At 36.0% G+C, this 72,089-nt stretch overlaps 2 protein-coding genes, 1 long non-coding RNA gene and 1 pseudogene across 9 annotated transcripts in view; 2 read left to right on the forward strand and 2 right to left on the reverse strand.

Annotated features, from left to right (window-relative positions):
* Positions 1 to 828: 828 nt before the first annotated feature.
* Positions 829 to 2,864, reverse strand: LOC146909226 (chalcone synthase). Its single transcript, XM_085724929.1, has 2 exons — positions 2,547 to 2,864; positions 829 to 1,985 (listed from the first exon to the last, which is right to left on the reverse strand). Exons 1-2 carry the CDS (start codon positions 2,722 to 2,724, stop codon positions 988 to 990), a joined length of 1,176 nt encoding a protein of 391 aa, XP_085581055.1. The 5' UTR covers positions 2,725 to 2,864; the 3' UTR covers positions 829 to 987.
* A 1,747-nt stretch (positions 2,865 to 4,611) lies between these two features.
* Positions 4,612 to 7,946, reverse strand: LOC146909227 (uncharacterized). Of its 3 annotated transcripts, none has more exons than XR_015018259.1 (5): positions 7,650 to 7,946; positions 7,184 to 7,214; positions 6,941 to 7,072; positions 6,745 to 6,812; positions 4,612 to 5,017 (listed from the first exon to the last, which is right to left on the reverse strand). It is a non-coding gene; the product is annotated as an uncharacterized LOC146909227 (long non-coding RNA). The 3 variants fall into 3 exon arrangements; XR_015018258.1 differs by having other exon boundaries at positions 7,184 to 7,239; XR_015018257.1 differs by lacking the exon at positions 7,184 to 7,214 and having other exon boundaries at positions 4,685 to 5,017.
* A 19,440-nt stretch (positions 7,947 to 27,386) lies between these two features.
* Positions 27,387 to 54,610, forward strand: LOC146909228 (uncharacterized; annotated as a pseudogene).
* A 9,392-nt stretch (positions 54,611 to 64,002) lies between these two features.
* LOC146909229 (putative caffeine synthase MTL2) overlaps positions 64,003 to 72,089 on the forward strand; it is a 14,999-nt gene continuing 6,912 nt past the window's right edge. For 3 of the 5 annotated variants that reach the window (XR_015018014.1, XR_015018015.1, XM_085724281.1), the window contains exons 1-2: positions 64,003 to 64,164; positions 65,031 to 65,435. Coding sequence is in view for 2 of the 5 variants with exons in the window: in XM_085724281.1 (XP_085580407.1) it covers positions 64,096 to 64,164; positions 65,031 to 65,435 (474 nt within the window). In the remaining 3 variants the exon portion in view is untranslated. Of the gene's footprint in view, positions 64,165 to 65,013; positions 65,436 to 72,089 lie in introns of all 5 variants that reach the window. The other 2 variants (XR_015018016.1, XM_085724282.1) reach the window with 1 other exon arrangement.

The following is a 72,089-nucleotide window of genomic DNA, read 5'->3' on the forward strand; positions in this document are numbered from 1 at the left end:
TTGAATTGTGGCAAATAGTGCATTGTGATTGGTTGCTCTTTATTCTTGAAGAATTCTTGATGTTATTTTTCTAGAGATATAACATTGCTCGTGTAATTTGGACCAACTGAAAACCGATCCAAATTAAACTGCATTAAATTGAATTCATTTTATTTTTTATTTTTTAGAGACATCAAAACCAAATCGAACGACAAGTATTTTAATATTTGAATCAGATGATTTTTTGTCTCATAATCGAATCATACGTAAACAACCCTAACCGGAAGTTCCCTAAAAAAAAAAAAAAACCCTAACCGGAAGTGTAAGTGTCTACAAAATATTTTTCAATAATGTTATATATGTGCAACACATCAAATTATTATTTTGCATTTTTTATAACGAAAATACATCGATAGTTTTTTTTTTTTTAAGAAAAAATACATCGATAGTTAAAACGGTTAATTGAATATATCATCATTCTTTTGCCTATATTTACCATATTGTTTTGATAAAATGGTCAAGTACTATAAATAATATTATAGAACAGATAAAATAAAGCGGATGTATTCTTTTTTTTCCTTCAAAAAAAATAAAATAAAAAGTAGTGAGAAAATGTGAGGAGTGTCAACACCAAACTTTCTAACCCACGTCTTGCAGCACATTCTTTTTAATTAATCAAATACTGCAAGTTGAAAAATGTCTGTTAAAAATTGTATTGTTTAGCATTATTTGAAAAATTATATATGCATTAAGTGAAATAATTTCATTGCAAAAACATTAATTATTTTACATTACATTACATGAATTTCAAAAAAAAGAAAAAGAAAAAACATTACATTATACGACTAGTTAAAATCATAGTAACAACCTCTCAAAAATAAATAAATCATCATAGTAATCAAAACACAATATTATCTCAAACTTTTATTTGAGCAATGCCTTTAGAGTTCGTTCTCGGTTCTTAATTGCAACATGCAAATTTTATTTCCCCATATCTATCAATCAAATTCAACCCTGAACCGGAACACTATGAAGCACAACTGTCTCAACGGTTAAACCCGGTCCAAACCCAAACAAAACACCCCATTCCAACCCTTCACCGGTTGTAATCTTTCCTTCCTCCTTAGACCTCCTCCTCATTTCATCCAAAATAAACAAAACACAAGCACTCGACATATTTCCATATTCACTAAGCACGTGCCGAGTGGACCGGAGTTTCTCCTCCTTAAGACGGAGTTTTTCTTCAACCTGATCTAAAATAGCCGGTCCACCTGGATGTGCAACCCAAAAGATCGAATTCCAATCACTTATTCCAATTGGTGCAAAAGCTTCAACCAAACTCTTCTCAATATTCTTTGAGATAATCCCAGGAACATCTTTCAAAAGATGAAAAGTGAGCCCCACTTCACGGAGATGTCCGTCAATCGCGCCATCAGAATCAGGAAGAATAGTCTGAGCAGCCGAGACAATCTCAAAAATCGGACGCTCAACAGTTAAATCTGGATCCGCACCAATAATCATTGCTGCGGCTCCATCACCGAAGAGCGCCTGTCCAACGAGTGAATCTAAATGAGTATCTGACGGACCACGGAAAGTAACTGCGGTGATTTCAGAACAAACAACAAGAACTCTTGCATTTTTGTTATTCTCAGCAAGATCTTTCGCTAAGCGGAGAACTGTGCCGCCTGCGAAACAACCTTGTTGATACATCATGAGACGTTTGACAGATGGTTTTAGGCCTAAGAGTTTGGTGAGTTGATAATCGGCACCAGGCATGTCTACACCAGAAGTGGTGCAGAAAACGACGTGGGTGATTTTGGATTTTGGTTGACCCCATTCAGCTATGGCTTTTTTTGCAGCATCTTTACCTAGTTTTGGTACTTCAACTACCACTAAGTCTTGTCTTGCGTCTAGTGATGGTGCCATGTATGCACACATGTTTGGATTCTCTTTCAGAAATTCTTCTGTTATGTGCATGTAACGTTTCTTTATCATCGATTTCTCACCTGAAAAAAGCAAAAAGTTCAGAAAAGTCCAAAAAGAAAAATACAAGAGATTTTATAATGTAACCATTACATCAAGGTTTTTGATGTTTTTACAGCAATCAGATTAGTTACATTCAAATGTACTCATTTTATGCAATATCAAAAATTGTGACATGAAAAGGACAATGATGAGTATGACTAAAAACTGGAGTGTAACATGATTATGATCATTATACTAATGATTACGGATTTTTTTAAAATGTTATTGGAATCTAATTTGTGACACAAACTTTTCTAATGTTTTTGAGTCTATGATGAAATTGCAATCACACAAAAAGTTAACTACAAATTATCTACAATATCAACGACTGCGACACAACGTGTCTAATATCAAAGATTGCGACACAACATGTAACATGAAATTTTGGCTATGATAATTTTAGATAATTCACAACAAAAAGTGTCGGTTTCTCATAGGTAAAATTCCTCAAAAACAGCTATAATCTATGAAAAATGTAACATTAAAATCATAAGAAAAGTTTATATGAAATAATACATGCAAGTTAAGATTTAGAGACATACACATGCGCTTGAATTTTTCCTTAAGATCAGTCATGTGCTCACTGTTGGTGATACGAAAGTAGTAATCAGGATATTCAGCTTGAGTTACACAGTGAGAAGGAGTGGCAGTGCCAAAAGCCAAGATAGTGGCAGGGCCATTGGAACGTTGAGCCTTACGAATCTCCTCCACAGTCACCATTGTTGTGGAGAATAACTAGCTAGAAGGGAACAAAAGAATGTAAGGGTGCAAAGATTATAATAAAAAAATGAGATTTGGTGAGTTAAGAGTAGTAGGAGAATTTGGAAGGGGAATCAGGTTTTTAGTATTGTTGATTTGGTGGATTCAATGGGGAAACATAGCTCCTATAAATATATTTTTGATATGGGAAGAATTGAGGTGGACAATACATGCAAAAACCAGGGAGTGAGTAGGTTTGAGGGACGGATAGATTAGAAGACACGTGTCCTTGGGTATTCTGATTAAGATGTGGTAGATATGGAGCCACATACTAAAATTAAATCAACAAATGATGGTAATTATTATCCTTTAGCTGTATAAAAGTATTTTTCTCTTTTTTTTCAAATAATCTGACGACTATGAATTCATCCGACTATGAATTCATCTTTTTAAAAGAAACAAATGGAGTATTCGGAGGTGAGATTTAGCCTGGGAAAGGCTAGTTGCTTCCCATCATGGGAAAGTTGCTTTTTAACCATCAGATCATATGATGTGCATAGTTTTATGGTAGACAGTCAATACTAGATTTTTTCTGTAGGTTCATCATATTGATCCTGTTCACATACCCAGAAAGAAAAAACCATTTCACTGTCTTCTCCAACCCAAAATTCATAGAGCATACAATGTTGGCTATTGTCCAAAAATCAAACTAGATTCAACCCATTTTCCTAAATCTAATAAGCTTCAAACAATTTTCCTAAATCTAATAAACTTCAAATTATTTTCCTAAATCTAATTCCCAAATCACAGACAAAAGCTACGGTTATTTATTCTCCACAAATCAATGGAGATAAAAATGAAATTACAGTTTTTGAATACTAATCAAATATTGCAGTACATGTTCAATGGCGTTCTTTATGGTTAAATTTTGAACATTTATGATTTTGTCCATTTTCCAGATTGTAGGGTATTGGATTGGGAACATATAGAAACCATATGAGTTTGGGATAGAAGTGGTTCTGCAAATGAACGCATAATTTGTTTTGTGTTTGAGAATTGAAAAATTGGGAAAAGAGAAGAATGGATTTTGAAGTTGAACGGTGGAGAAGAATGAATCAATATGAATGGGTTAAAACAAAAATTTGGATGAACTAGAAAATTTGGGTTTTTATTTCAGATGCGTGCAAGAGAAAGTGAATAGTGGTAGAGAATGATGTAAAAAAAATATTGTGTTGAGGGTCTATGATTAAACTATATTCTTCGCTTGATCTAACCGTTAAAAACAACTTTCCCATGGTGGGAAACAACTAACCTTTCCCATGCTAAATCTCACCAGTATTCGGAGGTTAAACCCAATCCTTAGATATATTATGTAACTAGACTTTTCACCCGTGCTGCCGCACGGGTCATTTTGACTATAATATATGCTTTTCAGTATTTGTCAAAAAAAGAAGAGGTTAAACATTTTACATGCTTTTCTAGTGCTTTCTATGAAGCACAAATACTTCTCATATTTGGCGTGTCCCAATGTCAGATATGTATCATGTCCGATATCAACACGACATCGACACATAAGATTATAATGAATTATACCATTTTCTTAAATTATTATCGGTATCGACGTGTCTGAACTTTACAGTGTTTTTGATAATATATAGGCCTTATTTACCGGCATGTGTAGGCCTTATTTTTCTTTATATCATAATTAGCTTCAAATGTCAATTACTTTAATTTACAATTTCAATGCTTCTTTATTTCACTATGTCGCACGTGGACTTCAAATCGAAGAAGAAATAAATCAAAAGTAACTAAAAGATCCCCTGCATATCCAAAAATCAATATACATTCCTCAACATACTTATAACAGTGATTGCACTTTTCAAGTTCAAATAATAAAGATGTAGAAGATGGCATGAAATCATTTAGTTGATACAAATGAAAGTTAATACAAAAATATTTAGACAGTGAAAGGGATCTAAAATTCACTTTCCAATCCTTCACATATTAAAATTACTACCAATGGTTCCAAATTACAATTGGTTCTCTTCATTGCAATCATCTAAACTTAATCAAAATTTTGCAAGTGCAAATAGAATCAACATTATATAATTGGTGACTAATTGATTCCATTAACAACAATACACCCCCAATGGCAGCAGGCTGCACAAAACTAAAGAACCCAACCATGAACATCACCTACTCCCCCAACAGCAGCAGGTTGCGCTAACACAGACCTGGGTTGTCCACAACAGACCTTTGCAGGAACAAACAGAAGTTGTTAACAGCACCCTCCAGGCTACATTGCACACCAAGACTATATAAAAAGAAATTGGAACTGTGAACAAAACTACGTAACAACACCCCCAAAATCTTACTGTAACTACACATACCATGCTAGTTCATATTCATACCCTTTACTGTAACTACACTAAATATATTATGCAGTCACATTTCCATCAATTGATAAGAAATTGCAAGTACATATTAAGATAAAGAAAGCATCAAAATTGTAACATCTAAGAGATAACAGAATAAGGGGAGAAAACATCGTTAACTAACTAAAAGACAGACACAAAACACTTGCCATTAAGTCTATATGATTTCTCTAAAATATAACATGATCTCTTTTGCCATCTGCTAGAAGTTTTCAGAGTGAAAATCAAATTAATGTATATTTTCAGAATTAGAATAATAAATATTGCAAGATAGCCACAGGCCCAGACCACACATAGCAGCAAAACTGGTACAGAATGACACAATAACAGAAATGCAGGCAGTGAACTGCATAATAACATGAACTCCCAAACAGCCGAGACAAACCCCACAAAAGACCACATAACCTACCCTATTTGAATACAAACTTTGGGATCCCAACACCTTATATCAATTATCAATATATGCCCTATGTGACGGTTATATTTGTGTGATAAAAACACTTAATGTGAAATCTTACTTCAACATCAACAAATCCAAGATGTAATTATGCCATTTTATTCCTACATCTGCAATTTTTAAAAAGTAACATTCCACACTAACTCCAAGATGTATGTTATGTGGGTTGCAATAAGATTTGCATATGCTACCAAAGTCAATTCATGAAAAAAAAAATTGCTATCATATAATTTGATGAGGTAAAACTTTCAGAAAGTATGAAATCAATAACATGTAGAAATGATAGATCATACAATGCTAGTTAGCTTATTGCACCACAAAGCAAATATTGAAAATCAACAGAAGCAAACAATACATGGTTCTTTAATTTTCAATGCAAATCAAGATGGCTTGATTTGAGAAGAATGCTTGCAAGAACAAAATGGACAGATGCATAACTAATCAAAGTTTGATCGGTTGCAATGAATTTATAACCACTTTGAGCAGGATTCAATTTTTTAGTAATTCATACTTTTCAATTTTAATCATTTCAAAAGCATCATATTCTTCACTCTCTCCATAGGCTGTAGATTAACCCAACAACCAAAACTGAAGGAAGTAAATTAGGCTCATATCATGAAAAGATCATAGTGAAAAAAAGAACACTTTACATGCTAAAAATATTATAAAGAACATCAGCCAAATCCTATTAAATTGAAGGAAATACATAGAAAATAATGCAGAAGTCTATATTTTAAGAAATAAAAAAAGCAAAAATATTAAACAATTCTGAAATGGCTTTCAAGACAACATAAAATTTTTGCTTATGATCACACAAATGCGGTCCAATATTAACTTAGTGCATTTAAAAGAACATATAGCTTTCAAATACTAACCAAATATTTTAACTCAAATGACAAAAAAGAGAATCACAGATTCATTATACAAAAATGTTAAATAGTCCTTGAAGCTATTCAACCTCTACAATAAGAGATTGATAGTTTTTAGAAAATGACTTACGGTCATCACTTACCCATAGCTATTTGACATTGTAGCCTTCAAATTTGATAATTTCACAATGTCAAAATCAAAGAAAAATATCCTATTTAGTTGCTCTCAAAATCACAGAGAATGATATGATACCATACGATAAGCACATCTAAGACTTACCTCAATGGTGGAAACCGAATCGTCAGAAAAGTAAGAAGGCTTCACAATTAGGTTTTCCAATGCACTCTCTGAAGGAAATAGTTATTGTCAGAAACTATTAAAATCAAATAACCATCTATTTAAAAGCTTTAAGCCAGGAGTCTAATTTATCTATCCAAACTAACAAAACTTTTTCTGGAGAGAATAGTAAATTCACCTGGCTCTCATATTGCTGTCAGGACAGTAAATTCTCTCTGTGAATATACTGCTGAACACCGTCCAACATCAAAAGCATCCCTCTGCACTCAATCCAAACTACAATACTTTCTGATTGCATCAGATTCAACCCCTAAAACTCAAAGATCACAGCTGTCAGGACCACAAAACAAAAGCTTGAAGCTAGGTAGAGTGAATTAAAAAGGGAAAAGGTATATAACTGAATCAAAGATCAGATTCATACCTTTTTTATCATCTTGTTTGAGCAATTCCTACTATTCGAAAAACTTAAATGAAGTTCTAAATAATTTCAAAAAAAATGGCACGTCAAGAAGAATTGACAGAAAGCAATGAAAAAAAGAACAAAAACAACAATAATTTTATATATGATTCCTGTGTTAAATTGCAACTGCTGCTATTGTTTTTGCACGGTTAGTTTTAGTGAAAAAAGGGCACTAAAATTTAAATGAAAATTGCACAGGGCTCTTGCACACGGTATTGAATTGAGACTGAAACACAGAGAAAGAAACGAAAATACAACAACTAACAATGAAAAAAAGAACAAAAACTATTCTAACAATGAAGAAAAAGCTGTAATTCACACAATCACATATCAAAATCAACGATTTTCAAACCCTAATGTCAAATTTGAAATTAGCAAAATTCACACAATCGATATGAACATGAATCGGTGGGAGAAAGTGAGTTACCGGTGACAGTTACGAAGGTCATTTGTAGTTGTGGCGGCAGTTGCGGAGTCGGCGAGATGTGCGTGGATCGGTGAGAGAAATAGATTTTCCAGCGGGATGTGCGAAGAATAACCCTATGTGTTGTGTTAGGTCCTCGTTACAAACGTCGAGACTCAGAGCCATGGACCTGCCGCCGAGTTCACCGCCGGTGAAGGGAGGGGATGAGGAAGGAAGAAGAGAGAGGAAGAAAATTCAGAGAAAGACAGATGGAAGGGTAAATAAAAGATGGACTTGAAGAGAGATAAGTTCTGCTTTGTTGGAAAATTAAGAAAAAGTAACGTGGGAGACAAAATGCTAGATGAGAGTAAATGCATGTTATTTACGATGCAAACAATAAGTTGAAGGGAATTTGAAATTCAAATTTGGAAGAGGAGGGCACCAGATTAACCAAGTAGGCCCGCATTAAGTGTGGTTAGGTGGGGCAAAATGTGTTTAGCGCCAAATAAGCTAGTTTTAGGGTTTTGTTAGTATTGTTTGCAAATGTACCTTTGGATTAGATATAAAGATGTTTCAACTAACCGAGTTAAATTTATGGGACTTATTGTTACTATAAAAGTAAATAAGTTAGGAAATTAATAAAATTTTTATAAGAAAAACTAATACTTTAAATTATTTTTTATGAGGGAATACTTAAAATTCTTTTGAAATTCCTATAAGAAAAGAGCAACGATATTTATACAATCATTTTATAATCATTTGTTAGGCAACTCTTTTATATTTCTATCGTGTTTTTACTCTCTCTTTCACTTTCTCTCTATTGTTTTTCTTCCAACAAAAAAAAACGTAGAAATGATTGTCTTAAAATTGTCACTAAAATAGTTGTACAAATATTATTCTTCCCAAAAAGTTTCTTTTGAAATTCGAATCATTATGATTACATCCATCTCTAAATATAAAATCTTTTTAAGTTTTTTCTTGGTCTCTTTTTATAAATTTCTTTTAAATTTTTAATTGTATTAATTGTTTTTTATCAACATACTCATATATGTGTGTGTGTTTTTTTTTTCTTCAGTGGCTATATATATATTTGTCTTATCTTGTTTAAATCAGTTTGACATTGACTAAATCTTCATGAAAAGTTCACATTTCTTAGGAGGCTCAATTTTATGTTGTGAATCTTTATCGATGGATGACTTAGAGAAATACAATAAAAGATTTTGGTAGAACCATGACCTTGAAGTTGCAAACACGATATGGGAAGGTGCAAACAAAAAACGGGTATGGAAGGACTGCAGTCAACATTTCAAGAAGGCAAAGCATAGGGATCAAGATGGAAAAAAAAAAAACATAGCAGAATAATACTGTACATGTGAACAATGAAGATCATCATGTCATTAAAAAAGAGAGGATGGGGCAATCACTCCAAGAGAAAGAAACTCTCCAAACTTATTGTAACAAATACGTTTGAGGCAAGTACAAGAAACGAAGAGAGAGAGAGAGAGATGATTGAAGATTGTGAGATTGTGAATTTATGGGGGAATAAAAATCCCAATTGGTATGTCAAGCCTTCTCAAGGCATGTCAGGTGGCATGACTATTGTTTGGGGTTGATGAACTTGTTAAAGTTAAATATAAGGAGTAGATGGAGATAAATTTAAGGTGGATATGAGCTCTATTTTCTTATTGACTTAAGTTTTTTAGACTTGTTTTGGTGTCTTCTACGACAGACCGAAGGTTGATTGATGGTAGAGTTTGAATGAGTGGTGGAACAACTTATTTTTGGGTGTTTAATTGGGCTCAGTTGTGGTGATGAGAAGATGAGGTGATGTTCTTAGGGGTTTTGTCAGGTTTGATGATTTTTGGAGGGGTTTGCTGTGAGTAGTAGGCAATAGGTGTTTGAATTTTATTTATGTGGTCATTCGCAATGGAGTTTGAGAGTTTGACTCAAGTTTTGGTTTCTACTAGTTTGTGGGGGTTTAGCTAGGTTTTGGTGTTGGCTTTGAGTTTTGAGGTTTGTTTTTTATTGGTGTTGGTGGTAGGCTTCAGTGAAGTCGTATCTTTATTGGTATTTAATGTACGTTGTATGAATTTTCTTTTGGGTGATCCGCTTATATATGACGTCCTTTGCTATGTAGTTTAAGATTGTCTGTCTGTTCATCTTGTACAAAGATTTGATTATTAATAAATTTTGTCGTTAAAAGAAAGAAGGTGGATGGAGATAGTTTTCAAAGTCTTTGTGTGGAAAACCCATTTGGATTGCTCTGATGGTGTTGATTTATGTTCTTGGAGTGTGTTCTTCCTCAATGTTCCAAGTTTGATTCTCTCATGTGTCAATTTGAGTAGGCTAGTTTACCTTCTTAAAAAAAAAGGTCTTCGTGTGAAAAAGGATATGGTGGAGTATTTTTACCTCGTCAATGTGTATTTCCCTTGTTCAATTGCGGGAAAGAGGAAACTACGGAATGATCTAATGGGGCACAAGAATGGAAATGAAAAATGAGAGTGATGTCGTTTTTGGAGAAGTCTTTTGAAAGAAACCATTTCTTGTGATTTTAATCAAGAGAGGATTATGAATGCTTTATCCAAAAGTTAATATTTAGTCGTTGGGATGAAAAAATACAACAATGTTGAAAATTGGGGTGTTACAAACTTACAAATCATAAGAGGAGTTCCATGATTTTTTATTTTTTTTTAAAGAAGAGGAGTTCCATGATTATCAGGTTGGAAATTAAAACAACCACATAAGTGAACTGTACATTACATCTTACTTTTTTTTTTTGAATTATACATTACATCTTACTAATACATCAGGTTTATGAATACTCTCATTTATAGTTGCTCAACATCCACTTTTTCATATCTAATGGGAAACCGTTCTAACCAACCCGTCACTAACATTTATTAAATGTTGAACGGGACCTTAAAACTCTATGAGCCTACAACATTAGCTCATCCCGTAGTTAAGCTAACTCTTTGACCATTTTCTTTTCACCAAACTCTTTGATAATTATTTAACCCAAATTGTGTGTGCATGTATATAATCGACTTCTGAAGATTTATTGCTTAGATTTGAAGATTAATTGCTTAAATATGAGGTAATCTTTATGTTGATTCCGATTACTTGTTTAAACAAACGCATACTAGACTAAAAAATTCAGAAGAATTTCCCAGATAGAATTAAATGCCACCTTCCCATCTGGATAATCTTTTCCTAATTTATATCATATGCTTATTCAAAGGGGATATTTTTTTTTTTTGGTAGTGATTCAAAGGGGATTTATGTGTCTTACAAGCAATATAAAGAGATAATTTTTCAAAGCTGTTTTAAAAATTAGGTTCGATTCAGACATGAGAAAGATGTGATAGTCGAAAAATTTGCATAGAAAGTAAAGCAACATTCATGCATCATCTATGTAGGACTGCCCAAATCCTAATATTTTTTATTGATAGTTGTTTATGAATATTTTTGTGATACTGTTCCTAAAGAAGTAAAAAAAAAAAAATAGTATTAAAACATTCAAGATGGATTGCTTAAAGAATAATTTTTTTTTTGATGAATGTTTACGAAGATTTGTGATGTAGTTCAAAAACTAACAATTTAATATCCGCGATGTAATGTTTAGGACGTTAATTCATAATGTTCCATGTTGAAATATTCTATTTTCATGTGTAAAATCATATTTTAATGTCCTAAACATGTCTGTAAAAAAATCATGAAAACCTCTAGATCTCTTTTCTAAACTTAGGTCTACACAAAAAAATAGGAGGTAAATAATAGGAAGACAATGTTATTTTTCAAATTTCACGTATATTACAAGGTCAATTTGGATAATTAATCATTTAACATTCAAGCATCCTTGTATAATCACAGTAACATTCTTGAACATTGTTTAAGTGGTGTTAGTTTAGTGGTCAGAGTTTAACTTTAAAATCGTAAAGGACACAATTTGAATCCTACTCGGGACAATTGTAATTTGGCCATTAGTGCCACTATTATTAATAAAATTTCTCCTTTCCCCAAATTATTCTTTTTTTTAAAAATAATCTTGAATGTCATTTACACTTCAAGACAATGATTGAAATCTATAATATTTATTTGATCATAATAGTATAATTCATAAGCATGCTTACCTTTCGGGATCTGTTTCTCATTTTAGGTTAAATCTGTTAGTCTTTCTGACTGGTTTTACCCAAGGTTGTTTACCTTTCACTTATTTGGAATTCCTTTGTTAAAGGGGAAGCCAAAAGCTCAATATCTCAGACCCATTATTGATAGAATTAAGCTCAACATCTCAGACCCTTTATTGATGCAATTGAGAAGGCAAAGGAGCTGGGTTGGAGAAGTTTATGGATTGAATGTGAATCTCAGGTGTAACAGCCCGATTTTTCGTTAGATTTATTTTATTATTTATTTATGTGTGTTATATGTGCTCTTATGTGATTATTTACCTCTGTGTGTATTTTTGGTCGAGAATTGTAGAATTCGGTGTTAGAAGGGTATTTTAGTCATTTTGGACTTAGGGGTATTTTGGTCATTTTGAGAGTAGGGATAATTTAGTAATTTTGATGAGGATTATTTTAGTGCTTAGTGAGAGTTGTTATTTTACTAAGTGCTAGGGAGTTGTAGTAATTTATTTTATTACCGGTAAGTGACCGTTATTATTACATTTTACCGTTAAGTGAGTAGTAACATTTTAGGTTAGAATAGAAATGGGTTAGGCCCATTAGAAATTTGTGAGTTGAGCCTAATTAGGTGAAACCTATATAAACTTTAGTTTGTAGAGAAAATAGGATTTTACCAACATTTTCACAATTGAGAAGAGATAGAGATAGAGAGAAGATAAGGGTTGAAGAGGAAGATCTAGAGAGGGCTAAAGGAGGCTAGAGATTCAAGCTTTGGGAGCTAAAGTGAAGCCTTAGTGTTGATTGTGAAGAATTAAGGTAAGGGGGTTAGACTTTAATCATAATCTAGTAGTTTAATTTCTACCCTAATTCTTTGCATAATTGTGGTTAAGTGGTTAATTTGATTTTAGATGTAGAAATTCGTGCTTAATTTTAATGACATGATTATGTACATGAATTGGGTAATAATTGTGTTGTTGTTGTTGAATTTGTATGTCAAAATGGGCTTATATGCATATGACATGTTCTTGAGTGATATTGATGATGAATGATGTGGTAGTTGTTAAATTGTGGATAAATTCATGATCATATGTTGTTGTTGTTGTTAGATGTGTTGTTGTTGAATTGATGCATTGGGTATCATGATTTGGTGAATTATGAGGTGATTTGTTGTTGTTGTTGTTGAAAGTTGTGAGAGTTTTGGTGAATTGGTGAATTTTGATGAATTGATGTTGTGATTGTAAGTTGTATACATGTTTAAGTGTTTTGAAGTATATATGACCTATAAACACCTTTGGGATTAAGTTTTGGGGTTTGGAATGATCAAAATTGGGATTTTGGGGTGAAAAAGGGTGGAACCCGTAACAATTTTGCTGCAGAACTATGATAGTTCGCTTAAGCGAACGCCAAGCGAACACGTAAGCGAACCAACATGTAGGTTCTGACTTCAGTTCGCTCAAGCGAACCAGCCCTTCGCTTAAACGAACCTGCATAGGTTCAGCCACTTTTGAGTTTTCGTTTCGTGCACTTGTGGACCAATCCGAACTTCCTAAAATGTTTCTTTTGACTTGTTTAACCACTGTTTGTACACTTGATCCTACTGTAACTTCATTTGAATCAAATTGGACTTGGATTTGTGAAAATCACTTAACTTTTGAAAAATGGTCCAAAACGTCGATTTTTTCCGAAAACTCGTTTTCTTCGGAAATTGAAGTAGGATTAAGGTTGTATAATGTTTATGTGATTTGTAAAAATGGTTGTGATTGGTTTCATCAAGTCTTAGCATGTTTTGCTTTGAAAATGGGATTCTTTTGCAAAAATGACAAAGAGAGACGAACTTTGGGAATTTCATGCATTCGTCGTGTTTAGCCGGTGAAACGCAATTGTATGCTCTACTGCACTTATATGTGGTCTAGAGATATACTTAGTTGAGGCATTGAATCTTGTTTACTTGGTTTTGATTCAAAAGCTTCAATTATTTTAAAATGGTGAAGTTAGAGACGAACTTTGATGAAAATGGTTTTACGAGCCGAATGCTTTATGAATCCTCTAAGGATAGTTTGGTATGATTGTAAGAAGATGTTTGAATGATTGTTAAGTGAAGAATATGATGTTTGTTATCATGTGTTGTATTGAATGGAGTTGTTGAACTTTATGATAAAGTTGAATGTTGATGATAGCCGTTGAATATAGCCGATGAATTGTTGTGAACATATGCATAGTGGAGTGAGTCATATGTTCATGCATCATATGTCGTGTCGGATGTATATCCATATTGTCGTTGACTATAGCTTGATAATGATGTTTTTGTTGCATTATGGGTGACGACCTTGAGGAGATTTGGTACCACATGCATATATGTGTCGAGTTAGGCGCATACCATTATAGCATGAGTCTTGAATGTTGCATTTAATGATGAATGTAATGAAGGTGTGGTTGATGTATGTGTGATGAACGCATATACTTGTGTTATTCGGAAATGTTATGTGAATGAATATGTGGAGGTTAATTACTCATGTTATTAAGTGAAGAATTGAAATGATATACATATATGCCTAGTTGTTTGTATTGATTATGATTAATGTAATGCTAACCTCCAGTGATTTTGACCGCCTACCTGTCTGTATGGATGGGTAGACGCTGTGCAGGAGTAGTCACTTTCGGTGAGTGCTTGGATAGCGGGAGCTATCTCCGCTGTCGGTCGGAGTCGTAGGTTTAGGCTCTGATTAGGATCGTCGTGTCTTGTGTTTATTGTCGGATTTGTCTTATTTTGCTGAGATTTGTCCACTTGTTGGGACTTGGAGAATTTTTATATGATGATGTATTTTTGACCATGACATGTATAAGTTGGAGATATATGAATTGTATCCGCTGTGATTGTTGAGATGTTTTATATATGTATGATGAATTTTGGTTTTTCTTGAGACGTAGCGTCTATTTCTTGAATATTTGTTATATTCGCGTGTTTTATCGCTTTAATAGAAATAGGGCGTTACATCAGGCAGTTGAGCTTGGTCTCCCAAATTTTTGTACTCTTTTTTCTTATCAATATGTTTTTGACCTTTTATCAAAAAATAAATAGTATAATTCAAAATAAAGAAAAATAAGAGATTATATGTATATTTCTAATCCACTCTAGTATATTTTTGAAGCACCGAAATTGAGAGTATACTTTCATTCTTTCAAGAATGTTTTAGATTAGTTACAATTGTGAATGAACAAAAAGCTTCGTTAAAATTTAAGGTTAAATATGTTTTTGATCTTTATAAATATGTAAACTTTTCGTTTTAGTTCTTTTAAAACTTTTCTTCGACTTTGAGTCCTCCAAAAGTTTTTCATCTTCACTTTTGGTCTCTCCTTTTAAGTAAACTCATATGTATAATTCATTTTTTTAGGTTTAATTGATCATTTGGTCATCTAACTTATTTCTTGTTTTCAATTTGGTCCCATAACTCTAATTTTTTTTTTCCGGTCCCTCAAATATACCTCCATTAGTCAATTTGGCCCGCTTCTGTTTACTTTAACATGGACCAACGTTATAAGTGGTTCCTTCTGTTAACTTTAACATGGACCAACATTATAAGTGGTTTCATCGTAGACCTTGATTTTTATAACTTTAATTGTTTGATCTTTTGTTTTAAAAGAGAGCCGTTGGATAACACATGTTTATTATATCATAATGTGTATCACCAACAAATAATACTTTCTTACATTTCTTCATTTTCTTCACCTTCGTCATAATCATCATACACATTCATCCATCTTCATCTTTAAACCCAGAAAATCAAATATCAAACACTCAAATTCATCTCAAAAATCCAGAAAGCAAAACACTCGAGCGCTAAATCAACTAGAAAAATAAACATAAACAAACCAACCCAATTCAACTCTAGCGCTAATAATCAACTCGGCAACCCAGATACAACTTTTGAAGAAATGTAAAACCTAAACAACACTAAATCAAATTTTGATCAAATATGCCTTTTTTTTAACAAGAAATAAGTTTCGGGACTAAATGATCAATTAAGCCTTTTTTTAATAAAATTTTATATAAAAATTTATAATATTATAAAAATTTCTAAAAAAAAAACTAGATTTTTTTTAACAAAACATGAATTTTTATATTCTTGGCGGTTAAAAATTCATATTTAATTTATGTTTTGTTAAAAAATTCTACTTTTTTTTAGCGAGATTTTTACAATATTCTACATATTTTTGCACAATTTCATAAAAAATTACAAAAGTAAACTTAAAAGTAGTGACTGGAAATTTTATAGGGACTAAAAGTTGAAGAAATTTTTTAGAGTGACTAAAACAAAAAATTGATATATTTATAGGGACCAAAAACATATTTAACCCTAAATTTTATTCATAGAACTGAATGATTCATACCATTTCTTTTTTGTTAAATATGTTTTTGGTCCCTATAAAATTATGACATTTTAAATTTAGGGAAATGCTAACAATGGCACTTGTTTAGAAGTCAAAAGAATTTTTTTTTTTTTTTTTTTTTTTTAAGATTTGTGTATTCAACACATTGAAACTTAAAAAAAGAACTTTTTCTACATAAAATTTATAAATCAATTCCTTTTTTTAATCTTACCCGTAAATTTATTGTTTTAATTTATTTTTAATAGTTATTTTAGTCCTATGTGTTTCATCCATTTGCAATATTAGTCCTCAACGTTAAAAATCTATGAATTCTGCTCTTTACCCAAATGGATTTGCTCATTCCCAAAGTAAATGACCAAAATGCCCCTGCGTGAGTTAACTCACGCTAGTGTTATATTTGCGTGAGTTAACTCACGCTACGTGAGTTAAGTCACGCAGAGATTTACACAGGATTTACACTAGCGTGAGTTCGTGAGTTAACTCACGCTGAGATTTGCACTAGCGTGAGTTAACTCATGCTGAGAGTGAATGAGATTTGCCATAGCGTGAGTTAACTCATGCTGCGGGAGTTAACTCACTCAAGGACATTTTGATCATTTACTTTAGGAATGAGCAAATCTATTTGGGTAAAGAGCAGAATTCAAAATCTATTAACATAAGTGCAAACAAAATGGTGATTGGGCCTACGTCATGTGGACATTTTATTTGACATGGCATCCACTTTGTAAGTAAGTTATGTTATACCCTAATTTTGGACCTAAAAATACTAGCTCAACTCTTCTTTTCTTATATTTCAAGTCATTTGATATGTCTCTGATCAATTGCATCTTTCTCCGCCTCTTATTTCAATGTTATTTGCAAAATTCATGAAACAGGGTATTTTGGTCATTTCCTGCATTCAAACTCATTTCAGTCTTTGAAAATTGTTTGAGTCCTTTCAAATTGGTTTGTATAAGTACTTGCTTCAATTCCATGTTAAAATCCATTTCAAAAATCACATGTGAAGTCTTTGAGTCAGTTTAGCCCCTAGGGGCATTTCAGTCATTTCCTGTGTTAAAACCCTGTTTAATCCCTAGAAATTGTCTCTGAGTCTTTTAATTTGCTTGTATAAACTCTTGCTTTATTTCCCTGTTAAAACCACTTTAAAATTGCATCTGAGTCGTTTTGAGTCGTTTTAGTCCCTAGGGGCATTTTGGTCTTTTCACACGAAACTCTGGCAGAGAGAGGTTACTTTAAAGTACCTCGTTTAAGTAATTGGTTCATTTTAGTCCGTTTTGTTGTTTTTAATCGTTTCACTTTACGTTATTTTCAAATTACATTTTTTTACCAATTTTATTTTAATTACATTTTAATCCTTTTTGTCATTTTGCATTTTAGTCCTTTTAATTCAGTTTTTTTGCAGATTTGTCCAAAAGTTAGTTACAGGTCCAGGGACACTTGGCATTTTCTCATTGGTCCAGTCATCATACACATCACCTATAAAAGCCCAGTCACAGGCCAAGTCATCAGATTCACTATTCATTCTGTTACACATCATCACAAACACTTTCATTTTTTCTCTCTCCATCAAAACAGATCAAAACCACAAAAATCTCATGAATATTCAAGAACTTTCTTGAACATTCATCACTAAACCACCACTCTAACCTCCACAACAAATTTTTCCAGCCACCCTAACTAACTACAACAACCACAAATCATCATAATCCATCACTGTTCGTCGCCGTTCAACACCAATAGTGCCAAACCGAACCGGAACAGCCACGGAAACAAGGGAACCACACTGGATTTGGAGCAGATCGGACCAAAAAACGGAGGAAGTATACCGGAACCGCGTGAGGGAAGGGCGCTACAGCTGGAAACGCGACGGTAAGGAGGAAATCGGACCGGAATCACAAGGTAACCGTCTTTTCTTTTCCTCTCTTCATATATTGTGTTCAAATTGTTTCTCAAACTTCAAAGTTAGATCTACTCCGATCGGTACCTTATTTCGAAAAACTAAGCTCGGATCCGTAATAAGCATGAAAATGGATGTTTAAAACTATAAAAAAATTTGAATCCGAGCGAAAAAAAATTCCGACGCGGTGGTGCCACCACCTCACGGTGGTCGGCCACCGCGCCGGAGAAGAGGAACTCATCGGAGAAGAAAGAGTGGAGAAGAGAGCTTCTCACTCTAGAAAACCTTAGAGAGAGAAGGATTGGGAGAAAATGAGTTAAAACCGGTTCAGACCTATATATATGGCCATGAACCGGGTTGACCCGTCCCAGGACCGGCCCGCTCTCTCCCTAAGCCCTTTCTGCCATGCCTGTGTACGTTTTGCTTTGCACACCCCCCCCCCCCCTCTAGTGTGTTTGTGCTATTTCTTGCTAATTACACCCCTATCTGTCTAAAATTTTTCATAAAAAATCCCTAAAAATTTTCTATATGTTCTTGATCATTTTCTTAACATTTTGTGATGTTGTTATGTGTTAAGTCTTGGTTAAAAATATGTGTGGTATTTTCTTATTGATTGTTTACTATTTTGTTAAAATTTGTGAAGTTTTATATGTTCTTAAGCTCAAAAATCCCTTAAAAATTCTATAAAGATTTGTGTATGTTTCTTGTCAATTTTGTGATGTTTTTATGCAATTTGTTTACTGAAAATCTTAATAAAAAAATATTAGTACATTTTCTTGCTTTATTTCTTGATTTTATGTGAAAAATTTTACAAAAATTGTCTAATTCCTTTTCAAATCCTTGATAATTGTTTGAGGTACATGTTATGTGATTCTTGGAATTTTTAGCTACTATTTGTATATAATTTTGTTGCATGAGTGTGAATCTTGATTAGTTACTTGCTTTGCAAGTTATGTCTATAAATAAATAATGCAAATGTGTCTAAGTTCACTTGAAAATGTAGGGTTCATCATGTGGCTTTAATTCTCATTTTTAAAAACTGAGTATGTACCTTTGAAAAATGCATTGAACTATGAGAGTTATAAGCTATGTGTTTCTTGCATTCCATGGGTGAATTTTTAGTCATATTTTGCACTTGTTTTGGTTTTATTTTGTGTTAGTTTCCATGCTTTTGCTATAGTATTTTTCTTGCCTTATTTCTCTTTATATTATCATGTGCTACTAACCATTTTCTTGTGTTTCATGTCTCATACATTCCATAAGCATATTCCGTCATTCAATCTTGGCTCCATTTCTTGCACTTTAATTCTCATGCTAAAACTTAGAGATTTTGTAATTTCCTTTATGTTTTAAATTCTCGCAAGACCATAGCATGTATCTAGGCCAATGATGTAAATGGACAATGGACTCTAATGATGTACACCGACACAAGCACCGACACATGCACACACATCACATGGATATCTTTAGATATATGCTTAGGTTATGCATGTTTAGATGTATGTTTAGGATTGAATGTTTAGATGAATGCCTAGGATTTACACTTAGAAAAAATCATTTTCAAAAAAAATATGAACAATATCACTCAAATCATTTTCTAAATAAACTTTGGGATCAAAATCCCATTGATTTTCCTTTTATTTTCTTAATCAAATTTCAATGAAAATTAATCATACTTGACTTTTTCTAAAAATAACTAATCAAACCCCACTTTTTTTTCTTAAATCTCATGCCTTTAAGGCCTCTCAATCTCCATTCTTCAAAATTCCAATTTTCAAACTTAAAATCAACCAACAAAAACAAAAACATTTTTTGGAAGAGAACTACGGTGGATTTGATCCCTTAAAAGGGTACGTAGGCAAGGAATCAAAATTCCTTCAATTCAAATAAAATAAAAATTCAAACACTTTCTTCTCCCTCCAATTCTTCACTTAGCAAACTTTAGGTGTAAATATCATTTTTCAAATAGCATTTAAAAATAAAGCGCGCGCGTAGAAAATAAAGACGGTTCCTATAGGATACTATAGTCGTTATGGGTGCCTAACACCTTCCCGTAGCGAAAACAACTGACCTCGATTCTCAAGGGTTTTGCTTATTTTTTCCCTTCCCAAGAAAAAATAAGATATCAAAGGTTAAAAAGGTTCAAACGTAATCAATGTTTGACACCCGAAAACCAAGATAAAACAGCCGGCGACTTCACTGGGGAGATTCGAGAGTTACGCCTAGTCTTTATTTCCACGCTTGCGCTTTGTTTTTACTTGTTTCTTTTACTTGCTTTCCTATGTGAATAAATGTTTAAATTCTTGCAAACGTGTGGGGTGAGAATATCAAAAGTCCTACACCCGGGCTGAGTGAACTTAGGATTTAGGAGGGATATAATCGACAATTCATTCCGAGGGTTGCCTCGTGTATTGGATTATGCGATCAATCCCACATAGCTGAGGCATTTTGGGGGTGATGTTGTCGGCGCGTGTTGTCGCGTTTAGGCACTTTACTTCTAATTGTTCTATGACGCTATGAACCGTAGATAACCGAACCCATCCATGACCATTTTCTAGGATGTAGTGCGGAGGCTAAACCGAGTGTTGTCTCGAGTTTTAGTCGTCACGCGATACTACACTCAAGTTAGACCTTCTTACGGATAATCATGGAGCGAGTGTTTGTCTCGTGACACCATGATATACGTCGGAGAGGTTGCAACTTGGGAACCTTTTTAGAACCCGGTTACTATTATCCAAAGCCCTAGTTTCACCGGACACCGTGTCCACCCTTGACTCCTTGACTTTGAAACTCAACCCTCCATGTTTTCTCCGTACTTGAACATAATCATGCATACATGCATACATGCATAAACTTTTTCCATGCATTTATCGAAGGGCTTAGACAAATTGAATTTGTAAACATTGTAGGAATGGGGAAGACTAAGTCCTACAAGTTCAAGGAAGTGGATTTGGCTAGTTTGAGAGATTTGGCACTCAAGATCGAGGATCCGACTGGTTTCCGACATCGTTACGGGGCTTTACTTACTATTCTCCAGACTAATGTGGATGAGAAGCTTGTGCACACTCTAGTACAATTCTATGATCGGGACTATCGGTGATTCACTTTTCCTGACTTTCAGTTAGTGCCCACACTCGAGGCTTATTCTTGCTTGATGGATTTATCTATTGCTAAGGGGGTACCCTTCGCGGGACTTGAGAATCCTCCTACTCCATTGGTCATTGCTAAAGATCTCTATCTCAAGACTTCCGATGTTTCCAAGAATCTTGTCACTAAGGCTCACATCCGAGGGTTCACTTTGGAGTATCTACTTGAGAAAGCCAACCTCAAAACCACTTGTCAAGACACTCTTGAAGCTATTCTTGCACTCCTCATCTATGGGCTTATTCTCTTTCCGAATCTTGATGGCTTCGTGGACATGAATGCTATTATGATCTTCCACTCCAAGAATCCGGTTCCTACTTTGCTAGCTGACACATACCATGCTATTCACGATCGATCCGGCAAGGGCCGTTGATACATTCTTTGTTGTGTATCTCTCCTCCATAGGTGGTTTATTTCGCACATTCCGAAGTCTTTCCATGATAATCCAGAAAATTGGACTATTTCACAAAGGATCATGGCTCTCACCCCTAATGAAGTGGTTTGGCTCACTCCCGCTGCTAGAGTCAAAGAAATTATCTTCGGTGGTGGGAAGTTTCTTAATGTACCTCTTCTTGGTACCCGGGGTGGAATCAACTATAACCCGGAGCTCACCTTGCGACAATTTGGTTTCCCGATGAAAGAAAAGCCCATCAATCTTGCTACATCTCCTTACTTCTTTCACTACTCCAATGCACCCACAGGAATAAGAGAAGATTTCATGGAAGCTTGGTCTAAGCTTCGAAAGAAAGAGGTGAAGCATATGGGTGTGAGATCCGGTGTTGCTCATGAGGCCTATACACAGTGGGTGATAAATCAAGCTGAGAAGATTGGTATGCCTTACCCCGCCATGAGACATGTGTCTGCATCTATTCCAACCATGCCTTTGCCTCTACTCCCACCTACTCAGGAGATGTATCAGGAGCACCTAGCTATGGAGAGCCAAGAGAAGCATCAGTGGAGGACTAGATACTATGAGGCTGAGAACTTGATCATGACTTTGGATGGAAAAGACGAACAAAAGACTCATGAGGTGTTGACACTGAAGAAAGAGTTGGCTAAAGCTAGGAAGGAAATTGAAGAAAAATATAGGTTGCTTATGAGGGACTCCAAGAGGGCTAGGGGGGCCCGTAACTTCTATGCCCGATACTGCAGCTATGAGTCCGAATCTGAGGATGATGCTTCCACTTCCTATGCTTGAGGATTTCTTTTTCCTATTGTTATTTCCAGTTGTTTATGTTGTTTTACAGTTCAAAGTCTATCCCTTGGCTTAGTATTTCAAAGGGAATTACCTTGTAAGACTCTGTAATGCTTGTTTGTCTTGTCTGGTTTTGGTGTTTCAGTTGTTTAGTAATGCTTACAAGTTTCTAATTTGTCTAAAACCCTTCGATAACACACAAAAGAGTCTTTTTGCGCATTAACACATCTCATGCATCATATGCATTCATTGGTCACAAAAGACTTCTCTCGTGCCCATTGCCTCCTGGTTTTTTCCGCCGCAGTCTGAAAAGTGGCTCGTGCTCGCAAGGTTTACCAACTAGATAGAGTTCATCAAACAAGATTGTACAAGAGAAGAAACATGACTAACTTTGAAGAAGAGAATGCTCAGCTCCGTGCCGAATTGGCTGCTATGAAAGAAGACTTGGCTAAGGCTCATGACGCTATGTCTACCATGATGGCTGCACAAGAACAACCAGCCACATCTGTCCCGGCTTCCACTGAAGTGATTCCATCTATTCCACTGTCTACTGTGATGTCTGATGCTCGGTTTGTTATGCCCAATGGACGCCCTTATGGACTCTCAGCTTTCTATGCTCCTAATACTGCGGCTGGTATTTCTGGTATTGGCAATCAAGGACAGATTCATGTGACAACTTTTACTTCTACACCTACTTCTATGCCTCAAGTGACTACTATTGTTACCGATCCTATTGTACACACTGTGCAACAGGTAATTGATGTTGACACTCCGCGTGGACAAGACCCTATAATGGAGACTATGAGACAACAGTTGAGAGAGCTAGCTGGAGAACTCCGAGAGGTTAAGGCTAGCCGTGGGAACGGTGTTTCTGCTAAGGCTCGTGATCTATGCCTAGTATCCCGATTTGAGATTCCTAAGAAATTCAAAGTGCCAGATTTTGACAAATACAATGAAACTTCTTGTCCACATAGCCATGTCATTCGGTACGTCCGAAAGATGGCCAACTACGTAGATAATGATGCGCTGATGATCCACTGCTTCCAGGATAGCTTGATGGAAGATGCGGCAGACTGGTACACTGGTTTGAGCAAAGACAATATCCATACTTTTGAGGAGCTTGCTGCTGCTTTTGAAAATCATTATGAGTTTAACACCCGCTTGAAGCCAAATAGGGACTCTCTTAAGTCTTTGTCTCAGAAGTCAGATGAAACCTTCTGTGAATATGCTCAGAGATGGAGAGGGGCAGCTGCCCGTGTTTCTCCTCGGCTTGATGAGGAAGAGCTAACACAGACATTCCTGAAAACTTTGAAGAAAGAATATGTTGAAAGAATGATAGTCTCTGCTCCGAATAATTTCTCCAATATGGTTACTATGGGAACTCGTCTAGAGGAGGCTGTCAGAGAGGGTATCATTGTTCTTGAAAGGGGGGATCTTCAGCTAGTGCACCTAAGAAGTATGGTAATGGCCACCATAAGAAGAAAGAATCCGAAGTAGGGATGGTGTCTGGTAACCAGTCTACAGCTACTGCTCAGTTACCCCTGCCCAACCAATATATGCAGTACTCTCAACATCCTTTCTTCCCACCATTCTACCAGCAATATCCTCTGCGACAGGGTCAACCGCCAGTGCCCGTTAACGCCATTGCCCAGCAGGTACAACAGCAGCCTCCTGCTCAACAGCAACAGCAGCAACAACAGGGTCCTCGGCCCAAGACTTATTTCCCACCAATACCAATGCGGTATGCTGATCTGCTCCCAACTCTACTCGCTAAAGGCCACTGCGTCACCAGACCAGGCAAGCTTCCGCCTGCACCATTGCCTCCCAAGTTCCGACAGGATCTCACATGCGAATTCCATTAAGGCGCTCAGGGCCACGACGTGGAAGGTTGCTATGCTCTGAAATATGTTGTAAAAGATATGATAGACAGAGGACGGTTGACTTTTGAAAATAGTGTTCCTCATGTTCTTGACAACCCACTTCCAAATCATGGTGCTGTTAACATGATCGAGGCTTTCGAAAGAGTTCCTGTTCCTAGAGAGGCCCCCCATGCTGGATGTCCGTAATGTTGCTACTCCCTTGGTACTGCTACATGTCAAACTTTGTCAGGCTTCTTTGTTCAAACGCGATCATGCTTCTTGTTCAGAATGTCTTCAAAATCCTATGGGTTGTTGTGTGGTGCAAGATGATATACAGAGCCTAAGGGATGATAAACACTTGATTGCCAGTGATGTTTGTGTGATTGTGCCAGTGTTCCATGACTCTCCGGTTGAAAGTGCATCTCGGACAAGGAATGTTGAACCCTTAGTGATCAGGTTGCCTGGTCCGGTATCTTATGCCTCTACAAAGGCAATCCCTTACAAGTATGATGCAACTATGATTGAGAATGGGGTGGAAGTACCTCTGGTATCCCCAGCTACGGTTGATAACGTCGCCGGTGTAACGCCCCATTTTTATTCTAATATTTTAGTAGATGTGTGAATATTTTATATATGACTTTAATTGCTATATAAATGATTTTATGTGAAATATATGTTTTATATGATTTTTATATGAAATATGTTATGATGCAATTTTATTATATGAATATTGGGGTTGTGTATTATTTAAATGAATGTTGTTATTATTTGATAGAAATAATATGAGAAATAGAAATATTATAGAAATAGTATTTATTTTTGGTTAATGGGAATTAAGTGGAAATTAATAGAAATTAAGGGAGTTGGGTGAGAAAAGAAAAGAGAGATATTTTTGAAGTAAAAAGAAAGAAAAAGGGAGAGAAACATTTTCACGTGAAAACATTAGAAGAAAACCTGCTTTTGGAGAGAAAACCTAGAAGAGGCAAAGAGAGAGCTAGGAAGGAATCGATTGCGGTAGCTTGTCGTTTGGTGTTGCTGAATTAAGGTAAGGGTGGGATTCCTTTCAATAATCTTGATATATAATTTGAAAATTGATGAAATTGTTGTTCTTGAGTTTAGGGTTTGAGAGGTTATGTTAGATGATAATTTATGATAAAACATGTTGTTTAATTGTATGAATATAGGTTGTTTTACCCCTATGATGTATACTAAACCTGTAAACATTGTTCTAATTCATTTTGGGTGATTGAGGGATCAAAAATTGGGTTTTTGGAGTGAAAACTGGTCTTTCCCGTAAGCTGTGAATGTCCAAAATCGGGCCCCGAACTGCCAAAATCGGGCCCCGAATTCTGAGCTGATTTTTCAGCTTTGGTTCGACAAAAATCGGGCCCCGAACTGCCGAAATCGGGCCCCGATTTCCTGTCAGTCAAAACTGGAAAACACTCACTTTTTCGCCCGTTTCTGTTTTGAATTAGCTTTCGGTGTAAACATAAAAGTTGTAGATAATTGAGTTAGCTTTCTAATGGCCTTGGTTTGGAGTGGAAAAGATTTGTAGATTTTGAGTTATGATAAAAATAGTCCAAGTGGGTCTTTAGCAAAATTTAAGAAAACTTAGCATAACTAATCCCAAGTTAGTCCAAAAACTTATGGTTCGTTTCCCAACTTCAAACTTAAGTGTTAGGGCTTTAGTTGAGGTGTTTTATGGATATTTGACTTATGTTCTATTGATCAAAACTTAATTGCTTTTGGGGGATGTTTTAGACTTGAGCTGAATGTAATTGATTTATAAATACATGTTATGTTGTTGATTCCGTTGTTGACGTTGTTGTATCATCTAATGTCAAAGTTGGGGAGTGTGTCATAATTGTTTTAGGCACATATGTTGTTGTTGTAGTCGCTGTTGAAGTTGTATGTTGATATACACAAGTTGAGTCCATTTGCATACTCACATCTGTTGGGGGCTTATGCCCTGGAATGTTCATCATTCAACCCGTTGGGGGCTTATGCCCTGGAATGTTTATCATTCAACCCGTTGGGGGCTTATGCCCTGGAATGTTTATCATTCACCTGTTGGGGGCTTATGCCCTGGGATGCTTTAACCATCCAAATTGTTGGGGGCTTATGCCCTGGAATGCTTAGCATTCAACGCGCGTAGATTGGTACCACCTGCATGATGCATAGTTGTTGTTGTCGTAGCATTGTTGAGTAGTTGTTGTTGTCGTAGCATTGTTGAGTCGTTGTTGTTGTCGTAGCATTGTTGAGTCGTTGTTGTGGTTGTAGCATTGTCGAGTTGTCGGTGTCGTTGTGGATAATGTTGTTGTTGTTGTTGTTGTTGTACCTTGTTGCTGAAATTAATTATGTTGTTGCTTATGTATTTATTTATATACTTTATTAATGATGCATGTTGTGATATGTTGTTGTTTTCATTAATTCGATGAATTATATATTATTATTATTGGATAAGTTTCTCACCCCTTCTGCGTATATGTTGCCTCGACCGTGGGTAATGTGCAGGTAATGATGGCTTGTAGGTTGATTGGCTCAAGTGTCTAGGGCTCTGATACATATTAGGATGGGGATCGTCGCGAGTGTCTTCTCATTTCTTTTATGTATCACATATTTTGGAAAGGACTTGCTATTAGAATAAAGTTGAATTATGTTGTGGCCTTTGTGCCAAGATTTTTATTGATGTTGAATTTGGTTAAATTTATATTTTAAAGATTTATCCCGCTGCAGTTTGTAAGATAATTTAAATGTTGGTATTTAAATAAATAGATATTTCCTATTTATGAAATTTTGATTAGCAGTGTGACACTCCGTTGTGTGGTTACTCTGATTAAATTAACTAATATTAAATTGTTGGGAGAACGGGGTGTTACAATTGGTATCAGAGCAGGTCGGTCCGTCCGGCCAATTAGTAGAGTCGTGTCGAGCCTAGTAGTGTTGTGTGACAATTTTGTATTGTCCTTGTTGTTGTTTGTTATTTGTTGTGCAATCCCTAGTATGAATTGGTTGGAGTACAACCATGTTCATATTAATTGTTTTAGAAAGACGGTGTACTTTTCTTCGGCTGAAGAAGAGAGTGGAGCAGAATTTTTATCTACCAAGCAGCTGCAGCAGTTAGAGCATGATGGAAACTTGATGTTTTCTTTAATGGCGTATTTGTCTGAAGAGAATCAGTCGGTAATTGATAGATTGCCCGTTGTGAATGAATTTCCTGAAGTTTTTCCTGGTGAGATTCCAGATGTACCACCAGAGAGGGAGGTTGAATTTTCGATCGATCTTGTGCCGGGTACGAAGCCTGTGTCGATGGCTCCTTACCGTATGTCAGCAGTTGAGTTAGCAGAGTTGAAGAAACAGTTAGAAGAATTGCTTGATAAGAAATTTATAAGACCGAGTGTCTCACCTTGGGGAGCGCCAGTATTGTTGGTGAAGAAGAAGGATGGTAGCATGAGATTGTGCATAGATTACCGTCAGCTTAATAAAGTGACGATAAAGAATAGGTATCCACTTCCGAGGATTGACGACTTGATGGATCAATTAGTGGGTGCTCGCGTGTTTAGTAAAATTGATTTGAGGTCAGGTTACCATCAGATTAAGGTGAAGGATGAAGATATGCAGAAGACGGCCTTTAGGACACGGTATGGACACTATGAATATAAAGTGATGCCTTTCGGTGTTACTAATGCGCCTGGTGTGTTCATGGAGTATATGAACATAATTTTTCATGCTTTTCTGGATAAGTTTGTTGTTGTATTTATTGATGATATTTTGATTTATTCTAAGAATGAAGAAGAGCATGCAGAACATTTGAAGATTGTTTTACAGGTGCTGAAAGAAAAGAAGTTGTTTGCAAAACTGTCAAAGTGCGAGTTCTGGTTAAGTGAAGTAAGTTTCCTTGGCCATATTATCTCTGGTAGTGGTATTGCAGTTGACCCGTCGAAGGTTGAAGCGGTATCACAGTGGGAGACTCCTAAGTCAGTTACGGAGATCAGAAGTTTTCTTGGTTTGGCTGGTTATTACAGAAGATTTATCGAAGGATTTTTGAAGTTGGCACTTCCATTGACTCAGTTGACCTGTAAAGGTAAAGCCTTTGTGTGGGATGCTCAGTGTGAGAATAATTTCAATGAGTTGAAGCGAAGATTGACGACGGCTCCAATTTTGATTTTACCAGAGCCGGATAAACCTTTTGTTGTATATTGTGATGCGTCCAAGTTAGGCTTAGGTGGTGTGCTTATGCAAGATGGCAAGGTAGTGGCTTATGCTTCAAGACAATTGAGAATACATGAGAAGAATTATCCTACACATGATTTAGAGTTGGCTGCTGTGGTTTTTGTGTTGAAAATTTGGAGACACTATTTGTACGGTTCCAGATTTGAAGTGTTTAGTGATCATAAGAGTCTGAAATATTTATTTGATCAAAAAGAGTTGAATATGAGGCAGAGAAGGTGGCTTGAGTTGTTAAAAGATTATGATTTTGGCTTGAATTATCATCCGGGTAAAGCCAATGTGGTTGCAGATGCCTTGAGTAGGAAAACATTGCACATGTCGGCTATGATAGTGAAAGAATTTGAATTGCTGGAACAGTTTAGAGACTTAAGCCTTGTTTGTGAATTGGCACCTCAGAGTGTGCAGTTGGGTATGTTGAAAATTAATAATGATTTCTTGAAGAGTATCAAAGAAGCCCAGGAGGTTGATGTGAAATTTGTAGACTTGATGGTTGCTAGTAATCAGACTGCAGATGGTGATTTTCAGGTTGATGATCAAGGAGTGTTGAGATTCCGAGGCAGGATTTGTATCCCTGATAATGATGAATTGAAAAAGTTGATTTTAGAAGAAAGTCACAGAAGTAGCTTGAGTATCCATCCGGGAGCTACAAAGATGTATCATGACTTGAAGCGTGATGTCGCGCGGTTTGTATATGCGTGTTTGACTTGTCAGAAATCGAAAGTTGAACATAAGAAGCCTGCTGGTTTGTTGACACCATTAGATGTGCCGGAATGGAAATGGGATAGCATCTCCATGGACTTTGTGACGAGTTTACCAAACACGCAAAGAGGGCATGATGCCATTTGGGTTATTGTCGATAGATTGACGAAGTCGGCACACTTCATTCCGATTAATATCACCTATTCAGTAACTCAGTTGGCGGAGATCTATATTCATAATATTGTGAAGTTGCATGGTGTTCCATCGAGTATTGTGTCGGATAGGGATCCGAGGTTCACTTCGAGATTTTGGAAGAGCTTGCAAGAAGCTTTGGGCTCTCAGTTGAAGTTGAGTTCAGCGTATCATCCGCAAACAGATGGTCAGTCAGAAAGAACGATTCAATCATTAGAAGACTTGTTGAGGGTGTGTGTACTTGAGCAAGGTGGAGCTTGGGACAATCACCTACCATTGATAGAGTTCACGTACAACAATAGTTACCACTCGAGTATTAGTATGGCACCCTTCGAAGCTTTATATGGTCGAAGGTGTAGGACTCCTTTATGTTGGTTTGAGTCGGGTGAAAGTATTGTGTTGGGGCCTGAAATAGTTCAGCAGACTACGGAAAAGGTCAAGATGATAAGAGAGCATATGAAAGCGTCGCAGAGTCGACAGAAGAGCTATCATGACAAGCGTAGGAAGGACCTTGAGTTTCAAGAGGGTGACCATGTGTTCTTGAGAGTCACTCCTATGACCGGTGTGGGTCGTGCATTGAAGTCCAAGAAGTTGACTCCGAAGTTTATTGGTCCTTATCAAATATCTGAGAGAATTGGCACAGTGGCTTATAGAGTTGGTTTGCCACCACATCTTTCGAACTTGCATGATGTGTTTCATGTGTCGCAACTTCGGAAGTATGTAGCGGATCCTTCACATGTCATTCCTAGAGATGATGTGCAAGTTAGAGACAACCTTACGGTAGAAACTTTACCTTTGAGGATTGATGATCGCAAGGTGAAGACGTTGAGAGGCAAGGAGATACCTCTAGTGAGAGTTGTTTGGGGGGGAGCAGCTGGTGAAAGTCTTACTTGGAAGTTGGAGAGTAAGATGCAGGAGTCTTATCCTGAGTTGTTTACTTGAGGTAATATTTCGAGGACGAAATTCTATAAGTTGGGGAGAGTTGTAACGCCCCATTTTTATTCTAATATTTTAGTAGATGTGTGAATATTTTATATATGACTTTAATTGCTATATAAATGATTTTATGTGAAATATATGTTTTATATGATTTTTATATGAAATATGTTATGATGCAATTTTATTATATGAATATTGGGGTTGTGTATTATTTAAATGAATGTTGTTATTATTTGATAGAAATAATATGAGAAATAGAAATATTATAGAAATAGTATTTATTTTTGGTTAATGGGAATTAAGTGGAAATTAATAGAAATTAAGGGAGTTGGGTGAGAAAAGAAAAGAGAGATATTTTTGAAGTAAGAAGAAAGAAAAAGGGAGAGAAACATTTTCACGTGAAAACATTAGAAGAAAACCTGCTTTTGGAGAGAAAACCTAGAAGAGGCAAAGAGAGAGCTAGGAAGGAATCGATTGCGGTAGCTTGTCGTTTGGTGTTGCTGAATTAAGGTAAGGGTGGGATTCCTTTCAATAATCTTGATATATAATTTGAAAATTGATGAAATTGTTGTTCTTGAGTTTAGGGTTTGAGAGGTTATGTTAGATGATAATTTATGATAAAACATGTTGTTTAATTGTATGAATATAGGTTGTTTTACCCCTATGATGTATACTAAACCTGTAAACATTGTTCTAATTCATTTTGGGTGATTGAGGGATCAAAAATTGGGTTTTTGGAGTGAAAACTGGTCTTTCCCGTAAGCTGTGAATGTCCAAAATCGGGCCCCGAACTGCCAAAATCGGGCCCCGAATTCTGAGCTGATTTTTCAGCTTTGGTTCGACAAAAATCGGGCCCCGAACTGCCGAAATCGGGCCCCGATTTCCTGTCAGTCAAAACTGGAAAACACTCACTTTTTCGCCCGTTTCTGTTTTGAATTAGCTTTCGGTGTAAACATAAAAGTTGTAGATAATTGAGTTAGCTTTCTAATGGCCTTGGTTTGGAGTGGAAAAGATTTGTAGATTTTGAGTTATGATAAAAATAGTCCAAGTGGGTCTTTAGCAAAATTTAAGAAAACTTAGCATAACTAATCCCAAGTTAGTCCAAAAACTTATGGTTCGTTTCCCAACTTCAAACTTAAGTGTTAGGGCTTTAGTTGAGGTGTTTTATGGATATTTGACTTATGTTCTATTGATCAAAACTTAATTGCTTTTGGGGGATGTTTTAGACTTGAGCTGAATGTAATTGATTTATAAATACATGTTATGTTGTTGATTCCGTTGTTGACGTTGTTGTATCATCTAATGTCAAAGTTGGGGAGTGTGTCATAATTGTTTTAGGCGCATATGTTGTTGTTGTAGTCGCTGTTGAAGTTGTATGTTGATATACACAAGTTGAGTCCATTTGCATACTCACATCTGTTGGGGGCTTATGCCCTGGAATGTTCATCATTCAACCCGTTGGGGGCTTATGCCCTGGAATGTTTATCATTCACCTGTTGGGGGCTTATGCCCTGGGATGCTTTAACCATCCAAATTGTTGGGGGCTTATGCCCTGGAATGCTTAGCATTCAACGCGCGTAGATTGGTACCACCTGCATGATGCATAGTTGTTGTTGTCGTAGCATTGTTGAGTAGTTGTTGTTGTCGTAGCATTGTTGAGTCGTTGTTGTTGTCGTAGCATTGTTGAGTCGTTGTTGTGGTTGTAGCATTGTCGAGTTGTCGGTGTCGTTGTGGATAATGTTGTTGTTGTTGTTGTTGTACCTTGTTGCTGAAATTAATTATGTTGTTGCTTATGTATTTATTTATATACTTTATTAATGATGCATGTTGTGATATGTTGTTGTTTTCATTAATTCGATGAATTATATATTATTATTATTGGATAAGTTTCTCACCCCTTCTGCGTATATGTTGCCTCGACCGTGGGTAATGTGCAGGTAATGATGGCTTGTAGGTTGATTGGCTCAAGTGTCTAGGGCTCTGATACATATTAGGATGGGGATCGTCGCGAGTGTCTTCTCATTTCTTTTATGTATCACATATTTTGGAAAGGACTTGCTATTAGAATAAAGTTGAATTATGTTGTGGCCTTTGTGCCAAGATTTTTATTGATGTTGAATTTGGTTAAATTTATATTTTAAAGAATTATCCCGCTGCAGTTTGTAAGATAATTTAAATGTTGGTATTTAAATAAATAGATATTTCCTATTTATGAAATTTTGATTAGCAGTGTGACACTCCGTTGTGTGGTTACTCTGATTAAATTAACTAATATTAAATTGTTGGGAGAACGGGGTGTTACAGCCGGCGAAATTACAGCTCTGAGAAGCGGAAAGGTCCGTCCACCCTTGTTCCAAAAGAAGGTGGTTACACCTGTTGCCACAATAACTCCACCAGTTGCTCCTCCTATTAACAAGAATGCCAGCCCAACAGGCCAATCTATTGAAGAGTCTAATCTGGACGAAATTCTGAGGCTTATCAAAAAGAGCGATTATAAGATTGTAGACCAGCTGCTGCAAACTCCGTCAAAGATATTCATCTTGTCTCTGCTCTTGAGCTCAGAAGCTCACAGGAAAGTGTTAATGAAGGTACTAGAACAGGCTTATATTGATCATGAAGTCTCCGTGGATCAGTTCAACGGAATAGTGGGTAACATTACTGCTTGCAACAACTTGGGGTTTGGTGATGATGAACTCCCCGAAGCAGGGAAACACCACAACTTAGCTTTGCATATCTCAGTACACTGTAAGTCTGACATGATATCCAATGTGCTGGTGGACACTGGATCATCCTTAAATGTAATGTCTGAGTCTACACTGAGACAATTGAGTCATCATGGACTCTCTCTAAGAGGAAGTAGCTATTTGGTTAAGGCTTTCGACGGATCTCGCAAGGATGTTCTTGGGGAGGTAGATCTACCAATTACCATTGGTCCTGAGACGTTCCAGATCACGTTCCAGGTCATGGACATCAATGCTTCTTACAGTTGTCTCCTCGGAAGACCGTGGATTCACGACGCTGGGGCAGTAACTTCTACTCTGCACCAGAAGCTCAAGTTTGTGAGGAATGGTAAGCTTGTCACTGTACATGGTGAAGAGGCGTATCTGGTTAGCCAAGTGTCATCTTTCTCTTGTGTTGAAGCAGGGTCCGCTGAAGGGACGTCATTCCAAGGCTTGACTGTTGAAGGTGCAGAACCCCGGAGAGCTAGTGCTAGTATGGCTTCATTGAAAGACGCCCAGAAAGCTGTTCAAGAAGGGCAGGCTGCTGGCTGGGGCAAAGTGATACAGATTTTGGAAAACAAGCGTAAAGAGGGCCTTGGATTCTCCCCGACCTCAGGCGTTTCAACAGGAACTTTCTACAGTGCTGGGTTTATCAATGCTATTGCTGAAGATGCTGCTGAAAGTAGTTATGTGCCTACATTTGTTGTACCAGGAGGCACTGTGAGAAATTGGGAGGCCATTGATGTTTGTTTCGGCATTGCCGTTATCAATAAAAGTTGTCGTCTTTCTCACGACTCTTTGTTTTTTACTTTTTAGTGCCTTTTTCTTGGAAATAATGGTAATGCCAGAAAAAACCAAAACATTTGTATTTTCTTATTAATTTCAAAAATCTGCATAAAAAACATTTTTCTAAAATCATCCCAATCATATTATGCAGATTGAACCATAATAAACCCGTTGAACACAGTGACCCTATGGTTCCTCCAAATTTTGAATTCCCTGTATATGAAGCTGAAGATGAGGAAGATGATGAAGAGATACCGTATGAGATCACTTGACTGCTTGAGCAAGAAAGGAGAGCCATTCAGTCTCACCAGAAAGAGATTGAGTTTGTCAACCTGGGTACTGAAGAGAATAAGCGAGAGATCAAGATTGGTGCTGCACTTGAGCCAGAAGTAAAAAAGAAGATTACTCAGCTTCTCCATGATTATCCAGATGTCTTTGCATGGTCCTATGAAGATATGCCGGGTCTAGATCCTAAGATTGTGGAACATCGGATACCGACAAGACCTGAATGTCCTCCTGTCAAACAGAAATTGAGAAGGTCTCGTCCAGACATGGCTCTTAAGATCAAGGCTGAGGTGCAGAAGCAAATTGATGCGGGTTTCCTCATGACAGCTGAATATCCTGAGTGGATTGCTAACATTGTACCAGTACCAAAGAAAGATGGGAAAGTTCGAATGTGTGTTGATTACAGAGATCTGAATAAAGCCAGTCCGAAAGATAACTTCCCATTGCCTCATATTGATGTGCTTGTTGACAGTACTGCTCAGTCTAAAGTGTTCTCTTTTATGGATGGTTTCTCTGGCTATAACCAGATACGAATGTCACCTGAAGATAGAGAAAAGACGTCCTTCATCACTCCATGGGGAACGTTTTGTTATAAAGTGATGTCTTTCGGCTTGATAAATGCTGGTGCTACCTATCAAAGAGGTATGACAACTCTGTTTTATGATATGATTCACAAAGAGATTGAAGTATATGTTGATGACATGATTGTGAAATCAAGTGACGAAGAGCAGCATGTTGTGTATTTGAAAAAGATGTTTGAAAGATTGAGAAAGTACAAGCTGCGGTTGAATCCTAACAAATGTACATTTGGTGTAAGATCTGGAAAGTTGCTAGGCTTCATTGTCAGTCAAAAAGGCATTGAAGTTGATCCTGAAAAAGTCCGAGCCATCAGAGAGATGCCGGCCCCTCAAATTGAAAAGCAAGTCAGAGGTTTCCTCGGACGACTGAATTATATTTCAAGATTCATATCTCACATGACTACTACCTGCGGACCAATTTTCAAGCTGCTCAGAAAGAATCAACCGGTTGTGTGGAATGATGAATGTCAGGAAGCTTTTGATAGCATTAAAGAATACTTGTTGGAACCGCCTATCCTTGTCTCGCCAGTGGAAGGAAGGCCTTTGATTATGTATCTGTCAGTGTTAGATGATTCCGTGGGCTGTGTTCTCGGTCAACAAGACGAGACTGGAAAGAAAGAACATGCTATCTACTATCCGAGCAAGAAATTCACCGACTGTGAGACTCGGTATACAATGCTTGAAAAGACTTGTTGTGCTTTAGCTTGGGCTGCCAAACGCCTGCGTCATTACATGGTGAATCATACAACTTGGTTGATATCCCGAATGGATCCAATCAAGTACATCTTTGAAAAGCCTGCTGTTACTGGAAAAATTGCACGTTGGCAAATGTTGTTGTCTGAATATGATATTGTGTACAAAGCTCAGAAAGCAATCAAAGGAAGTATCCTTGCTGAGCATCTTGCTTGTCAACCTCTTGATGATTACCAGCCGATTAAGTTTGATTTCCCTGATGAAGAGATTATGTACCTGAAAGCAAAGGATTGTGAAGAACCCCTGATTAATGAAGGGCCAGATCCCAACAGCAAATGGGGGTTGGTATTTGATGGTGCTGTCAATGCTTATGGTAAAAGCGTTGGGGCCATCATTATAACTCCGCAGGGGCACCACATTCCTTTCACTGCTCGAATAACCTTTGAATGCACGAATAACATAGCTGAATATGAAGCATGCATCTTGGGCATTGAAGAAGCCATTGATATGAGAATTAAGCACCTTGACATCTATGGAGATTCCACACTTGTTATTAATCAGATAAAGGTTGAATGGGAGACTCATCATGAGAAGTTGATCCCTTACCGTGACTATGCAAGACGTCTGTTGACATACTTTACCAAGGTTGAGCTGCACCATATCCCTCGGGATGAAAATCAGATGGCTGATGCCCTTGCTACTTTGTCTTCCATGTTTCGTGTGAACCATTGGAACGACGTGCCTGTAATCAAGGTGCAGCGTCTTGATAGACCCGCTCATGTGTTTACTATTGAAAATATGCCAGATCAGGCTGATGAAAATGTGAATGACAGAAAACCTTGGTATTATAATATCAAACAGTTCTTGCAGAATCATGAATATCCACCTGGTGCTTCCAACAGGGATAAAAAGACCTTGAGAAGATGGGCTAGTAGATTCCTTCTGGACGGAGAAATCCTATACAAAAAGAATTACGACATGGTCCTGTTGAGATGTGTTGACAAACAAGAAGCTGAGAAATTGATGCATGATGTACATGATGGTACTTTTGGAACCCATGCTACAGGTCACACTATGTCAAGAAAACTGTTAAGAGCCGGCTATTACTGGATAACTATGGAGCGTGACTGCCACAGACATGCCAAGAGATGCCACAAATGTCAAATTTATGCTGACAAGATTCATGTGCCTCCGCATGCCCTCAATGTTATCTCTTCCCCATGGCCTTTCTCTATGTGGGGCATTGACATGATTGGAAGAATTGAACCAAAGGCTTCCAATGGACATCGATTCATTCTAGTGGCAATTGACTATTTTACCAAGTGGGTTGAAGCTGCCTCCTATGCAAATGTGACCAAGCAAGTGGTGGTAAAGTTTATCAAGAATAACATCATCTGTTGATATGGTGTTCCCAACAAGATCATCACTGACAATGGTTCCAATCTGAACAATAGCATGATGCAAGCTTTATGTGAAGAATTCAAAATCGAACATCACAACTCTTCTCCTTATAGACCTCAGATGAATGGTGCAGTCGAGGCCGCTAACAAGAACATCAAGAAGATTGTTCAGAAGATGGTCACTACTTACAAAGACTGGCATGAGATGCTACCTTTTGCCTTGCATGGTTACCGTACTACAGTGCGCAGTTCAACCGGGGCAACTCCTTTCTCTTTGGTATATGGCATGGAAGCAGTTCTCCCTCTGGAAGTGGAGATTCCATCTCTTCGTGTGATCATGGAAGCAAAATTAACTGAGGCTGAATGGTGTCAGAGTCGATACGATCAGTTGAATTTGATTGAAGAGAAGCGTATGGATGCTATGGCTCATGGACAGTTGTATCAAGTACGAATGAAGAATGCTTTTGACAGGAAAGTCCGACCTCGAGAATTCAAGGAAGGTGAACTTGTATTGAAAAGAAGGATAAGCCAGCAACCCGACCCAAGGGGCAAGTGGACGCCTAACTATGAAGGTCCTTATGTTGTCAAGAAGGCTTTCTCTGGTGGTGCTTTGATCCTTACACACATGGATGGTGTTGAACTTCCGAATCCTGTTAATGCCGATATAGTCAAGAAATACTTTGTCTAAAAAGAAAAGAACAGCGTGATAGGTCGAAAACCCGAAAGGGCGGCCTAGGCAAAAATGCGCTTCCCGGTGGATCGAAAACCCGAAAGGGCGGTCCAGGCAAAAGTTAGGGACAAAAAAAAATGAATATGAAAAAGCTCGCTGAGATTGTACGCAACTCAGGCAAGAATGAGCGTCTCGATGAGCCTAAAACCCGAAAGGGCAGTTCATGCAAAAATGAGATTGATAATAAAAGACAAGTAACTATATCTGGCAAATCACCATCACCCCTTTGGGCATCTGCAACTGTCAATGATCGTCTTCATCAGAAGCTTCTGTACTTGTGAATTCAAAATTTCTATGAAATGTAGCGGTCATTGTGTTCAATGTATCACCAACCAATAAAATTACCATTTTCCAAGCTTTGTAAATCCGTGGGGTTATGCCCTTGGCTGACTCTCACTCTTCTACATCAATTTGAGCCTGTACTGTTGTTTGAAAATCTACTTTCTTTCTATCTTCAATGCTATATACAAAATATTTTCTTTCTATTTGATAGTGTCAACGTCTGAAACAAACATTTTTGAAAATTGAAATTTTTTTTCCTGTATATTTTAAAAGCAAACCTGAGCAATAGGGTACATTTCAATGAAACATGCATGAATAAATGAGTGTCAATGTCTATTTCAATACATGTTACAAGCAGGGTACTCCCCAGGATGATCTGTGGTCAATGGCAAGAATGAAAAAACAGAATGGAAATTTGAAAAAAATGAAATGAAAATGCAAATGAAAAGCTCGCTAAGTTGAAAACCCGAAAGGGCGACTTAGGCAAAAATGAGCACCCCGCTGATTGATAACCTATGAAGGCAATTCAGGCAAACATGGGGCAGTGAAAAGAATGTAGTCCCCGGTGAATCGAAAACCCGAAAGGGCGGTTCAGGCAAAAATGGGATTGAAAATAAAAGAAAGAATGAAAATGATATGAAAAGCATTGACCACAGATGCGAACATCCAACGTTTACCCAGCACTGACACGCCTAACAACGGCGACCTGTATCTAAGAATCTTCCAAAGGTCCCTCCTCTACAAGTTTTTATTACCCTCAGTCATGGTTTTGATACGTCTTTCAATGACGGTCTCTCCAAAGAGGATTTCCATGTGAATATGTTATAGCGCGAGCCACTACGTGCCCAATCTTCCAATATTTTGTCTGTCTCTGTGAAACTTCTCTGTCAAACTACAAACCAATCATGCATTCCAAGCATTCTTACATGCATAATCATGCATTTTATGTGCTCATACATTCAATAATCTTGTTATACCATACATACATGTTGCATTCCCGATCTCAACTTTCAATTCAACTCAATCTTCACTTCCAATTCAGTTCAACCTCCACTCTCAAATTCAACTCAATCTCCAATTTCAATCCGACCTCAATTTCAATTCAATTCGATTTCAACTGTCAAATTCAATTCAACCTCAACGTGCAATCCAATCTCAATGTCAATTTAACTCAATTCAATTTCAATCTCCAATTCAACTCAATTTCAACTCTCCAATTCAATGTCTATGTCTATTCTCTGATTAATCTCAATTTTTAATCCCTCTTTCAATCTCAAACTTTCAATTCAATGTCTGTGTCAATGTCAATCCACTCTCAATTGGCTCTTGGGCCAACGATAATGGTCATGTCTATTTTCAAATCAAATCAATGTCAATTTACTCTCAATTTGTATCTTTCCAAATCAAACTTCCAATTTTCATCTTGTTATTTGTCAAGTGGCCAGTTCGATCCAAAGAACAGCTTGTACCTGCTTATATGACTATGTTTCCGGTCAAACGGCAAGTTCGATCCAAAGAACAGTTTGCACCCTGCTTATGTTTTGTTATCGGTCAAACGACAAGTTCGATCCAAAGAACAGTTTGCACCTATCTACATGTTGTGATAATTGATCAAGCCGCAAGTTCGATCCAAGGAACAACTTGTATCATCCTTTTGTCTATGCCTCCAGGTCAAATAGCAAGTTCGATCCAAAGAACAGTTTGTACCTGCCTATCTGTTTGTATTTTCAAATCAAGCGACAAGTTCGATCCAAAGAACAGCTTGTATCTCTCTATATGTCTATGTTTCCGGTCAAGTGCCAAGTTCGATCCAAAGAACAGCTTGTACCTGTCTTGTATTTCTATTCCCAGTCAAGCGGCAAGTTCGATCCAAAGAACAGCTTGTACCCATTTCTTGTTTGTATTCCATGGACAAGTGGCGAGTTCGATCCAAAGAACAGCTTGTACCTATCTTTTGTCTCCTGGTTTGTCTACCCTGTCAATGTCTACCTAAATCCCCAGTGATATGACATGCTCTGCAGACTCCAGTTTGTTTGTCTTGCATACATAATCAAAAAGGTTGCATGGAATTCATACTTTGAAAATCTGAGAGCATATTTTTATGTCCAAAAACAGTGCAAATGTTAATATTTAAGTATCTTCGTCCCGTCAAATCACAGACTCCGTCTCTTGACTCTCCGGACAAAGAAACTTAAATAGGGGCAGCTGTTATACCCTAATTTTGGACCTAAAAATACTAGCTCAACTCTTCTTTTCTTCTATTTCAAGTCATTTGATATGTCTCTGATCAATTGCATCTTTCTCCGCCTCTTATTTCAATGTTATTTGCAAAATTCATGAAAAAGGGTATTTTGGTCATTTCCTGCATTCAAACTCATTTCAGTCTTTGAAAATTGTTTGAGTCCTTTCAAATTGGTTTGTATAAGTACTTGCTTCAATTCCATGTTAAAATCCATTTCAAAAATCACATGTGAAGTCTTTGAGTCAGTTTAGCCCCTAGGGGCATTTCAGTCATTTCCTGTGTTAAAACCCTGTTTAATCCCTAGAAATTGTCTCTGAGTCTTTTAATTTGCTTGTATAAACTCTTGCTTTATTTCCCTGTTAAAACCACTTTAAAATTGCATCTGAGTCGTTTTGAGTCGTTTTAGTCCCTAGGGGCATTTTGGTCTTTTCACACGAAATTCTGGCAGAGAGAGGTTACTTTAAAGTGCCTCATTTAAGTAATTGTTTCATTTTAGTCCGTTTTGTTGTTTTTAATCGTTTCACTTTACGTTATTTTCAAATTACATTTTTTACCAATTTTATTTTAATTACATTTTAATCCTTTTTGTCATTTTGCATTTTAGTCCTTTTATTTCAGTTTTTTGCAGATTTGTCCAAAAGTTAGTTACAGGTCCAGGGACACTTGGCATTTTCTCATTGGTCCAGTCATCATACACATCACCTATAAAAGCCCAGTCACAGGCCAAGTCATCAGATTCACTATTCATTCTGTTACACATCATCACAAACACTTTCATTTTTTCTCTCTCCATCAAAACAGATCAAAACCACAAAAATCTCATGAATATTCAAGAACTTTCTTGAACATTCATCACTAAACCACCACTCTAACCTCCACAACAAATTTTTCCAGCCACCCTAACTAACTACAACAACCGCAAATCATCATAATCCATCACTGTTCGTCGCCGTTCAACACCAATAGTGCCAAACCGAACCGGAACAGCCACGGAAACAAGGGAACCGAACCGGATTTGGAGCAGATAGGACCAAAAAACGGAGGAAGTATACCGGAACCGCGTGAGGGAAGGGCGTTACAGTTGGAAATGCGACGGTAAGGAGCAAATCGGACCGGAATCACAAGGTAACAGTCTTCTCTTTTCCTCTCTTCATATATTGTGTTCAAATTGTTTCTCAAACTTCAAAGTTAGATCTACTCCGATCGGTACCTTATTTCGAAAAACTAAGCTCAGATCCGTAATAAGCATGAAAATGGATGTTTAAAACTATAAAAAAATTTGAATCTGAGCGAAAAAAAATTCCGACGCGGTGGTGCCGCCACCTCACAGTGGTCGGCCACCGCGCTGGAGAAGAGGAACTCATCGGAGAAGAAAGAGTGGAGAAGAGAGCTTCTCACTCTAGAAAACCTTAGAGAGAGAATGATTGGGAGAAAATGAGTTAAAACCGGTTCAGGCCTATATATATGGCCATGAACCGGGTTGACCCGTCCCAGGACCGGCCCGCTCTCTCCCTAGGCCCTTTCTGCCATGCCTGTGTACGTTTTGCTTTGCACACCCCCCCCCCCTCTAGTGTGTTTGTGCTATTTCTTGCTAATTACACCCCTATCTGTCTAAAAATTTTCATAAAAAATCCCTAAAAATTTTCTATATGTTCTTGATCATTTTCTTAACATTTTGTGATGTTGTTATGTGTTAAGTCTTGGTTAAAAATATGTGTGGTATTTTCTTATTGATTGTTTACTATTTTGTTAAAATTTGTGAAGTTTTATATGCTCTTAAGCTCAAAAATCCCTTAAAAATTCTATAAAGATTTGTGTATGTTTCTTGTCAATTTTGTGATGTTTTTATGCAATTTGTTTACTGAAAATCTTAATAAAAAAATATTAGTACATTTTCTTGCTTTATTTCTTGATTTTATGTGAAAAATTTTACAAAAATTGTCTAATTCCTTTTCAAATCCTTGATAAATGTTTGAGGTACATGTTATGTGATTCTTGGAATTGTTAGCTACTATTTGTATATAATTTTGCTGCATGAGTGTGAATCTTGATTGGTTACTTGCTTTGCAAGTTATGTCTATAAATAAATAATGCAAATGTGTCTAAGTTCACTTGAAAATGTAGGGTTCATCATGTGGCTTTAATTCTCATTTTAAAAAACTGAGTATGTACCTTTGAAAAATGCATTGAACTATGAGAGTTATAAGCTATGTGTTTCTTGCATTCCATGGGTGAATTTTTAGTCATATTTTGCACTTGTTTTGGTTTTATTTTGTGTTAGTTTCCATGCTTTTGCTATAGTATTTTTCTTGCCTTATTTCTCTTTATATTATCATGTGCTACTAACCATTTTCTTGTGTTTCATGTCTCATACATTCCATAAGCATATTCCGTCATTCAATCTTGGCTCCATTTCTTGCACTTTAATTCTCATGCTAAAACTTAGAGATTTTGTAATTTCCTTTATGTTTTAAATTCTCGCAAGACCATAGCATGTATCTAGGCCAATGATGTAAAAGGACAATGGACTCTAATGATGTACACCGACACAAGCACCGACACATGCACACACATCACATGGATATCTTTAGATATATGCTTAGGTTATGCATGTTTAGATGTATGTTTAGGATTGAATGTTTAGATGAATGCCTAAGATTTACACTTAGAAAAAATCATTTTAAAAAAAAATATGAACAATATCACTCAAATCATTTTCTAAATAAACTTTGGGATCAAAATCCCATTGATTTTCCTTTTATTTTCTTAATCAAATTTCAATGAAAATTAATCATACTTGACTTTTTCCAAAAATAACTAATCAAACCCCACTTTTTTTTCTTAAATCTCATGCCTTTCAGGCCTCTCAATCTCCATTCTTCAAAATTCCAATTTTCAAACTTAAAATCAACCAACAAAAACAAAAACAAAAACATTTTTTGGAAGAGAACTATGGTGGATTTGATCCCTTAAAAGGGTACGTAGGCAAGGAATCAAAATTCCTTCAATTCAAATAAAATAAAAATTCAAACACTTTCTTCTCCCTTCAATTCTTCACTTAGCAAACTTTAGGTGTAAATATCATTTTTCAAATAGCATTTAAAAATAAAGCGCGCGCGTAGAATGTAACGCCCGTCTTAATTATTTACTTAATTTAATGAGGATTTATATATTTATTTATATATATATATGATTTAAGAATTTAAATATGTTTGCATGATTTATAGATAAATTATGTGATTTTCTAGAATGACGTGAAGTATATTGATGTTGTGAAGTTGTTATGTTGGTGTGACTTATTTTATTATTAAATAAAATAAGATATGAGAAATAAAATAAAAATATTAGAATTGGGCTGTGATGTGTAAAGAGTAAGTTTAGAGGTGAGAAGAGTAATACGAAAAGATAAATAGGGCAAACATAAGTTAGAAACGTTTTTACGTGAAACGCTTTTGGAGAAAAGGGAGAAAAGTCAGAAAAGAGGAGAACTAGAGGGAGAGCTGCGATTTCATCATAACCAGGTAAGGGTGAGACTAATTTTCAATATTATTAAGGGTATGATTCTATAGGATGAATTTAGCATGATCAGGTTAAGTTTTGGTGAGAATTGGGAATTAGGGTTAAGATCGATTTTGATGATTGAACCATGAAAAGATGTTAGAATGATGCAAAATTAGTGTACAGACCTTAGATATTGCCTAGGATGATAATTAGATGCTAATTGGATGAAAGAAACATGAGAATAGGTGAAAAGTTGAGATTTTTAGGTTTCTGGCCGTACTGACATTCATCGCTCGCACCTGCGAGCAAGAACACTCGCAATTGCGAGCTAGGAGTCATCGCTCGCCATTGCGAACAAAACAACTCGCAACTGCGAGTACCCAAACACTCGCCATTGCGAGCAGGATAGCTCGCCATTGCGAGCAGGACCTTAGGAATCCCAGAATGTGCGCTTTGCTCGCCATTGCGAGCAAAGTTACTCGCCACTGCGAGTTAGGCTGTTAGTTGCCCAAAATTGTCCCGATGCGATCCTTTCGCACGTGTAGTCTTGAGATGACCTTAGAAGTAAGTTAGAGAGCTGTTTAGGATGCTTTCATAAGCTCCAGAAGTCTGTTATGGTGACTGAAACTAGAAGTGTTGCTGCATGAATGCTATAATGATGTTTTATGATATTTATATTGATGTAATTAATTCTTTATGTGAATGTTAACACATTCAAGCGTTGTTAATTGTTGTATGTTGCTGCTGTTTTCTGTTGTCGACTGTTAGTGTCTTGAGGTTGCATGAGTCGGTCTATGTTGTTGGAATTTAAGAAGTCGTCCGTGATTATGAGTCGTATGAGTTGTACACGTCGTTGTCTAAGTTGTTGGAAGCTGAGTTCATTGCATACTCATTAAAGTTGGGGGCTTTAGGCCCGGCAGCCTTTGTGCTCATTAAAGTTGGGGGCTTTAGGCCCGGCAGCCTTTGTGCTCACACGTTGAAGAGCCTATTATGCTCATTTTGTTGTTGATTGGTACCACATGCATTTGCATATCAAGAGGTTCATGATGTTTAAGTTGTCAAGATGTTGTCGAGTTGATAGAGTTGCATGGTCAAAGATGAATCGTGTTGTTAAGTTGTTGTTGAGTCGATAGAGTTGCATGGTTAAGGATGAGTTGTGCCGTCAAGTTGAGTGTTAAGTTGATTATGATTTGTGATGAAAAATTATGCTAATTGTTAATTGTTGATATGTTATTAATGTTTAAGTTGTTAAATGCATTTTATTGGATTATATTCTTAATGTATTGATTATGAAATCTCACCCCTTCTGCGTATATGTTGCCTCGACCGTGGGTAATGTGCAGGTAATAAAGATTAGAGGCGTTCGTGAGTGGACTCCTCACTTGGTGTCTATGTGCTCTGATACGTAACGGGATGGGGGCTTGCTTTTACTTCTATTCCTTACGTGTCTCTTTTATGAACTAATTATGAGATTTTCCAATAAGGCCTGCGTGCCAAGACTTTTAAATGCTGAACTATTTTCCGCTGCATGATTTTAGATATTGATGTTGAATTTGAGAGATAATTATTATTATCCATTTTATGTTTTAAAAGAAGTATGTGACATTCCGTTTGTGATCAAAATACTCTGATTTTAAATGAAATTTTTATGTTGGGAAAACGGGGTGTTACAATTGGTATCAGAGCAGGTCGGTCCGGCCAAGTAGTAGAGTCGCGTTGTGTCGTATTACAGTTTTGTACTGTATTTGAGTTGTCCTGTTGTTGTTGTTGTTGTGAAATCCCTAGTATGAACTGGTTGGAGTACAACCATGTTCGTATTAATTGTTTTAGTAAGTCGGTGTACTTTCCTTCCGCCGAAGAAGAAAGTGGAGCAGAGTTTTGTCTACTAAGCAGCTGAAACAGTTAGCACGTGATGGAATTTTGATGTTTTCGTTGATGGCGTCACTGCCTATTGAGAATCAAGCAATGAGTGATAAGTTGCAAATTGTGTGAGGATTTCCCGAAGTTTTCCTGGAGAGATTGTTGTTTGACCTTATCGGCACATCAGGAAGTGTCTGCCGCCGGAGAGAGAGGTTGAATTTTCTATTGATCTTGTTCCGGGAACGAAGCCTGTGTCTATGACACCTTACCGTATGTCAGCTTCTGAGTTGGCTGAGTTGAAGAAACAGTTGGAAGATTTGCTAGAGAAGAAGAACATGCAGAACATTTGAAAATCGTTTTGCAAGTGCTGAAAGAGAAGAAGTTGTATGCTAAATTGTCTAAGTGTGAATTCTGGTTGAACGAGGTAAGTTTTCTGGGCCATGTTATTTCCGGTAGTGGTATTGCAGTCGATCCATCTAAAGTTGAAGCAGTATCACAATGGGAGACTCCTAAGTCAGTTACAGAGGTTAGAAGCTTTTTGGGTTTGGCAGGATACTATCGAAGATTTAAAGAAGGATTTTCTAAGTTGGCACTTCCGTTAACTCAGTTGACGTGTAAAGGTAAAACCTTTGTGTGGGATGTTCATTGTGAGAACAGTTTTAATGAATTGAAGAAGCGTTTGACGACGGCTCCAGTTTTGATTTTGCCAAAACCTGATGAACCTTTTGCGGTGTATTGTGATGCGTCCAAATTAGGTTTAGGCGGTGTGCTTATGCAAGATGGTAAAGTTGTTGCTTATGCATCAAGACAGTTGAGAACTCATGAACGAAACTATCCTACTCATGACCTTGAATTAGCTGCAGTCGTATTTGTCCTTAAGATTTGGAGACACTACTTGTATGGTTCGAGATTCGAGGTGTTTAGTGATCACAAGAGCTTGAAGTATTTGTTTGATCAGAAAGAATTGAATATGCGACAGCGACGGTGGCTCGAATTGTTGAAGGATTATGACTTTAGTTTGAATTACCATCCGGGTAAAGCTAATGTTGTTGCGGATGCCTTAAGTAGGAAGAGTTTACATATGTCTGCTATGATGGTGAAGGAATTTGAATTACTTGAACAGTTTAGAGATATGAGCTTAGTTTGTGAAATGTCGTCTCGGAGCGTTAAGTTAGGAATGCTGAAAATTGATAACGATTTCTTGAAAAGTATTAGAGATGCACAGAAGGTTGATGTTAAGTTTGTGGACTTGTTGGTTGCTAGTAATCAAACTGAAGATGGTGACTTTAAAGTCGATGATCAAGGTGTGTTGAGGTTCCGAGGTAGGATTTGTATTCCAGACAATGACGAGATAAAAAGGATGATTCTGGAAGAGAGTCATATGAGTAGCTTGAGCATTCATCCGGGAGCTACAAAGATGTATCATGATTTAAAGAAGCTGTTTTGGTGGTCAGGATTGAAACGTGATGTGGCACAATTTGTGTACTCTTGTTTGATTTGTCAGAAGTCGAAGGTAGAGCATCAGAAACCTGCTGGGTTGATGACACCGTTAGATGTACCAGAATGGAAATGGGATAGTATATCCATGGATTTTGTGACGAGTTTGCCAAATACTCCTAAAGGGAATGACGCAATTTGGGTGATTGTTGACAGATTGACGAAGTCGGCACATTTCCTTCCGAATTAATATTAGTTTTCCTGTGGCTCAGTTGGCAGATATTTATATTCGAGACATTGTGAAGCTGCATGGTGTTCCTTCGAGCATTGTGTCAGATAGAGACCCACGATTTACTTCTAGATTTTGGAAGAGTTTGCAAGAGGCTTTAGGCTCTAAGTTGAGATTGAGTTCGGCTTATCATCCTCAGACAGATGGTCAGTCGGAAAGAACAATTCAGTCATCGAAGACTTGTTGAGAGTTTGTGTACTTGAGCAAGGTGCGACTTGGGATAGTCATCTCCCGTTAATAGAGTTCACATATAATAACAGCTATCATTCAAGTATTGGGATGGCACCTTTCGAGGCTTTGTATGGTCGGAAGTGTAGGACTCCGTTGTGTTGGTTTGAAACAGGTGAAAGTGTAGTTTTAGGACCAGAAATTGTTCAGCAGACTACTGAGAAAGTGAAAATGATTCAAGAAAAGATGAAAGCGTCGCAGAGTCGACAAAAGAGTTACCATGATAAGCGTAGGAAAGACATTGAGTTTCAAGAAGGGGACCACGTGTTCTTGAGAGTTACTCCGATGACCGGTGTTGGTCGTGCATTGAAGTCTAAGAAGTTGACTCCGAAGTTTATTGGTCCTTATCAGATATCTGAGAGAATTGGCACGGTGGCTTATAGAGTTGGCTTACCACCGCATTTATCAAATTTGCATGATGTGTTTCATGTGTCGCAGCTGAGGAAGTATGTTCCAGACCCGTCCCATGTGATTCAGAGTGATGACGTGCAAGTTAGAGACAACCTTACGGTGGAGACTTTACCTTTGAGGATTGATGATCGCAAAATGAAGACGTTGAGAGGCAAAGAAATACCTCTAGTGAGAGTTGTTTGGAGCGGCACTACTGGTGAAAGCTTGACGTGGGAGCTGGAGAGTAAGATGATGGAGTCTTACCCAGAGTTGTTTGCTTGAGGTAAATTTTCGAGGACGAAAATTCTATAAGTTGGGGAGAGTTGTAACGCCCGTCTTAATTATTTACTTAATTTAATGAGGATTTATATATTTATTTATATATATATGATTTAAGAATTTAAATATGTTTGCATGATTTATAGATAAATTATGTGATTTTCTAGAATGACGTGAAGTATATTGATGTTGTGAAGTTGTTATGTTGGTGTGACTTATTTTATTATTAAATAAAATAAGATATGAGAAATAAAATAAAAATATTAGAATTGGGCTGTGATGTGTAAAGAGTAAGTTTAGAGGTGAGAAGAGTAATACGAAAGGATAAATAGGGCAAACATAAGTTAGAAACGTTTTTACGTGAAACGCTTTTGGAGAAAAGGGAGAAAAGTCAGAAAAGAGGAGAACTAGAGGGAGAGCTGCGATTTCATCATAACCAGGTAAGGGTGAGACTAATTTTCAATATTATTAAGGGTATGATTCTATAGGATGAATTTAGCATGATCAGGTTAAGTTTTGGTGAGAATTGGGAATTAGGGTTAAGATCGATTTTGATGATTGAACCATGAAAAGATGTTAGAATGATGCAAAATTAGTGTACAGACCTTAGATATTGCCTAGGATGATAATTAGATGCTAATTAGATGAAAGAAACATGAGAATAGGTGAAAAGTTGAGATTTTTAGGTTTCTGGCCGTACTGACATTCATCGCTCGCACCTGCGAGCAAGAACACTCGCAATTGCGAGCTAGGAGTCATCGCTCGCCATTGCGAACAAAACAACTCGCAACTGCGAGTACCCAAACACTCGCCATTGCGAGCAGGATAGCTCGCCATTGCGAGCAGGACCTTAGGAATCCCGGAATGTGCGCTTTGCTCGCCATTGCGAGCAAAGTTAATCGCCACTGCGAGTTAGGCTGTTAGTTGCCCAAAATTGTCCCGATGCGATCCTTTCGCACGTGTAGTCTTGAGATGACCTTAGAAGTAAGTTAGAGAGCTGTTTAGGATGCTTTCATAAGCTCCAGAAGTCTGTTATGGTGACTGAAACTAGAAGTGTTGCTGCATGAATGCTATAATGATGTTTTATGATATTTATATTGATGTAATTAATTCTTTATGTGAATGTTAACACATTCAAGCGTTGTTAATTGTTGTATGTTGCTGCTGTTTTCTGTTGTCGACTGTTAGTGTCTTGAGGTTGCATGAGTCGGTCTATGTTGTTGGAATTTAAGAAGTCGTCCGTGATTATGAGTCGTATGAGTTGTACACGTCGTTGTCTAAGTTGTTGGAAGCTGAGTTCATTGCATACTCATTAAAGTTGGGGGCTTTAGGCCCGGCAGCCTTTGTGCTCATTAAAGTTGGGGGCTTTAGGCCCGGCAGCCTTTGTGCTCACACGTTGAAGAGCCTATTATGCTCATTTTGTTGTTGATTGGTACCACATGCATTTGCATATCAAGAGGTTCATGATGTTTAAGTTGTCAAGATGTTGTCGAGTTGATAGAGTTGCATGGTCAAAGATGAATCGTGTTGTTAAGTTGTTGTTGAGTCGATAGAGTTGCATGGTTAAGGATGAGTTGTGCCGTCAAGTTGAGTGTTAAGTTGATTATGATTTGTGATGAAAAATTATGCTAATTGTTAATTGTTGATATGTTATTAATGTTTAAGTTGTTAAATGCATTTTATTGGATTATATTCTTAATGTATTGATTATGAAATCTCACCCCTTCTGCGTATATGTTGCCTCGACCGTGGGTAATGTGCAGGTAATAAAGATTAGAGGCGTTCGTGAGTGGACTCCTCACTTGGTGTCTAGGTGCTCTGATACGTAACGGGATGGGGGCTTGCTTTTACTTCTATTCCTTACGTGTCTCTTTTATGAACTAATTATGAGATTTTCCAATAAGGCCTGCGTGCCAAGACTTTTAAATGCTGAACTATTTTCCGCTGCATGATTTTAGATATTGATGTTGAATTTGAGAGATAATTATTATTATCCATTTTATGTTTTAAAAGAAGTATGTGACATTTCGTTTGTGATCAAAATACTCTGATTTTAAATGAAATTTTTATGTTGGGAAAACGGGGTGTTACATAGAAAATAAAGATGGTTCCTATAGGATACTATAGTCGTTATGGGTGCCTAACACCTTCCCGTAGCGAAAACAACTCCCGGACCTCGATTCTCAAGGGTTTTGCTTATTTTTTCCCTTCCCAAGAAAAAATAAGATATCAAAGGTTAAAAAGGTTCAAACGTAATCAATGTTTGACACCCGAAAACCAAGATAAAACAAGTTAGCAATTTTACTATTTGAAAATTATTAATAATATTTTTTTTCTGAGGTGTTGCTTTTGTTGGTTAGTGGCTGGGGTGTACCAACCTAGTTGAGATTCTTCTTCTCCATCTTTTGCACTTGATTAATTTATGTAAAAAAAATCAATAAAATTTTATTCTTTTAAAGTAAATAATTTTGATAATATTAAAATGTTTTGAAAAAAATTGTAATTACAAGTTATGCAGTGAATTAATTTTTCTTTGGAAATTCTAAAAAAAAAATATTAAATAATTTTTTAGTCAAATTTCATTTTTAGAATTTCTATAATTTTTCTTCAAATAATGTTCATTTGAATATTGTTTATTAGCATTTTTTTTTCACTGTTTATAAGGCAAATCATGCATACTCAAGGATATTTTGAAATGAATTTTTGATTGGGACTAAAAATGAAATTTATATATTTATAGGGATCAAAAACTGATTAAACCCGAAAAATATATGTAGTGACAATCGAAGTGGAAGAAGTTTCAATTGAGGGGAAACCAAATGTTGTTCCGAAGCGGGTAAAGGTCCAATCCTCCTACCTGAAGTCCATTTAGGAATATAAAGTCTAACTAGATGCCCAAATGCAACTGCGGATCATATATATCGACGAAGAGCCATGGAACACTGAGTAAGGCGCTCAGAGAGAACATGGGCCCTCCAAGTAATCAAACGGTCACCCGACCCTCGCGCCACAAGGGTGTAACCATCAAAATGCCCTTACTCTTTCGGCCAACAGAAAATCTCTAAACAAAGCGACCCATTGCAAAATTAGCTACACATTCTCATCTAGAAAAAGAAACCTCAAAGCACCTTGAAACCTCGTTTAGTTGAGAGTTGAAGTTTCTTTGTAGGTACACCACCCTACATTGGCAAAGAACCATTGCAACCATCACATCAGCTTCATAACACCTACTCCAAAAGTCTCTTTTGGTCCAATTCAAGATCAAATACATTATGGACTCTTTAGTCCTTCATTAGGAGACTATTCATATGCAAAAAAATGTTGTACTCATTTTCTTTCCCTATGATTTGTATCCCATTCTTGTTTTAAAATTGCTTTTTTGACAAAGAATACTTCCAATTGACACAAGTAAATGACCTAAATGCCCCTGGCGGTAGTTAACTACCGTTGGAAACCAGCGGTTGTTAACTACCGCTCCAGTGTTTCCCCCCAAAACCAGCAACCCCCTACCTCACCTATTCATTCACCACCTTACACCATCTAACAACTAAACCATAACCCAAAAAACACAACAACAAAAAAATTTGTGTCAAAATTTTGCCTCAAAATCATTGCTGATCGAATGCTAAGACGTTTCTACACACAAAATGCATCAAAGAACATATATTACAACGTTAAAATCCATTACATTTGATTGATTTTTCTGGTTTTTTTTTGCACTGTCACGCGTTGTAGCGGCAGTTAACTACCGCTGGCAGTGAGCGGCTGATAACTGCCGCAGGACACTAAAAAAATTTTCAAAATTTTCTAAGTGGCAGTAGCTACTGCCAATTTTTTTTTTCCCAATTTTGTTTTCTTTTGTTTTTTTGTTTGTTTATGTTATTATATGATATTAGATACATGTTTATTAATTAGTTTAGTTATTATATGTTGTTTATTTATAGATAATGTTGAGAATGCGGGTGATGATCCGGGTGATCGAAAACCTAGAGTTGTCGATTGCATTAAGGTTGAAGCTCTCGCTAAGGTCGAAGTCTCCGTTAAAGTTGAGGCTTCAAGCGTCAATTCCGATGTGTGGAAACTTCGTGACAACGAAGTGGACACGACTCATTTCTTTTCAACCCAAGACACATGGAAAGATAAAAATGAATTGCTCGGTTGGGTCCATCGACAAGCAAATAGGGCTAGATTTACGGTTATCATTAGAAGATCTTGTGAAGGAAGAAATGCTATGTTGGAGTTGGTTTGTGAACGGATCGGCGAGCACAAAGTACCGAAGACAAAAGTGAAGCGTGAAGGAATGGGATCAAGAAAATGTGGGTGTTTGTTCAAGGTGCGTGGATATGTCGTTAGGGAAGACAATGCTTGGAAATTGGCTATTCTTAATGGCGTTCACAACCATGAGATGGTGCCGTATGTAGCAGGGCACCTTCTTGCTGGAAGATTAACGGAGGACGACAAGAAGATTGTACATGACTTGACCGATTCTTCGGTGAAACCAAAAAATATTTTGACAAATTTGAGGAATAAAAGGAAAGAGACCATGACAAATATCAAGCAAGTCTACAATGAACGTCATAAATTCAAAAAGGAAAAAAGAGGTGACTTGACGGAGATGCAATATCTAATCACAAAGTTGGAAGAGAATGGATATGTTTATTACGTAAGAGAAAAAAAAGGAAAGTCAAACCGTTCAAGATATATTTTGGACTCATCCAACATCGGTAAAGTTGTTTAACAATTTTCCTACTGTTTTGATAATGGATTCCACGTACAAAACCAACTTGTATAGGATGCCATTGTTTGAAATAGTTGGAGTCACCTCAACCTATTTGACATATTCGGTTGGTTTTGCATTTATAAAGTCAGAGAAGGAGCATAACTTTACTTGGGCTTTGCAAATGTTGCTTAAACTTCTTGGACCAAATAGTGATATGCCTAAGGTGGTAGTGACCGACAGGGACACTAGTATGATGAATGCCGTAAAAAATGTTCTCCCCGGTAGTAGTGCAATACTTTGTTATTTCCATGTTGGCAAAAATGTTAGATCAAGAATCATCACCGATTGCAAAGTTAAACAAAATGTTGTTGTGGTGGATGGGCAAAAGAAGATTGTCGACGAGGAGAAGCATAGTAAGTTGGTTGATACCATATTTGATGCATGGGAAAAATTGGTTGAATCTCCTACTCAAGAGTTATATGCGGGTAATCTAGTGGAATTCCAAGATGCTTGTAAGGATCATCCAAAATTTCTTCACTATGTTCAAGAAACCATATTGAATCCTTTTAAGGATAAACTAGTGAGGGCATGGACGGACCTTGTGTTACATCTTGGGTGTAGGACCACGAATAGAGTTGAAGGAGCTCATGGTGTGGTGAAGGAATATTTGTCCATCTCCAAGGGTGATTTGGGTACTTGTTGGCAAAAAATAGATGAGATGTTGGCAAACCAATTTGGGCAGTTACAATCATCGTTTGGTAGGAGTGTTACGGTCTTGGAACATAGGTACAAAGATGTCACTTTGTACTCCGGGTTAGGGGGGTCACGTGTCTAGACAAGCCATGAACTTTATTTTTGTGGAAGAAGAGCGTGCTAGGAAAACCGTGTGCATTGAGAAGAAAACTTGTGGTTGTGTTCAAAGGACGTCGTATGGCCTACCTTGTGCATGCTTCATTGCTATGAAAATCCATCACAACATGCCCATTCGATTGGATGAGATACACCCACATTGGCATAAGTTGTACATGGGTGAAGAACAAAGTAATGAATATTTGTTTTCGGTCGCGGAGGAGTGGCATGGTATCCAAGAACGTCTCCAAAGAGTTCCATTCTAAATGAAACTAGAAATCAAAGAGGCTTTGCAGTTGTTAGCATTTCCGGAGACTACATTGTTGTCACCACCTCCAAGAAAGGTGGCAACCAAAGGAGCTCCCAAAAAAATGAAAACCACATGTGGTAGGATCCCATCTTCGTGGGAGACTATTGATTCTCAACATCCGGAAAGTCAATCTTCACCACGGAAAAAATCTTCGCAAACTAAAAGAAAAGGTGCTCGCATTGGCATTTCTCCGGTTCCGGTTCCTAAGCCTAGCTTGGTTTCAACAAGTTATGATCCATCCAATCCTATGTATTACATGCCAAAATTCATGAGACGATACATTGAGAGAGTTGTGGATGTTATTGGTGACGGGCATTGTGGGTTTAGGGCTATAGCGGAAGCCTTAGGTTTGACGCAAGAAAGTCATGTTATGGTGCGGAGAGCACTTATTCAAGAGTTGAAAGAGCATAGGAGCAAATACATCAAGATATATGCGAGTGAGGACCGTTACAACTACATCTTGGATGGATTGTATCCTCCCAAAAATCCAAGTAGCTTTGCACCTCCCGGCAAATGGTTGACATTGCCGGATATGGGACACATCGTTGCATCATGTTACAATAGGCCGGGTTAGAGATGACTACATGGAAAGACTACATCTCCGAGACTTTTTTCCCACTTAGAGGACGACCTCCAGTTAACCCGAAAAGCAACATGATTTGCCTTTGTCTAATCCCAAATCATTTTGTCTTTCTTTCATTAAAAGATGGTTGCCCACTACATCCAACATCCCTGTAGTGGAGAAATCACAGGAGCGAAGAGGCGGCAACATGGGAGGATGAATTCTTGGATCAACACGATCGTTTCCGAACACTCATGGACATTGAGCTCAAAAAGAGACCGGTTCCACCAAAAAAGCCAACAAATGAAGACAATCCAATTATATTTGATGACACCCCGGTTAAAGAAAACACCGAATTTGAAGATGTTCTGGAACATTTAGATGATTTTCTTTTATTAGATGAAATGTGACACTTTTTGGTCGGTGTTAATCCGTTTTTTGGTTGATACGTACCGACGTATTTTTTTTGGATATATAATGTAATGACCATTTTTTTGGGTGATATGTAATTAACCTTTAACTACTTATATGTATATCAATATATTTGAGTTTCACATTTATTAGTAATTAATGTACATTACGTGTAATGTTTTGCATAATGTGGAAAATTTGATGAATTTCAAACAATTGTTAAACGTTAACGCATTATCGGTTTGGTGTAATGTAACCAAATAATTGATAAACTATTAAATGTTGATGTTTATGATTGCTGGATGTTGTTGTTTCGGTTTGATTTCCTCTGGAATTGCCGTTTGAAATTACAGGTAAAACAGGACACATTTCATGGAAAAATACCAGTGCAGACTGCACTGGTTCTGTAACTGGTGTGAGCGGCAGTTAACTGCCGCTGGAAGCCAGCGGTTGTTAACAGCCGGCGCATACTTCAGCGGTAGTTAACAGCCGCTGGGGGTAAAATGGTCATTTACTTATGTCAATAGGAAGTATTCTAGGTCAGAAAAGCAATTTTCTTCTTGTTTTTCTTGCAGGATTTTAATTAAGGACATCTTTAATGGACATCTAAAGGAAAATATTTTTTTATTCATATTTAAGGAAAAGTGTTATGAATACTTGTGGATGTCCAATTTCTTTAAGCTTTCCACATTCCATATGACACTCTGCAACTCCCATAAGTAAAAGGTCTTAATCATTGTATTAGAATGTTAATGACAACTATACATGTTAAACCATTAATAGGTTTTTAAGTTATTTGATTTGTGCATGTGTCTTGTAAATACGACTCTAATTGTCACATTGTAAAATAAATTTTAAAGAGTATAATAAAGAGTCTATTATTCTCTCTTCTCTCCATCATCTCTTGTTGGAACATGTGTGGAAATTGAGTAAAAAGACTAAACACAAATTCCCATGTTGGGTAGAACTAATATTGTGTGAATTGAAAAAAGTGGAAGTCCCACATCGGATGGAACACACACATTAGTAGTGTTTATATACTGGGGGTGTATCTCTAATTAATAGGGGTACATAATTATGTGAACGAAGTAAGCATTAGAGAAAAAATATATATTGATATATATTTTATTATTTGGAAATGATAAATTAAATAATTAATTTAATCATTATTAGGAAGTGTTTTCTTAGTCCTCAAGTTTAGCTAAAATATTTGGGTACGCAATCTAATATATTTTAGTACTTGATCTGAAATATATTTTGGTAAATAATATAATATATTTTGGTACTCAATTAAGATATTTTTGTACTAGATCTAATATGTGAATTACTTAATCACAAAGTAATATATTACTTGTTCCCAAAGTTTCTCATATTACTTGTTCCCAAAGTTTCTCACTTATTAGTTGTGAATTTTCCCTATAAATAGAGAACTCACATAGTGCATTCCACACACCAAAGAGTTTCATTGAGTTGTCGAGAACTCTTTCTCTCTTCTCCCTTTCTTGACTTGTGTTGATGAGTCTTTCTTCTCTTCATCTTCTTTTTCTGTCCCTTCGGATTTAAGAGTGTTCTTAAGACCATAGTCCCTTTTCGGTTTAATGTCCCTTCGAAATTAAGAATGGTCTTAAAAACATAGTCCCTTCGATAATATAAGCCCCTTTGAAATAAAGAGTACTGTTAAGATCATAGTCCCTTTTTGGAATAATAATGTCTCGTCGAAAATAAGAATGAATGATCTTAACGGTATATAAAATATTTCAATATTTTTCTATTTGAGGAGAAATGGTGGTATCACCATATTTGAGTGGTCGTAGTGCCATATTGATGTTTTGGAGAAAATAAAGTTAGAATGGTGGTAACACCATATTTGAGTGGTCTCAGCACCATAACAGAGTGGTAACAATACCATATTAAAGTGGTTTCAGTATTAAAGAGTGGTCTTAGTACCATATTTGAAGGTGTAAATCTCGAACGGTTTTCTACAGTGCAGTAGTTAACCGCACAGTTGTAGCTGGGCTTGTTTTATCTTGGAGGCGGCGTGGTTGATAGTCTGCCTTGCACAATTTTGGGCAGTGCCACGAAACGTCTTAAAGAGAGCGACCTGGTCGTGACTCAACCTAATAACAACTTCGGTAGATAATAGAATTTGGAAATTCAAATATAACCGTTTGGAAATCCAAAAACAACATCTCTACTGTTTTAATATATTGTTATCGTATGGGTTAATTTCATAACACACAATGTTTTATTTTTCGAGAACCGATTTAGTGTTTTGCTTTTTTAAAATAAATTTAGAAAGTTGTGGCAAATTTTGAATATTTTCCACATTGGTGTTTAGCAATACTCAGTGTTACAAGTGTTGGACCAAGATGGTTTTTAAAACAATATCTTTAAGGTTTTGATGATAATAATGTATAGACGAATAATTGGGAGCTCTAAAGATACATTGCAAAAACAAACAAACCTCTCTGAAATACAAAATGGATGCAACATATCATCCCCAAAGACGCAAAGGATTTCTGAAGTACTGTGCAACAAAATCATCCTTAAGATGTAAAGATTTGAAATGTGAAGAAAACTTCTCAAGGAAGCTTGATGCATGCGCTAACACTCTCTTCAAACGACAGATCTATTCAAATCTCCTATAAAAGGACCTTGAGTGTTTGAAGAAATATAGTGTGAACTACACACTTTTAATTGTGCCAAATCTTTGGTCAAATTTGTAGCGCAAAATCACTTAGAAAAATTCTTAAAAACTCTCTTCTTAGAATTTCTTAAGTGTTTAGAAAAACTCTTTAGATACAAATCATTTGTATTGTGCTTAAAACTCTTTAAATACAAATCATTTGTATTGTGCTTAATTTAGTTTACCACTCTTTGAGTCTGAAGTGTAAACAAGAAATTCTTGTAAATCCTTAATCATGTTGGATTGTAAAAAGTCCTCAAGGAGAGGCATAAAATCTTAGAGTACTTGTGTGTCTTAGTGCTTAGTACTTGGGTGGACGAAAAGATGATGATGGTGGGTGGGCTTTGTTTTGAAGAGGAAGGAAGGTAGAAGAAGAAAAGGGTGTGGAGCTTGGGTTTTATTCCTCTCTCGCGTGTTGTTTCTTTTATCTTATCTTTTTTTTCAATAAAAAAAAAAGGTGTGCCACGTGGCACATCCTAATTAGTCAATGATATATAACATTGATTCTCCAATGGTACACAAGTGCCATCTGAATTGGATTGTAAGGGTGTGACTTTCTTTATTGTTGCTGAGTTACCCTTATTGTATAAATACACACTATACACTTGTTTTTACACAAAACCGATATGGTATGGTGTTTTTTATACCTGATTTGAAACTGGTATCATATGTCAGACTTACAATACTTGGGGATATACCATCAGTTCATAAACCAGTCTTAAATCTTTATAAAAACTGATCTTAAACCCCTTGTTTGCACTAGTGCCGCAAAAGTTGTGCATAGTTGCAAAAAATTTGTAACAAAATAAGTGCACTAAATGCCCTCCACATCAATCTGCAAAACAACTGAAGTTAACAGCTCAACACACTCCCCCACCATCTCTTCCTCCTAAGCAAACAACCTCCTACACCACTTCCATGCCTCTCAGTTAGCATGCGTGCACCTTTTTATTTGGACAAACAAATCCACTTGGCTGGATAATTTAGCAAATTTATTTGAATAGTAACAATGTGATTGTTTTGTTCAAATAAAAAGGTGCACACTTGTTAACTTAGACCTTAACGTTTTTAGGTTGATCATATTAGTTAGCAAAATGTCAAACACACATATGAAACAATTCATGAGTTAAATGAAACAAAAGTCAATTGTTTCAATGTAATGGATACACATATTCTAAGATAAATTTTCTCATTAGACTTTTTAACAAGTTTCCTTATTAACATTTTCCTTACTTTTTTTGGCCCCACTGATTTTTTTTAATAATAAATGAAATTGGACCCAATAAAAAATATGCCACCCCCCCCCGAACTTTACGGTTTAGTATCCCCAACAACAACCACCATTTTGAGGAAATTAATCACAAGAAAAATAATAGCCCCTCCGTCCCTTAATATATACATGGCTGATATTACTACACATTTCTATAAATTTCTGTTTCCGTACGTAAAGAGTGTGCAGCCATGCATGTCATATGTACATGGACACACCATGAAATCTAATGACGCGCATGAAATCTTAACTATAGTTAATGTCCTTGCTATTGACCTCTCATCTCACGTTTGTTAGGTGAGACACAACTCAATTCACGACCAATTGACTGTTTGTTCGTTACACACCTTCCATTCTTTAGTTATTTCTTTTATATAATTATTATTAGGATCCATTGTTTTCTACTTTAGGAGCCACGAACGACAATTGTACTCATATGCCATGCAACTACAAAAACATTAATTACAATGGAAGCACGTACGTAATTGTAATTACACCAGCCAATTCTAGCGGCACAAATAGAGAATTAGGTAGGTTTTAAGGATGGCTAGAGACACACCTGAGTTGCAATTGGGGGTTGCTAGTTTGGCTAACCGATGGTAGATGTTGTACCACGTACTATAATAGCAATATGTTTCAATACTAGTAGGACCGATATGTTTGTTCAACATTATTATTAGCATCATTAATTCATACGATGAAAAACTTTAAAAAAATAGAAACAATGGATCAACCGAATTCCTTGTATTAATATGAGTTATGCTATGTAGTTGATGTAGTATCTAGAATTAATTTATAAAACAATTTTTTTTTTAAGAAGCAAAATAAATGTATATTAAAAATTAAACCCAAGCACAAGAATTGCAAGGAAGAAACATACAAAAAGGATTGAAGTTATATTATATATAGGCTAAACAACACCTAGCCATAAGACACCAACCATGTGAACATAGCCCCAAAAGCAAATAACAGAACTACACAAGTCACTTGTTACACAACTCCTACTCAGCAACAAAATAACACCTCTTCCTAATTGTGGCCAAAATTGGAAGAGACAAACTTACACATGATAAAACAAATGTATATTGACTCAACCAATTTAATATAAATCCCACAACCCCTTTTCAATATTTTGCAAGTCTTTCCACCACGACAAACAGTTCCTCCCCTCCCTATTGATTCTACCGATTGACTCCCCAAATTTGCTTGTCAAAACTCTATATCTCAAGTTGGTTTTTTTTAAGTACACATTCTCCATTCCCATTTTCCTAGCAGCGCTAAATTGAAAGTTTTCAAATTTTTAATCCTTACATCACCTCCTCCTCTTTTGAACGACAAACTTTATCCCATTGAACCCAATTTATTTTTCTATTATCCTCTCCCCCACCTCATAGAATTTTTTTAAAAAAAGATTCAAGTTTAGAGATGGTACCTGTCAACGCTTTGTAAAAAGAAAGGAATTAAAATAGACATACAAGACTGATTTCAACAAAACAATTCTCTCATCAATACATAGATGTAACACCACTAACACCTCCTCCATGCATGTTTTGTTGAATGTTAACAGTAACAACCTTTTGTGAAAGTTCATAATTTAGCCGAGACACCAATTCAAATGATTGCAACATTGCCTTAATATACTCCCTTTGTCTTAAAATAATTATCTTTTTAACATTTTTTCTCTGTTTTAAAATAATTGTCACTTTAGAATACAAATACACCGTTTATTATTTTTTTCTCACTATTATACCTTTATTTATTAAATTTATCCAACTTAACTACTTCACTAACTACAATTAATAAGGGTATTTCATTAAACGATACTACTAATTTTACCATTGAAATCAACACAATTAATCATTTTCGTAAAAATCACACACAAACCTTCAACGACTATTATTTTGAGATGAATGAAGTAATTGATTAAACCAATTCATTAATACCGATAATTGCAATAATTATCCAACTAATTTGTTAAGAGTCCCACATCGGATAGGTGATGGCCTGACAATGTGTTTATAAGTGGGGGCAATCCTCACCTCACAAGCCGGTTTTGTGGGGTTGTGTTAGGCCCAACCACGATTTCTAAGATGGTATCAGAGCCTCTCCAAGATCCATTTGGGTCACCTGCTATCAGGTTTCCGCCATCGGGCCACCCACCATTTATGTCCACGAACCAAGCCCAATAATACTGGTCGTGAGGGGGTGTGTTAAGAGTCCCACATCGGATAGGTGATGGCCTGACAATGTGTTTATAAGTGGAGGCAATCCTCACCTCACAAGCCGGTTTTGTAGGGTTGTGTTAGGCCCAACCACGATTTCTAAGATAATTGTCACTTGGCTGTCACTTGTTCTAGGCTGGAAACACCAATGCACCAACATTTGGCTGTCACTTGTTCTAAGCTGGAAACACCAATGCACCAACATTATGTGTTTCAATACAAGTAGCCGTAGGATCGAATTAGGTGTTGTATCTAGAATTAATTTATACAACAAATTGATTGTACATGCCAAGTAAAATTGGACTAATTCATCAACTAGAATTAGATTAAGATGGTAACATGAAAGTTGTAGTTTGGGATTCGCGTTTGGGGGTATTTCCACGGTACAGAGAATCGATTTTGCAATTACCCAAACAAGAAATTTTGTGGTTCAAATGGCGTTTGAGCAGTTAGACTCGTGTTTGACAGCATAAAACACTTAACCAAACAAGCACTTAGATTAAGATGGTAAAGTCGTGTGTTGCCATAGTTTGCTGTCTGTCTTTTTGATTCTTGTATTGTCTTAGCACATGGTTTAGGTTAATTTTTTTACTCTACCTTATTTTGTATCTAGCTTATGTTTTAATAGATTTATTTGGCTACATCCTACGCACCCTTACTGTTGGGGGCTCAGCACATCACTAATATATGGTTTTGATTATAAATGTAGGGTCAGGATCAAATGACACCATGGTGTCAAAATTAGTTTGACACCAAATCTCATCTATTCATTTTATTTAATCCAAAGGCTTAAAACTATCACCAAATTAATTAATATACACCAAATACTCTCTATCACTTAATTAAGAAACATATCTATCATCATTAATTTATAATCAAACATTCCATTTTTATTTCCCCAAATTTTTTTGTTCCTCTTTTTTATTTCCCCAAATTTATAAATTTTCTCTGATTTCTATAATCATACTCAAACTTTTTTTCTAAACTTTTTTATAAAATGAATGGTAGAACTCATGTACCTATGGTTGTTTGAGTCATCATCACCATCAATGATATTTCTTTGTCTTTATCTCATCAATGATATTTCTTTGTCTTTATCTCATATACTCATATTTTTTTAATAATTAATTAAATTGTATTAAAAAAAAACCCAACAAACTCGACTAACGATTCTTGAATTGTTCATGCTAATTAGATTATTTTGTCACTCTTAGGTCTAGTTTTTTTAGAGGACTCATCGTGTCTCATGTTTAAGTGAATTAAGATTTATCATGATTTTATAAAAATTATAAAGTTTGAGTTTGTGCTTATGGCCAAAAGAAAAAAATTAGGGGAAAATAAAAAGGGTTTGAATCTACCAAAAACAAGAAGGGATTGTTTGATTATGAATTAATGATGTTAGATATGTTTCTTAATTAGGTGATAGAGAGTATTTGGTGTATGTTAATTAATTTGGTGATAGTTTTAAGCCTTTGGATTAAATGAAATGATGAATGGATAAGATTTGGTGTCAAACTAATTTTGCCACCATGGTGTCATTTGATCCTGACCCATAAAGGTATTATTTTGTATACTTAATAACAATTTAACTTATTTTATGTTACATCTGCGTTGAATTCACTATTACTATACTTTCCTATTTTTTACGACATGATAATTTTGGAGTGAATCATCAACTTCGTCCCTGAATTTGTACGAATCGGTCAAATTTGTCCCCCAATTTAACGAAATATCAAAATAGTCCCTGAATTTGTAAAATGTCAATCAATTTAGTCCTTCCGTCCAATTGCAGTGTTAACGGTGTTGACGTGGCTGTTAATCTCTCACATGTCAGATGCCACATAAGCAGAGACTAATTTGGCCGAGTGACCAAAATTTCCAAGGACGAAATTGATTGATTTGATAGTTAGACAAATAATTCAGGGATCGATTTGATAGTTAGACAAATAATTCAGGGACTATTATGATGGTAAAATTATTACAAAAAAGCTACATTTCATTCATCTTCAACCCCTTTTCATTACAACTTTACACACACCTAGGACAATACAGTAGCATGTTAAAAAACTCAAACAAGCAAATTATGACGATCAAAAACTTAATCAGCCTAAGCTCACTTCCTATACAATCAGATTTGTCCATCAACCTTGCCCTACAAACCTCATCATTGCCACTTTCCTTAGCCTTAACCATGGACTAAACCTTCTCCATCAATCTTGTCTTTCTTCCATGACCAGCACAAATTCCATCAAAAAAAAATTGGGAATTATGGTTTTCGGATTCAATCAAAAAAAAATTAGGGTTTGAAGTTTTTTGAATTGGGGAAAAACGTTACCAATAATTATTGGAAGAAATTTTTGGAGATTTTGGTGTGTAGATTAAAGATTGTAAAATTAGAGTTCTAATTTTATATATTTGGGGAAGAAAGAGCTGTCGGGGAAGATAGAAAGAGTCGTTGGGGGAGGAAAGAACATTTTCTGCAAATCAATCAATTTCGTCCTTGGAAATTCTGGTCACTATCAGCCAAATTTAGTCTCTGCTTATGTGGCATCTGACATATGAGAGGTTAACGACCACGTCAGCACCGTTAACACTCAAATTGGACGGAATGACTAAATTGATCGACATTTTACAAATTTAGAGACTATTTTAATATTTCGTTAAATTGAAGGATGAATTTGACCTATTCATACAAATTCAGGGATGAAGTTGATGATTCACTCAATAATTTTGTATTTGGTGTACAATAATTCACGTTTTTATCAATAAAAATGTTACGTTTGTCAACAAAACTCATTTTTTTATCAATAAAAATGTCATGTTACGTTGGATTGATGTGCTGATTGATACTTCTTTTTACGGCAATCATGATTCATGTGTGTTGGCAACTTGGCATAATCAATTTCAAGAAGCAGTAGGTTCCAAGTCTGTCTCTCTCTCTCTCTCCTCTAATTATCTGCTTAACCAAATTGAAGAAATATTACATTTCTCTTGGATCTCTCTCACCTACTATCTCTCTCTCTCTCTCTCTCTCTCTCTCATAAATCACCTCTACCAAGCACAGTGTTAATCATGACAACGGTCCTTCACATGAAGGGTGGCGTGGGAGAAACAAGCTATCTCAATAACTCCTCACTTCAGGTATTATCTTCTTATATAGAAATGATTTTTTTTTATGGATCAGTAATAACTTAGTCATTGCTTCAAAAAAAAAAAAAAGTAATAACTTGGTCAACAAAAAAAGAAAGATAGCAAAATGACATATATATTTATTTGATAACGGTGAATTTTTTAAATTCCATTTTATTTTAATCTTGTTTATACGTTTTAAAAGGAGTCTAAGAGACAAAAATGAATTACTACATATAGTGATAACTGGTTTAGAGTCTATATTTTGAGTAAGCATTTTTTTTTCCTTAAAAAAGAAAAACTAAGGAGCGAAACTTAAACAAACTAAAATTAGAGATGAGGGGTATATAAAGTGTTCAAACTCGCACCCCAACATATCAAATACCATAATCTTTAGGATTAAATAAGTTTTTCGCCCCTATAAATATATTAAATTTTGATTTTGGTCTCTAAAAAATTAAACTAACTGTTTTCATCCTCACAATATTTTTTGTTTTGTTTTTTGGTCCCTAATGAATATAATTTTGACATTTTTTGAACATAACACGAACCTATAAGGGTTGAACATAATAAATGAACATAATATGGATACAATTTGAACATAAAAGAGTTATAACATTGACATTCACATGAACAAAAAATGGCCATTAAATACAAAAAACAATAAAAAAATTTGTGAGGATAAAAACATTCAATTTAATTTTTTTAGGAACTAAAATTGAAATTCACTATATTTATAGGGACGAAAAAACTTATTTAACCTGAACTTTGTCATCCCAGCTATACTTTTGAGACAATAGCATGTATTTTCCTTTTGATCATCATGTCTATTAAATACTATGTATATGTAATATTCCCCAGTAATCAATTTTGCGCAGAGGAAAGTGATAATGCAAGTGCATATCATACTTGAAGAAAATATGATATCGATAGTGTCCAACAAAAGTTTAACAAAGACTTGTTGGAAAATAGCCGAATTAGGTTGCTCTTCAGGACCAAATTCACTAATGTCCATCTCTAATATCTTGAACATCATCAATAAAACTAGTTTGAAGTTAAACAATGGGATATCACCTGTATTTCAAATTTATCTCAATGATTTATTTGAAAATGATTTCAATACCATCTTCAAGTTACTTCCTGATTTCTACCAACAAAAAAAAGGAGAGAATGTTGGAGAATGCTTCATAAGTGCAACACCAGGAAACTTTTATGGAAGGCTCTTTTCAAATAATTACATCGACTTTTTTCATTCCTCTTACAGTCTCCATTGGCTATCTCAGGTTAGCAGCCTCAAACCCAATTTGAAACCTGTAAATCATATTATGATACTCCCTCTATCCCGTATTAAGTGACTTAGGTTGACCTTATGTATTATTCACATAACATACTTTGATAATATTTTATAACTAATTCAATTTGGATGGGCTAGTTTAACTTCTTCGAAAAAAATATTTTACTACTAATATATAAAAACAAATGTTAACATATAAGATATTACTGGATTTGTCTCGATGACTGTTTAGAAAATTATAATTTATATTTAGAAAATAGTTTATAACATATGCAAAAAAAAATAATTTTATTTGATAAGTGTTTGTGCTATATGTTGCAAATAAGTTGTTTATGCAAACCAGGGACAGATCCATTCAAAGGCTATGTGTGGCTAAAGCCTCACATCCAACTTCCCTATTTTTTTTATATTTATAAATAGGGGTAATAGTTATTTTGGTCTCTGAATGTGTAATGAGAAGTCATAACAGTCTCTCAATATATTAAAATTCTAAAATAGTCTCTGATTTTGCACTTTGTTTGTCAGAATAGTCCCTAAGATCCGTTTGATGCGCATGATAAGATAGAGAAATGATATGATAAAGAACTAGATAATGACATGATATGATAGTAACATGATAAACACTTATCATATCTCATGTTTGGTTAACACATGATAAGAAAAATGATAGCATTATTTAATCCTATCATGTATTTGGTTCATACTTGATATTGACATGATATATATATATATATATATATATATATATATATATATATATATATATATATATATATATATATATATATATATTATATTTAAATGATAAAATTACTCTAAAAAAAGTGATAATTATCTTTTTTTTTAAATTAAAATTTATTATATTTTAATAATATATAAGGAATGAAATAAAGTAGGCTTAATTGCAGTTTTAGCCCCTTAACTTTCTCAAAGTTGCGATTTTGGCCCCTAAGAAAAAAAACTACAAAACCGCCCCCTAAGTTTTGCAACTGTAGCAGTTTTGGCCCCCAATGCAAAAAAATAAAAATAAAAAAATGGCGGGTGCCATGTAACACCCTACTTCTAATAAGCGGTAAAACGCGCGAATATACAAATATATTCTAGAAATAGATGTTACGTCATCAAAACAAAAACAGCATACATGTATAAATTGTCAAGTCTCATAAACATAGCAGCGGAACATATATATAATCATGTGAATAACATCTCCAAATCTCATGACAATAAATACATCTCTCAGATATAATCAATGTCTCAACTCCAACTACATAATCAAAACAAAATCTAACATGCAAGTACTATCCTAGATCAGAGCCCTAATCTAGACACTTGCACATAAAAAGGAGGAACTCCGCTCCTCGGCAACATCAAGCACACAATCTAAGCACCCTGCACTCCATCTACCCGTCCATACGGAAAGGCAGGTGGTAAACCACTGAGGGTTAGCATTACATCATCATAATCCATATAAGATTAAATCAAGAACATTGGAAATGAAAGATATATTCAAGAACAATTCATACATATATTCACAAATATTAACGACACTCATTTCATTCAATATCATCATTCCAAGTTCGTACCAACAAGTGTATCATACACGTATCACAATTTCAATCATGTCAATTAACAATTAACAAATTCAATCATCATGCACAACTCAAATGAATTTCAATCCACCAACAATGTATGCAATGCACTAGACTCATCTAGATGCATGTGGTGCCATATCACCTCAAGGTCGTCACCTTCGATGCAACAAAAACATCGTAATCACCTCAATTGGATATAAAATCCACAACCATCAGTCATGAATGCATGAACATATGACTCGACTACAATGCATATGTTCACACAAACTAATCACCCCAACATCACCAATACTTGTATATATGCAATCAACAACAATTCACCACCACTTAACATATATACAATCACCAACAACATCCATAATTCAAGCAACATATAGTTGTCACGTATATACACCACCAATCATCTCCACATAAATCAACATATAGTTCCAAACATCATATTCTGAAGGTGAGAAAAACACAAGAAGGGGGGTTGAATTGTGTTTTGGAAAATTCTTCGTTTCTCCTAAAAACTGAATACACTGGTCAGAAGCTAAGTGAGACAGCTTCTGAAGTGGTAATCAGAATCTAAATGCAGCGGAATAAAACAGAGAGAGATAGAAGAAGAACGACACAAAGCAATTATACTGGTTCCTTCCACAATCCGGAAGTAGTCCAGTCCCCCTTGCACTTCCAAGGAGATTTCACTAAGAGTAATATAAGATTACAATTGCTCAAGCACACAAGCAAGAGACTTCCTTTGCTCAAGCACACAAGCAAGAGACGTTCTTTGCTCAAGAACACAATCAAGAGACTTCCCTGCTCAAGCACAACTGCAAGAGACTTCTAACTAAACAAAATTACACAGAAAATTGTTTAAGGTTGAACACTTGATATACAATCAGAGGTGCTCACAATACAAATCAGATACAGACTCAATGACTTAAGAATTTCTAAAATGAAACTTTGAGACACAGAAATTCTAAGTGAATGCAGAACAATTTCAGCAGAGGTTTGGCACTTGTAAAAATGTTGTGAGTCTTTCGTTCAGCATTACCAAAACTCTAAGTCTTCACTCCTTTATATAGAGGTGTGAAAGAGACGTTGTGAAATTGCCAGCACATCAAAGAGTCGTTGTTGAAGCTTGATCTTTCACCAATGATCTTTTGCCTGATTTGGTTGTTGGCATATGAAGAACCAATTTGAAATCCATTCCTTATCCAAAGGAACATCTATGCAGGCAAGCTGTTATTCTGGAGCTGTTTTCTTGTCTTGTAGCGTGGACACAAAACAGAGTAGTGGAGATGGTGGCTGTACAGTTCGTACAAAGTACAATGTCAACGCTTTCGTCCAAAATTGCAAGCACATGCCTTCAAACCCTTTGAAATGACCGTTGCAAAATTCCACTAATCTTTTGTTGTGTTTTTGAATCCAATAGACAGCTTTTGCAGTGATGATTCTTCAATCCTTGAATCTTTTTCAAATCCAGTTGATCTTCAGCTTCTGGTGAAATGACTTCTGATGAGGCAGCTTTTGATGATGCAGCTTCTGATGATACAGCTTCTGATAACGCAGCTTCTGATGATGTCGCTTCTGATGATATGGCTTCTGGACCTCTTGTCTTCAGGAGCATTATTCTTCAGGAGCACTATTCTTCAGAGGCACTATTCTAACTTCAGGAACGGCTTTACTTCAGGAGCGCTTTTTCTCTTCAGAAGCGAGTTGCCTTCAGAAGCACTAAGCTTCATTTTTGTTGATTCCTTTTGCTCTTTATTTGCTCATTCAGAACCAATAAATGATGTAACTTTTTAATTATGGTCCTGTACACTTGAACAAATATTAGCTAGTCCAATTTACAATTTTTAATACCTTGTTATCATCAAAACTCTTTAAGGTTCATTGTTAAACACATTTTGTTCCAACATATTCATCACTCAACAACCATTCATACATCATCTCATAATCATATTAAACTATTCATAAAGGGTTCATAAGCAATTGGCTCTCAAAAATCATTTTCTACCAAATTCGTCTCAAAAAATTACAACATTGAAAATAATTGAGCACTTAAGTCAAAACCAAGTAAACAAGCTTCATTGCCTATGCCATGTATTCTCACAAGTCACATATACGTGCAGTAGAGGTTACATAAGCATTTCATCGGCCAAATACGATGAATTCATGAAAATCACAAAGTTCGACTCACTTTATCATTTTTCACAAAAATTTCCATTTTCAAATCAAAACAAGTTAGATTCACCACATCATAGTTTAATTATCATTAAACACCTTAATTGAACTCATAGAACATAAATTTAAAGTTAAGAAACAATCCATGAGGTTTGGGTCGACTTAGAAATAGTTATGCGGATTTTCGTAAAAATTCACTAAGACCTCTTAAGAGTATTTGCCCCATAACTCAAAAACTAAAAATCATTTTCATGTCAAACCAACGGCATTGGAAAGCCAACTCAATTATCTACAACTTTCATGTTTACACCAAAAGCTAGATCAAAACAGAAACGAGGGAAAGAGACACAAGAACGCGAAACAGAAAAAGATGTCTCTAGGCAATTTCGCTATTAGCGAGATTTTCGCTATTAGCGAAAAAGCTCCAGACAACTTCGTTATTAGTGAGTTCCTGGCGAATTTCTTCTGTAGTTTATGGGTTTCACACCATTTTCACCCAAAAATCCCCATTTTGATCATTTTAAAGCCCCAAACTAAATCCCAAAGATGTTTATAGGTCATACATGTTACCAAGCACTCAAACATACATCAAATTTGGAATTATAACATCAAATACACATAGTTCATCAAATTATCATTACTTCTTCAACCTTCAACAACAACACAAAACCTCTACATCAATTCATCAATCTTGATACCCAAAGTATCAATTCAACAACAACATGTTCCAAATCAATAACAACAACTAATGAACATGAATTCTTACATCTTTCAACAACAACTTCATTATTCATCATATTTGCTCAAGAACACAATATACCAACAATTATGCATTTCAACATGTTAATTCTCATACAATCACACAATTATCATGTAATTCATGTTCTCAAACATAACAACAACATTCATGCACGAATTTACAACATTTAGGTTCAATTCATCAATTTCACAAAATGGGTAAAAAGGAAAATTATGAAATTATGAGTGAAGCCTAACCCTCTTACCTCTAGCACCAAGAATCTCTAACCCAAGCTTCAATTTAGCTCCTAGATGATGAATTCATCTTCTAGCTCTAGCCTCCAACCCCTTTCTCTTGTTCTTCCTCTTCAAACCCTTTTCTTCTCTCTATCAATTGCAAATGTTGGTGAAAACCTACTTTCTCTACTAACAAGAGTATATATAGGTCCTATTTAATTGGATTTAACTCACAACATTTTAATGGGCCTAACCCATTTCTATTCCAACCCCAAAATGTTACTACAGTAAGAAGTAATACTAACGGTCACCTACCGGTAAATAAAATAAATTACTACAACTCCCTAGTACTTAGTAAAATAACAACTCTCACTAAGCACCAAACTAATCCTCAACCAAATTACAAAATTACCCCTACTCTCAAAATGACCAAAATGCCCCTAAGTCCAAAATGACTAAAATACCCTTCTAACACCGAATTCTACAATTCCCAACCAAAAATACACACAGAGGCAAATAATCACATAAAAGTACATATAACACACATAAAATAAATAGTAAAATAAATCTAGCGAAAATCGGGCTGTTACATGCCACGTCAGCGTAGACTGAGTCAAAATTGGCCTTGGGGGCCAAAACTGCCACAGTTGCAAAACTCAGGGGGCGGTTTTGTAGTTTTTTTCTTAGGGGGCCAAAATCGCAACTTTGAAAAAGTTAGGGGGTTAAAACTGCAATTAAGCCAATAAAGTAGGGTCGTGAATTGTCCTCTTCTTCAAATACCACCCACCATAGTAGCAATTATTTTGAAAACTCTATCACCATGGTAGGAATTGTCAGGGCCGTCCTAAGGGCCAAGCAACCCAAGCAAGGGCTTTAGGCCTCAAAATTTTGGGTTAAAAAAAAGGCCACTAAAAATTTAATTTGGTTATAAGTATAGTATATGATAGATAAATTACAGACATTTGCATAACATAACTAATTACTAAAAAATACCTTAATTACTCTTGGTCATGAATTCAAATTTTTGTCTCCACAAAATTGATCTTATATAAATATTATGTTAGAAAAAAATATTTTTAAAGACCTCATTAATTTTTTTTGCTTTAGGACTCTTAATCTGTAGGGTTGGCCCTGACAATTGTAACAAGAGATTGAAGGATGCACAGTAGCAATTTTAGAAGGAACAACTAACATCTAGAGTTACATAAATTAAGCGTAATGTTGTGTATAGCGAATACAACTTTCGCGAAAAATAGCGAAGGTGTATTTTTTTTCCTTAACTTCCCCATTTTCATCCCATGTTTTCCACCAAAGAAGAAAATTGAAAGTTTGACTACCAATTAAAAAACAACACATGTTGTTTAGGGACATTCACTGTGCTTATCCTTCGCATATAGCACTACTCATAAATTAAAGAATAAATAAATATGGAGAAATGTTGTTTCCAGCGGAAGGATGATTCGTGAATCATCCCGAGCGGTTGAAAAAAAAAAGCTCCTTAATTATTGAAAAATGCTAAATAGAGCGAAAGAAATTATCCCGACGGCTTTACGACTATGTATTCTTAGCTAGTTACCCCACCTACCCGGCTGTTTTGCATGAATTCCAGAATTTAATGATAAAGGTAATTGTTTAAAATGTTAAGAAAGAGGGGTCCACACGTTCTCAAAACAGAAATGGATGCACCACGTTTTTTTCTATGAGCTTAAAATGAATGTCCACATTGCTTCGTGAAACTATCGTGAGTTAGTCTCTCGCGATAAATAGCATAGCTCTTAATTATTTGTAACTGCATTGCATGGTTTGTGGACCTTTTTTTTTTTTTTTTGGTTACCATTACAATTGGTCTTTCGAGATGCATTCGCTATAATTTGTGTCGCGATGTTTAGCATCACTCATAGATAAGT

The sequence above is a fragment of the Medicago sativa genome, chromosome 7, assembly GCF_051527215.1.
Source record: "Medicago sativa cultivar Bolivia chromosome 7, Bolivia_mono, whole genome shotgun sequence".
In the NCBI taxonomy this organism is placed as follows: Eukaryota; Viridiplantae; Streptophyta; class Magnoliopsida; order Fabales; family Fabaceae; genus Medicago; species Medicago sativa.

What these genes read in the sequence shown, in the direction of transcription:
- LOC146909226 (XM_085724929.1), bottom strand. Translation starts at nt 2,724, where the DNA reads ATGGTGACTGTGGAGGAGATTCGTAAGGCTCAACGTTCCAATGGCCCT. An exon ending in GGAAAAATTCAAGCGCATGT is followed by an intron (nt 1,986 to 2,546) that starts GTATGTCTCTAA and finishes TGCTTTTTTCAG; the next exon opens with GTGAGAAATCGATGATAAAG.